The sequence below is a fragment of the Hemiscyllium ocellatum genome, chromosome 4 (genome assembly GCF_020745735.1).
Source record: "Hemiscyllium ocellatum isolate sHemOce1 chromosome 4, sHemOce1.pat.X.cur, whole genome shotgun sequence".
NCBI lineage: Eukaryota > Metazoa > Chordata > Chondrichthyes > Orectolobiformes > Hemiscylliidae > Hemiscyllium > Hemiscyllium ocellatum.
In genome coordinates this window covers 75770148-75842236 of record NC_083404.1, presented here as the reverse complement: position 1 = coordinate 75842236, position 72089 = coordinate 75770148, and the positions used below count along the sequence as shown (strand labels likewise).

Sequence of the window (72089 nt, the reverse complement as noted above, 5' to 3'; positions counted from 1 at the left end):
TGCTTTCCATGAGATGTAGGTAACATCTGCAGTAATGTTCGGGGAAGTGTCCAGTACAAAATTGTACCTTTCAATTTTTTTTGTTCTATAATTCTGTCAGAATTGACAGATATAGTCTCAGTCACTATTTGGCAGAAAACAGTTTCTCTTCTCCAGCTGTAAAAAAGCGGATAAACGTCATGATCTGAGCATTTGTAATGCTTGAGTTCTCAGGAAGATGTCAAGATAGGTGCAAGTGCTTTAGCTGCATCATTTACACTGATATGCATTGATATGTTGAGCTTCATTGTTGAGGATGGAGACATTTGTAGCCCCTCCACCTGCTGTTATTTGTTTAATTTTCCACCATCATTCTTGAAATATTGTGGCAAGGATGCAGCTCCTGCTTCTGACCCATTAACTATAAGTTTACTTAGCTGCATCTATTCCAAACTGCTCCTGCTATTAGGCATGCAAGTACTCCAGTTTGTTAGTTTCATCAGGTTGACACCTCATTTTTAGTTATGATAGTTGCTGCTGCTTGCCTGCCTTCTTATACTCATCATTGAACCAAGTTTGATCTTCTTTCTTAATGGTAATGATAGGGTCGGGAAAATGAGATTGAAATAAAGAGAAAAATGAGAAATGAAATCCATGAAATCCTAAATTGTAGTTGTCTATGATTCTACTGCTGTTGATGATCCACAGCACCTCTTGGATCTCGGAGTTTTAGGTTGCTAGATCTGTTTGAAATCCAGAACAGAAAATGTGTTGCTGGAAAAGCGCAGCAGGTCAGGCAGCATCCAAGGAGCAGGAGAATCGACGTTTTGGGCGTGAGCCCTTCTTCAGGAATCCTCCTGAAGAAGGGCTCATGCCTGAAATGTCGATTCTCCTGCTCCTTGGATGCTGCCTGACCAGCTGAGCTTTTCCAGCAACACATTTTCAGCTCAGATCTCCAGCATCTGCAGTCCTCACTTTCTCCTGTTTGAAATCCAGTCAATTGTGCATAATGACAATGCCACACAACCTAATGTAAGGTGTTGTTATTGCAAAGATGGGACTTAATTCCCTAAAAACTCTATAGTGGTCACTCTTACAAAGATAAATGCATTTGTGACAAATATTTGGGTGAGGCTGAAGTCATAAGAGTTTTTGCCTCTTGTTGTTTCCCTCACTATCTGTTTTGTGTTTTAGGACTTGGCCAACACGATCATCAAAGTCCAATTGATATATACTTTGAAGCCCCTCACCTAGAGTACATTCTGCACCTTTGCCACCCTCAATGGCAAGTGTTCAACATACAGAAATACTTATACAACAGTCAAAGGTGTCAGTATTAATCGACAGTTGGCCTCTTCCTATATTTGACCTGATACCATGAGACTTCATGGGTTTAAGAGTCAATGTTGAGGATTTTCAGGGTCAACTTCATCCTGAGTCTATACATCTTGCTGCTAATGGGACAGGACATACCCAGTGATGGGGATGTCAACGACATAGTCATACTCATGGAATCATATATTAATGATATGTCAGCTCTTCTAATTTTTATAGAGTCAGGTAAGCCTACAGTCCAGGGAAAGGCATTTCAGCCCATCAATCTGTGCCAATCAGAAACAACCACATAACTATTATAATCTAATTTTCCAATACTTAGCCTATTGCCTTATATTCCTTTCATTGCAAGTGTATATCTATAAATATTTCTGACATGTTATGAGGGTTTCTGTGTCTACCAATCTTCTATTACTACAGACAGTGAACTCCAGATTCCCACAACCCTCTGGGTGAAAATGTTTTTGTCACTTCTTCACTAAACCTTCTTCTCTTTACCTCAAACCTATGCCCCCAGTCATTGATCCCTTCACCAAGGGGAAAATTTTGTTCCAGGTCTACCTTGTCTACTTTTATACATCTTAATCATGGCCTCCCTCAGTCTTCTCTGACCCAAGGGAACAATGAACACAACCCCAGTCGGTCCATTCTCCAGTCCAAACAACATCCTGAAATTCTCTGCACTCACTCCAGTGAACCACAGCTGTTTTATCATGTGAATGTTGGTACACAATACTTAGCTGTGGCCTAATCAATTTATTAAATTGTTCCAGAATTATCTCCCTGTTCCTAAATTCTAAGTCTCTAAGTTACATTTCAGAGCCTTCATGAAGTTTGAGATTTTAGAATATCAATGTAATAACGATATAGACTTGAGCAGAGTTGAAGAGTGATGATGCTCATATCAAAATTATATACGGATGGAAGGAAGCACAAGTTTAACCCACTGCAAAGAGAATATGTATGGATCAAGCTGTAAATAAAGAGTTCTTGCAGAACATACCATGAAGTCCAGCAATATTACTTTAGGAGACTAAACAGAGTTTGACCCTAAACTCATAACAGCCAGGATAGAAAGAGTACCCTTCTCCCATTTTCATTCCAAATAACAAAAATTAAGGAAACATCTCTGCTGATTATTTTTTTGTAAAATACTGCCCCAAGTGTCAATTTTAGGGAGTTTCATGGATGGTTTATCTCAATGAGCATTATTGGGCTATCTCACATATTTTTCTACTACACACTTTGTTATATAAGTATCATGAATCTCTGATTGCTGTGATCATGCTATCATGAGACTTCTAGGGCTTGTACTGTTGCCACCATTTTTAAATCTCAGTTCAAACTTTGCAAGAATAACCCTTCACAGTTGCTGACAGAGGCAAATTGGCACCCTAAGTTTCTGTCCTAGTGGTCCTGGTGGTCAGGGTGCTAAAGAGGAATGCCATTCTCTTTCCTATGAATTTGCAAAGGAAACCAAGACCAGCCTTGATGAATTTTCCACTTGGGTCAGTGCAGTGTCCGTAGTCCAAAGGAATGCCCAGCAGTGCTGGAGGAAGGTTAATGCTCTTCTGTGCTCTGCAAAGGTAAATGCCATCATTCTCACTGAATCACAAAATTGTTGCAATCCAGTAAGAGGCTATTCAGTCAATCATGCCTACAATGGCTCTTCAAAGAGCTCTTCTTGCTACTACCTCACACCTATTCTAATAAAGCTACTGCACCCACATTCCAGCAAGGCTCATGGTCTACCACTTTCACCATTGCATGCAGCACCTTCTTTCAAGAATTCCAATCCAACCCACTCCCCCAAATCACTAACCCTTCCTACTCTTTGTACCTCTTATGCACTGCACTATTTTTCTCCACTTGCACAAACATAAACAGCTGTACCAGGACTTTCATCTCACTCATCCCCTTGCTTGCCCTGTTGCAGGAGAAAACAAACTACATTAGGGACCGGCAGAGCTGAGATAAGTGATGAAATGCCCAATAATTGTCTCCTCATCACCAGTAAAGAGAGGATCCTATAGAATACAATTCCTACACTGTGGAAACAGACTATTTGGCCCAACAAATTCACACTGATTCATTGAAGAGCATCCCACCAAGTCTCATCCCCCTACCTTATCTCTGTAACCCTGCATTTCTCATGGCTAGCCCACATAACCTACACATCCCTAGACAGTATGGGCAATTTAGCATTGCCAAACCACCTAATCCGTGTATCTTTGGACTGTGGGAGGAACGCAGAGTACCCAGAGGAAACCCATGCAGACATGGGGAGAATGTGAAAATGATTTTAGAGCTCATAGGAGAGGATAAAGATCACAGATTGATGTTAAACTGCAAATTCCAGAAAAAGTGTCAATGGTATGACTTTTTTTTGCCCAGAAGATCTTTTTTGTGATGTGCATAGAGAATGTTACCATCTCAATTATCCTCTTTATGAATTCTTCAGAGAAATCACACTCGTGCTGTTTGCTGCAATTCTGGTGACAAACTCTACTACAGACCAGTGCTCCCTCCAGCTTTTCTGTACAGCAAAAGCTTCCAGAAGCATGTTCTATGCATTAGGCTAACACTGTTCTTAACATACTTCTCCTTAGGATCAGTGTACTGGTGGGTGTCGACACATACACTCTTCAAGATGTCTGGCTCTTTAATCTCGAATATTGCTTTTTTGCTCCTTCAATACTTGGACATTCTTTATTTACTCCTATATAGCATAACAGAGAACTGTAGTAACCTACTGTATCTAAAACCTCTCTTTAGATGCTTCTTTCTATTCTGCCTACTTCTTTTCTGCTAACATCAGATTAACATCATCATCATTTGCATCTTATACTCCAGGAGATAGTCAATCTCTTTCCCACTGGATGATCTGCCTCCCGAGTGAATGCTGTCCATGCCAATGGGTCCTGTTATCGCCAGCCACTCTCCTAGATGTTACCTCTGACTAACCCCCCACTATTCTTCACTTTCCTTTCAATGACGTTATGGAGGCTCAACCCCAAATCCCAGAGACCTGAACTTCCCTCTTCACTGCAAAATATGCAAACCATGCTGCTCAGCTTTTCTGTAAAGATACCCAACTTCAATTGACAGTGGCTGAATGCAGAATTGACCTGAAGTGCTGGCTGACGTCTTTCCTAATATACCCAACAGAGCATTTAAACCTGCTAGTTCTGTGCACTTATCGAACAATTGGAAAAAAGCCCATGAAATACTAACTAATTTCCTCTTTCATTACCTTAAGTAATATTTTATTAAAACTGTGTGCCTTTTCTATTTGACATGCTCTCTGCCCTTGGTAAAATCTAAAAGTGGATCAATGACATCAACACTTTACTCAGACACAAACCCACAGGATTTGATGTTTACCTGCTGATCACCCAAGTCCATGGCTATCTGCAAAGGGGTCAGAAAATCTTGACCAGTCATTGAAGTTCAGATCAAAAAATTGATTCATGAACACATTGGGTAGCATATGGTTTCCTGCTGTGGTCTCCCTGTGCTCATTATGGCTTTTTCAGCAGATGCACCTGTTGTCTATTCTCTAAATTCTGTATTCCATGGGGAATGTTGACTGGTGTTTAAGAGAAAATGTGCAGGAGTCTTGAAGTCAGCAAAAGGTCCTTCAGTAGTCCTCCTGTAGAAAAGTTCCAAATACTTGTACAACTGTAGCATTAGCTGGAGGTATTGATGAGTAGCTAACTTACCAGTAGATGATAAACCTTTTCCATAAAACTGATCAAGATTTCCTTCAAACACCTGAACTCATGAAACTATGTCAGCTCTAAGGGTGTTCTTTGTCTGGAGCATTGTGCACTCTAAGTCAGGTTCAAATTAGTACTGTGTACTGATTGATAAAGTTTCAGTTATTTCCACACTGTTGATACTGTCACCTGCTCCACTGTGATATTTGCATGATTCACCTCACAAATGTGTATGTGATACAAATGCTCAAAGAGCACTCAATCTCCAAAGAACAAGAACAATTAGCTTAATTTACCTTCTTTTTCAGGCAAAAAATGTTTTGTTTTTAGATTCAGAAATCTGAAGATTCAAATTATATGATACATGCCCATCCAAGACTGAAAAAAGTGGACAAGTGGATGCAATGTTTATACAATTCTCTTGTTCAAATTGTAAAGCAGCTAGATTTCAAGAGGAAGAAATGGAAAACATTGTATTTGAGATCCAGGATAACAATGTGCTAGTGTAGGCAATAATTTGTGCAGGTGCAGGATCACATGTTTAGAATTCAATTTTTCAAAATTATACTTGAATGGTTGTACCAGTAAATTACTTTGATAATATCCATTTCATTTTAAAATGATTCACTATTGTTTAGTATGTCTGACAGTTTAGAGAAGGTAGCTAAAATAAATATGTACAGTAGCTCCCTGCTGCACTCCACAACATAGAATGTTCTGAAGATTTTCTGTCTGACATAGCCATATCACAGCAAGAGTCTCCAATTAACATAATAACAGTCTGGAGTTTCATTCTATGATCAGCTTACTAACATCAGGAAAACATTCCCTACTTAACCTCTTGGAAAGTAGAAGTACACCAAAATTTGCTTTATTTTTCCTTTAAAGGCCATTAATTAACACAAGAATATAGAATCCCGACTGTGAGGAAACAGGTCCTTCAGCCCAACAAGTCCACACAGAACCCCCAAAGAACTAACCCACCCAGGCCCGTTCCCCAAACTAATGCATCTAACCTACAGATCCTTGAACACTATGGGCAAATTAGCTTGACCAATTCACCTAACCTGCACAACTTCAGTCACTGGGAGGAAACCAGGGCACCTGGAGGAAACCTGCAAACTTCACACAGACACCCGCAGCTGGAATCGAATCTGGGTCCCTACTACTGTGAGGCAGAAGTGCTAACCATTGAGCCACCATGCTGCCCATAGTAGCAAGAGACTGTACCAATTTAGAGTCCTTTAAATCTGAACCGTGTTCAATATGATTGTCACTGATCTTTATGTCACATGTTGGTCTTGAATTATTACTTGCTTAAACTGAATAAGTGGCTTTGAACTAGTCTCAAATGCTGAGCATAGTATAAAGGGTGGTGGATCCTTACCTGTCTGCACAAAATTCTCACCAATGCCAAATTCCCAAGTTAGCACTCACGTTCCCGTCGTGTTCCATACTGAATAATAAATGGCAGCCGTCATGGCGCTGATAACTCCATCCACAAATTGAGAAAAGAAATGATAAGCACCAGGGGTCAGATATTCATACCAAAACAACCACACATTTTTCTGATGAATCTCTACAGCTGCTTTGGATGCCATAACAGCATTAGGAAACATCCATTTTTCTGAGAGCACGGAAAGCCATACACTTATCTCAAAAGGTGGTTAATACCAGTAATTCTAGCATTGTAAGAAGGACATTGAAACACATGGAACATCAAAACAATCACCTTCCTAAGTAGAGTTAGATGGTTGAGGCAAGTGAGAGGCATGTAAATCAGTATTCACCAACGTTTACATGAGCTGAGGAGGCTGAAGGAATATGGTGCTGCTAAACATGGGAAAAACGTATGCCAGAAGTAATACTAATTCCTGTGAAAAGCTCACAAATGTAACTTTATTGTGGAGCTGATAAAGGACCACTAGATCTCATATGACAGTTCTGCTTGAAGTGAAGGAGAGTAGCTTTCTCCTAACACACTCTCTATCTTTCAGCCTTGCAGAACAAAAGAACACACAATGCAGGAGAGAGGTGGTTAAGCAACCCAGTTTGCTATCTTATATTCACTGATAAGGACATGGCCCTTACTTTGATGAGTCACATTAAGAAGTGTACAATGAAGAAGTTGGAATCTGTCAAAGATGGGGTGAAATGATTTCAAAATCATTGGGTAGTTAAGTGGAATCCCTGTTCTACAAATTGCCAATACTTAAACCATAATGTTGTGATTCAACATTGCAGGCACATTCATTTTGACCTACAGGCAGTTATTGACAGGGAGTCAATGACTGACTGCAACATGGACACTGTTGGCATTGCATGCAGAGAATGAAGTGTCAGAGACTGCACTGTCCCATCATTCAAGCACAACTTCTACCAACATAGATATACTCACTTAAGGTTTCTCAATCCAGCTCAGTGCAGCAGCACAGAGTAAATCACATTACATGAGTGAATACCAGATGTTGAGAATTAAGGAGCAATCCCCACAGATGATGGATGACAGACAAAGCCATGCGTAGTCTCAGGAGTCATACATACGATGGGTTTTCCTGAGCAGCATGTTGAGAATGGAGGAATCCATTCATTACAAGTATTCTTCTAAGTCTTCAAGTTTGAGCATAGAAGCACTTCTGTTTTGAAAAGGTGGCCAGACTCATAATGAGTCAAATGGGGCATCACTCTGAGTAAAGTCATAGAGACATAGAGATGTACAGCATGGAAACAGACCCTTCAGTCCAACCCATCCATGCCAACCAGATATCTCAACCCAATCTAGTCCCACCTGCCAGCACCCGGCCCATATCCCTCCAAACTCTTCCTTTTCATATTCCCATCCAAATGCCTCTCAAATGTTGCAATTGTACCAGCCTCCACCACATCCTCTGGCAGCTCATTTCATACACGTACCAGTCTCTGCGTGAAAAAGTTGTCCGTTATGAATCTTTTATATCTTTCCCCTCTCACCCTAAACCTATGCCCTCTAGTTCTGGACTCCCCGACCCCAGGGAAAAGACTTTGTCTATTTATCCTGTCTATGCCCCTCATAATTTTGTAAACCTCTATAAGGTCAGTCCTCAGCCTCCGACACTCCAGGGAAAACAGCACCAGCCTGTTCAGCCTCTCCCTGTTCATCCTCCAACCCTGGCAATATCCTTGTAAATCTTTTCTGAACCCTTTCAAGTTTCGCAACTTCTTTCCGATAGGAAGGAGACCAGAATTGCACGCAATATCCCAACAATGGCCTAACCAATGTCATGTACAGCTGCAACATGACCTCCCAACTCCTGTACTCAATACTCTGACCAATAAAGGAAAGCATACCAAACGCCTTCTTCACTATCCTATCTACAGTGACTCCACTTTCAAGGAGCTATGAACCTGTACTCCAAGGTCTCTTTGTTCAGCAACACTCCCTAGGACCTAACCATTAAGTGTATAAATCCTGCTAAGATTTGCTTTCCCAAAATGCAGCACCTCGCATTTATCTGAATTAAACTCCATTTGCCACTTCTCAGCCCATTAGCCCATCTGGTTCAGATCCTGTTGTAATCTGAGGTAACCCTCTTCGCTGTCCACCCCACCCCCAATTTTGGTGTCATCTGCAAACTAACTAACTGTACCTCTTATGCTCTCATCCAAATCATTTATGTACATGACAAAAAGTAGAGGACCCAGCACCGATCCTTGTCACTCCACTAGTTACAGGCCTCCAGTCTGAAAAACAACCCTCCACCACCACCCCATGTCTTCTACCTCTGAGCCAGTTATGTATCCAAATGGCTAGTTCTCCCTGTATTCCATGAAATCTAACCTTGCTAATCGGTCTCCCATGGGGAACCTTGTCGAATGCCTTACTGAAGTCCATATAGATCATACCTACTGCTCTGCCCTCAACAATCTTCTTTATTACTTCTTCAAAACAACTGCATATTGAGATGGACAGATTTCATGTGACACGGAGATGTATGGAATGGTGTTGGACTTCAATTGGTGCCTACATCCCCTAATGATCACAAGCACCATGAAAGGATTCAGGCAATCACAGATGATGATGATGAGTGAGCTCCCCCATTCACCAAACCACTATATGGAACACTGTCATCATGATCAGTCCCACTGGGTCCCCTAATTGAGGAAATACCTGTACAACAAGTCACTATGACAGCAATTAATAGCACCTACACACTGAGGGTGACCATCATAGGCATCTCAGCCACAAGAGTAAACCAATGAAGACTATGTTATCTTCTTAGCTCATCCTCAGCCACACAAGGAGTACCACAAATTACTGGTGCAAGTAGAAGCTAATGCATCAGTAATAGTTTCTATTAGAATCATAGAATCATAGAAATACTATTGAGCTGGTTGATTCGCACCAACCCTCCAAAGAGCATCCACTCAGTGCCAGGCTCCAACCATACCCTTTAACCATTAATTTACAATGGTCAACCCACCTAATCTGCACATTTTGGCACCATGGAAGAAACCATAGTACCTGGAGGAAACCCACCCACACACAAGGAGAGCATGCAAACTCCACATAGTCGACCAACACTGGAATTGAACCTGGGTCCCTTGTGTTTGTATTCTTTGATAAGTCTAAAGCAAAAAAATGAAGAGATGGGAAGCAAGACCAAGCTTCTTATTAAGCCAGAGCATGGTTTCTCAAGATTAGTGTCTTATTCAAGATTAAAATTATATAAAAATATTTAAAATTATATAAAACCTGGGAAAGGTGACTCTCAGCTAACTATAAGTGCAGCACAACAGCTCACCACTTATGCCTGGAACATCTAGGAAGAAATTCATTCTCTTCTTCAGGCAGCAAAAGAATCGAGGCAACAGCATTTGCTGTGTCAATTTCAACTTCTGAAATATCTTCATCGCTTGATGGAGAGGAAGAACGCATGGGTTCCAGAACAATTGGAAAGATTGTCGAGGAGCTTGACAAGTTCAGCTCCCACATCATTTGCAAGTTTGTGACTTTCATATTGTCCATGTTCTTGTTCAGGGCCATCGCACCTACCTGAGCTTAATATGTCACTGGACCTGACCTTGCATTAACTATACAGTGGTACCCATTGGGGCCATCCCTGTGGTTCCTACACAAAACCTTGTCCTGTGAAGTAAACATTTAGTGGCGTCTTGTGTCCAGCATTGGTGTTCCTGATGCCATTTCACCCATCCCTCCAGATCTCAGAAGATCAGATTTAACCTGGTGTGGAGTCTTCTCCTGGTTAGCAACTCTGCTGGAGCTATACCTGGAGTTGCAGGAGGGGTGGTCCTACAATCAAATAGGAATGGGCCAGCTTGGTATTGAGTGAGGCTGCAGGTTGTTCATTTAAGCCTGCCTTCAAAGTTTGGAGAGCTCCTTCTGCCAGATCATTGTATAATAGATTGTATGGTGTTGTCCTTATATTCAACTTCAGGCAATGTTCACATTCTGTGCTGGTTAGCGATGGCCCGGTATCTGTGACTAACACTCCCAGGTGTCTGAGCTGTGTAAAAGATATATGCAGTTTTTCTATAGTTGTTGCTGTGTTTAACAAATTAATTCTCTACACATCTAGCTTTTTTAAGTGAGCATTCTCAATGTTTAAGAACATTGAGCCTATGAAAGGGCCTGTATAGTTGACTTGTAACCATGTCCAGGGTTTACCTGGCTATTCCCAAGAATATGGCAGAGCTGCTGAAAGTACTTTATGTCCTTTTGGCACTCTGGGCACTGCCCCGTCAATGCAGCTATATCTCCATCCAATTCTGGTCACCTTGCCAGCATCCTCATTTTGGAAACCCATGGATGACCCTGTTGAAGTTCAGCCAGTATCTGGCGGCTATCTTTGCTCAGCATAATCACTCTTGCCCTCCATATTAAAATGATATCCTCTACTGTGATCTGGCCTCTCCAGTCCAAAAAGGTTTCAATTCTGGTTGAGACAGCCCTTTCATTTCCCCCATCACCACTAGCTGTTTTAGTTTTGCCAGGACCAGATCTTTCTGTGCCCAAAGTCTGATATTGTTAGCTATGACTGGAAGTGTGCCCAGAAAATTTAGAACCATTAGAAACTTAGAAACAGCGCTTAAAGTGTTGGCAATGTAATCACGTTACAGTCAACGTATGTTTTAAAAGTTTGCGCTTTAGAAACAGTGTCCCCAATTTATCAAATGTATTGCAGCAAATTCTCATTTATGAAATGCGTGTTATAGCATAACGACCTAACCTTCCTTCTCTATCTGGGCTTAATTATGCTCTGCATTGGCCAAACTCCTGGGTGTAATTGCCATTGAACGATCCTCTCAACTGTGCCACTTATGAGCTAACATTACCCCTATGCCATATGAGGAGGTATTGCATGTCAATATCAGATCTCACTTGGGATCATGATGTGCCAACACCTTAGAGATGGTAGCTGTTTCTTCACCCCCCCCTGAAAACTATAGCTTGGCTATGCAACCGTTTCCAAGGCTGAGCACCCTTTTTTAAGAATTCACTTAAACGTACCAGGATGGAGACCTGGTTATGTATGAGCTTTCCATAAGAATTCTCCAGCCCATGGGAAGACCCTAAGCTCCTGCACAGATGTGGGAACTGGGGCACCTTTGATTGCCTTACATTTAATCTTCTAATGGGTGTAACTCAGTCTTGTCAATTCTGTAGCCCAGATAGGTCACTTAAAGTGCCTGTAACGCACATTTTTCCTTTCTAAGGCATACACCCATCTGGGAGAAACAACTCAGGACTATGTCCAAGTTATCTAAGTGCTCCTTATTGGTCTTCTCTGTTATTAGCATGCCATTCAAATAAATGGCAACCTAAGACAGATCGTGTAAAATGCTCCCCATCATCCACTGCAAAATTGCACAGGCTGATGATGCCCCAAATGGCACTCTTGCATGTTGGTACAAACCCTCATGGGTATACATTGTTGGATACATCTCGGGATTCTCATCTAACCGCAATTGCAAGTACGCATGGCTAATGTTGTGGAGACATCCCTCTGCCAGATTTGCAAACCCTCTTTGTGAGGGTTTGGCTATTTATACAGCCGTGAAAAGTGGTTTATTGTTTGTTTAAAATCACCCCAAAGGCAAATCAATCCATCGGGCTTCACAATTGGTATCAATTTTGCTGCCCATTCTGCAATCTGCACTTGTTTGATGTTTCCTTCACTTTCCAGCTTTTTGATTTCTGCCTCTACTTTTTGTCCATTTGGCAACTGGCAATGCACAGGCCTTGCAGAATCATGGAATTATTCTTTGGTCAAGATGGCCTTGTCACCTTTGATAATCCCTAGACCATCCTGAAAGTCTTCCAGGTATTTAATTTGGACTTCACATAGCCAGCCATCTTCTAAACCAAAAATGTTGTGCTAATCGAGGTGAATTTCTCTCAATCAATTAACACCCCTACTCAAGTTTGAGCATGAGCCTTTTACTACAATCGGTGATAACCAGCTGCTTCTCTAAGAAAACAAAACCAAAGTTACACCCTTAATCTGTGTAGGTTCTCAGTCCAGTCAAGATCTTGTGCAAACTTAAGGGTTGGAATCCAGAACAAACTCTGTTAAAGATGGGCTCTGTCATCATTGAAAAGGTTGCACTGGAATCAATCTCCATTAGAACCAAGTGACTATTTAACCAGATATTTATTTTGATTCATTCTGATTTGGATGTTGCTAAGTAATTTAACTGTTCCAAACCAGATATAGGTGGAGTTTCCAAGGTGTGGACTCTCCTGGCTAAAGGCCTATGTGTTCTCTTACTCTATTTAGATCTATCTCTTTTGTTGTCTTGAGTCTGCATACCACCAACAACTACAATGACTTGCCAGCCCAGATCCTGAAGAAAATATTAATCTTTTGGCTTTGTTTTGGGGTTTTGTTGTGGGCCAATCTGGAGTCTGTTCAGGATATGTCCTGAGTGAGGGTACATCATTGTCTTCATTCAAGTGGTCTTCCCCAGGCTCAGTCTGACTGGTGAGGGTGTCCACTTCCATTGGAATATCCTGCAATTCATTTTTTTTTAGATTACTTACAGTATGGAATCAGCCCAATTGGCCCAACAAGTCTACACCGACCTGTCGAAGTTCAATGCATCCGCTGAAGCACAACCCACCCAGACCCATTCCCCTACATTTACCCCTTCACCTAACATTACAGGCAATTTAGCATGGCCAATTCACATAACCTGCACATTTTTGGACTGTGGGAGGAAACCGGAGCACCTGGAGGAAACCCACACAGACACAGGGAGAATGTGCAAACTCCACACAGTCAGTTGCCTGAGGTGGGAAATGAACCCGGGTCTTTGGCGCTGTGAAGCAGCAGTGCTAACCACTGTGCCACTGTGCCGCCCACACACTGGGCCCAGTCTCTGATGGCATGATTGAATCAGTCAAGCTTCCCAAATAATGGTTGCCACTGAAATAACTTTACAGAGACTGGTATCCCATGACCAAGTAACCCATCATTAACATTCCTTGATTCTGACCCAGCTTCCTCAAAGCCAGATCACAGAGTGAACAGAACATTTGACAGTCCTGCTTATATCTGTCAGCCAGGGCTCCCTAATTGAACCAGATTACTAGATCTAATCAGGTTACTCATATTCTATGAGGTTAAGCTGGCTGACCTGTGAGCAATCACAACTACGGCACCAGGAGAATGAAAGCAACTTAGCAACTTGCAAAAAAGTTTCAAACACATATAGGAAACATTGACTGTGGTCAGTGTCTAGTTAAATGTTGAGGGAGTCATGGTCATAGGGTCATAGAGTTTAACAGCACAGAAAAAGACCCTTTGACCAACCTGCACCAATCAAAAACAACCACCTAACTATTCTGATCCCATGTTCCAACATTTGGCCCATAGTCTTGTATGTGTTGACATTACAAGTACAAATCTAAATACTTCTTAAATGTTAGTGAGGGTTTCTGCCTCTATTACCCTCACAGGTATTGAGCTTCAGACTCATACCACCCACTGAATAAAAATGATTTTCCTCATATCTCTTTGAAACATTTTGCCCCTTACCTTAAATTGATGTCTCCTTGGTCATTGATCCCTCCACCAAAGAGAAAAGTTTCTTCCTGTCTACTCTATTCATGCCCCTCATAATTTTAAATGGCTCAATCATGTCTCCTCTCAATCTCCTCTACTCCAAGAAAAACAACCCCAACCTAGCCAATCAGTTTCATAGTTGAACTGTCCAGCTCATGCCACATTCTTGCAAATCTCCTCTGCATCCTCTATTACATCCCTCCTAAAATCTGAATTCCACATACTCTAGCTATGAGAAAGTGAGGACTGCAGATGCTGGAGATCAGAGCTGAAAAATGTGTTGCTGGAAAAGCGCTGCAGGTCAGGCAGCATCCAAGGCACAGGAGAATTGATGTTTCGGGCATAAGCCCTTCTTCAGGAATGTCAGAATTCCTGAAGAAGTGCTTATGCCCGAAACTTCGATTCTCCCGCTCCTTGGATGCTGTCTGACCTGCTGCGCTTTTCCAGCAACCCATTTTTCATACTCTAGCTGTGGCCTAGCAAACCTTTTATACAATTCCAGCATAATCTCCCTGCTCTTAAACTCTATGCCTTGGCTAATAAAGTCAAGTATATGCATTCTTAACCACTTTATCCACCTACCCTGACACCTTAAGTGCACATGCACACCGGTGTCCTTCTGATCCTCAGTGCTTCCTAAGACTCTATTGTTGATGTATTCCCTTGCCGTGTTTGCCCTGTCCAAGTGCATCATCTCATTGTGATCTGGATTCAATTCCAATTGCTTCTGATCAGCCTTCTATGTTCTCTTATAGTCTAAGGTTATCCTCCTCACTATTTATTATCCTATTTATGAAGCATACTACCCAATATCCCACAGTCATCACTCTCTTCCTCCTGCTACTCAGCCAATTGTGGATCCAATTTGCTGAGTTTCCTTAGATCCATCAGTTTCTGACCTTTGTTATATGTCTCCCATCTGAGTTCCTGTTTAGAGCCTTGCTCATGTCTAAGTAGGTTACACCAAAAGCACTGGCCTCATCTACACTCGAGTTGAAGTCCTTTCTATTGCTCAATCTCCCTGGCTCCTTATTATATGGATGGTTATATGAATACAATTGATGTTCCCTGCAACTGAGGGAATCTTATGATGCAGAAAAAAGTCCCACTGCTCACTGTGTCTGAATCTACCATTCATTGGAAACTTTGCACTCCCTGGCCTCTAAACAAAGAGATCTGCCTTATGTACTCATGTGACCCTGAGAAAAGAGTACTGCTAATTCTTTGAATTTTTATTTTAAGTCCTTGTGTGTCTTTGACAGCCACTAACAAGGTATACTCACAGGACATGTGAGTTCTGAAGTGATCCTTTATGAGGTCACACTGGTCAGAAACCCTCTACTTGGATAGGCATCAGAGTCCCCTTGCATGCTAGGGGTTCAGTACCTCCCTCAGTGATTTGATTATCTAATTCCTAAAATCATTACATTTTCTTGTTTTTTTTTTCCTCTCCAGACCCCTTTTCAAAGCTGATAAATGTAAAGTGGAGGACCTACCAATGGATACTTCTGTAATGTCTTCCCCATGAAGGATTTAACACAAAAAATGAGAGAAAGAGACAGAATACAATGAGAGTCGGAATCTACCAAGAGATGGAGGAGGGTGTTAAATAGTCAGGTTGGGTCGGTGTCTTTTCCTCGCTGTTTTACTAGTGACATTGGTGCTTGGTGTGGAGAAATAGAGTGTTTTTCTTTTCTTCCCAGACCAGATTCCTTTCTTTCCCTCTCCCACAAATGAGGTTATAGGCAGATTTCACCAAAGTGAGCAAAATATAGAGCTTCACTTATTTATTTGTCAAAATTCTTGTGCTCCTGGCATTTATTTGCCTTTCCTCTGCTCTTCCCTTCTTTATTTGTCTAAATGTCACATCCACTTTCCAGAGCAAAGATGCCATGCAGTTCAACCCCAAATCTCAGATTTTCTTTCTCCCTGTTCTAATAGTCTCACATTTCGATTTTAGATATTTAATGCTGCTGCTCTCCTCCACTTCGACATTCCATGCACTGGAAGGCATTGGTATCACAGAGATAGGAAGTATTCTTAAAACACTCAAAAAATAATTACTACTATGAATAGATAGATATTCTTGAGACAAGGAAGGAATGATGTGAAGCATAGAAAACAGGTGCAGCAAGGTGGTGGTAGCGTTTGGGAAAGAAATGTTAACAAAACAATCCTTTTCTTCCTCAGTCCCAAAATTAATTTTGTCCAAAGCTGAACACCAATCAGCTTATACACCATTTAGCTGATACATCTGTTTTTTTTTCATATATTGCATTTCTTCATCTCCTATTTCTGATGGAAGAATGAACAATTATGTCCTTCTTAGAACAGACACTTGACTTAAAAACACAATATATTCTAATGCATTATGGCAATAGATAGAATCTGCACTGACTAGTTTTAAATTCTCTAATATCTGATGACTCTGCTGTTATAAAAACTAATTATTTTAAAACTTTTATTCTTGCATTGAAACAATGCTGCTTTAATTCAGTTTTCTTAAATTTCCATCAAGTTTTACATTCTGTAATAGCAATGCTGCAGCATTTTAAGCTTTTATAGCAAAGATGTGTGATATTTAAAGTTCTAAATTCTGCATTAAAACAATAATGTACATACTGTGAATTAGCTCTTTTTTCCCAAACAAAATGTTTGTGTTTTTTCAACTTCCAGAGATTTACCTCCTTCAGCAGCCTAGATGCAAGTTTTCTATCTCCTTAGAAACAAAATGACATTTTCCCATCTTTCATAATGTAAATATATTTTTAGCAAAACCTCATGATGGAAACCATAACTAAAATTCCTGCTGAAATTGATAAGAAAAAGTTGCATTCGAGTCAAAATGTTCACTCTGTTTCTCACTCAACAGATGGTGCTGGACGATCGACAAATACCCTTTTGAGTATTTACACGACTTACTGTTTCTTCAGATCTCCAGCATCCACCGTGTTTTATTTGATTGTATGTGACAAAATGATTCCTTTGGATAAGTCATCGTTCTTGTATTCACACTGGTGGTGTAAAAGAGAAGCAATAAACCTTCTTAGATACAGAACAGACATTCAAGTCTTGGGTGGTGTAATAAAAATCTGGTCTGATTCCATTTAGTAAAATCAATTGGTTTCAGTTAAAATCAGGTGGCCAATAATGACGCAGTGACTGCATCAGTTTACGTCAAAAGGAGAACAATGTATTTATGAAAGTATGTGGTAAGAGTTTATTTAACCATCACATGCTCTAAAATTGTTGAGGCATTTTGAATTACTACATTGAAAAAGGAGACAGACTGCTAATTGAGTAAACACATACAAACCAACTCTTTAAGCAGTATGTCTATAAAGAGTGGTGCATTTATCCTAATGTGTGTAAAATATTTTCCATAAGTTTTTAACGACTAAGTTTAGGAAGAAAAATATGAATAAGGTATTAGCCTAAAAGATATTGCTATCATCTTGCTGCAATGTTGTTCCTTCATTGCTCATATTGTGAATGCAATTAATGATGCTGGAGTGTAGCTCTACTGATAACAGCATACAGAATATTGATTGTGTGTCCATACACAGAATGTGGCCAACTATACAAATGTAACTGCCATTATAGTTGACCATGAACTTATTCTTGTCTGATAGTTGCACAGGTCTTTTCCTGCAGAGGCATTAAGTATCCATGAGAGATTCAACAGACTCGCTGACAGGCATTCCCACCACTCCCTGAAGATGCTTTCATCAGCCCAACGTCCATTAGTTCCGTACAGTCCAGGGATCAGAACAAGAATAAAATTGGGGACCTCAATTTGTTTTTGTAAAATTCCATACAACACCAACTGCTCGATTATTGCAGGAAATTTTAATAAGTTTAATGTTAATCACCAGGAATAATTTGTACTGTAATCTATATTCTGATCGAAATATGTCAGATCCACTTGAACACTGGAAATTATGTTAAAATTCTTCTTCATCTACCATATTTTTGGAATACATTGAATATGTCTTAACTTCCTTGTAAATTTAATCTTACATACAAATTGTCATAACAGGAGGTTAAAATACACTCTGGTCAGCGTATAAATAAAGGTCAAAAGGTATGGCGCTGACAGCAGGTCAGCGTCTGAGAAGCAGGAGAGTCAATGTGTTCGGCATTAGCCCTTCATCAGGAAAGTGGGCCAAGAGGGCTGAGAGATGAATGGGAGGGATGGGGCTTGGGAAAGAAGCTTGGAAGGCAATAGGTAGATGAAAATGGGAGATGATGGTGATAAGTCGGAGCCGAGGGTGGAGAGGATAGGTGGAAAGGAAGATGAACAGATAGCACAGTTCAAGAGGGCAGTGCTGAGTTGGAGGGTTAGATCTGGGATAAGGTGGGGGTAGGGGAAATGAGGAAACTGGTGAAATCAACATGGATGGCATGTGGTTGGAGGGTCCCAAGACAGAACATGAGGCGTTCTTCATCCAGGCGTCAAGTGGCTTGAATTTGGTGGTGGTGGAGGAGAACTCACACGTCCTTGGCGGAGTAGGAGGGGGAGTTGAAGTGGTCAGCCACAGGGCTGAGGGGTTGTTCACTTCCTTCATATAAATAAAAGTGCTTTAAATAGCATTTACAATCATGCTCACTATTAGTCCTCCTCTGTGCAGCCATGGGATTGGAAGCATGGAGAATTAGAAGAATTTGATGCTTCAGAGTATTATTTTACTTGTGTGAGGAGGTGTTGATTAATTCACTGAGATGACAAAAACAAGCATTTTATTTGGTTTTAAGTGTAAGCCCTCAATACTGCAATTGGCTGCAAATAATTTATATGATAGACTGATTAATTTAGCTTTACTTTTCCCAAGGAAAGTTAGTGAGAATAAGAAACCTTTAAGAACTTGAAATTTTGATTGTTAGAAAAACATATTTCTCCATCTCTGGTAAAATAAACATTGTGTGGTTCTTTGCATTCAAATTAAGTATCAAGAAAATGTATTTCAGGAAAAAAGCTACAAGTTATTCCAAACTCTCTTTTTATTTAATATCAGTTTCACAAACATATTCAAAATCAAAACACCACCAATTCCAATACATGACTGACTACATTTATGAAAATATTTACATACATCAAAATAGTGAATAATGTGCAACACCAGGGGAAAATAATCTGACAATTTTAAATGCAGCACAGGTACTGTTCTGAGCACCAGAAAATTGCCAACAAGAACTTGGTGAGTGAGGTTATGTAGCACAATTTGATTATTTTTCTTCAATTACAATAGAAATATGTCAATATGTAAACATCTTACAATATATCAATAGCAAAGATAAAACATTTACACGTTCTAATTTTTCTTTAAATTCACAGTCACATTTGAAAACAGCAATTAATAACATTTTAATAAAGACAAATATTTCCGTGACATAATTTATGTAATAGTCAAAAATTTGTGATTTCCTTTCTGATTGGCAAGTGAAGATCTTGGTCACGAGTGTACTGTTGTAAAATTGATTCCAGTCAGCTTTCTGTTGCATTTTATTTCACCTTTCTATTGCACATCGCGTGACAGATTAAGGACTTTTGGCTTCTTGATTTAGACTTAACTGCCTCTTCCAAACCCCACTTCATTGCCTCAGTCTCAGTTCTAGAATAAAGTCATTTACATTCAGACTTGTCTTTGAGCAATATGTTTGTTAAATGAAATTTTACATCCCAACCACAGCTCACGATAAAAGTCCTTTGCTCTTAAACTTTAGTATGCAAGTTTGTTTTACAAACAAAAGCATTTTGGTCTTGGTTTGCAAATAGAACTATTTTTTCTAAATTGACATTCCACTTACTGTTATTGGACACAGTACTTTCAATTTGTATTTATTTTATATAATTGAAATACTCAACATCTTTTACGTAAAAGCATTGATAAGTTGGTAACAGCACATTTTATGACACCTATAATTTTGTGTATGATTGACTGTAGAAAGCTTCTTTTAATCTGATTTTAAGATTTTCACAACATATTTGAAATTGTTTCAGTTTGCAGAGTGTCAGTTGGTTGTTGCTATTTTACAATGAGAGCATTTTTAGAAAGTAAACTTTGGAATTATATAACCAATGTATCCAAAGTAGCATCGTCTGCCACGTTAATATGTCATACTCAATCTCCCATTGAAATGGGAATGTAAATGCAGCACTAATTCAGAATCAATGCTAATTATCTAGCTTAGATGCTAAATATTTACTTTGTGCCAAAGAATACTAAAATGAAACTCATTTTCCCATGCATACTGATCAGTTGCTCTGTTGAGTAAATTTCAAAGGCCAAATCAGTGCATGTATTGTAATGCTAAATAGACCTCATTTTCTTCATCCAAAGATGAATTAAAGTTCAGAAGTAATTTGAGTCACACCTAAATCCTGAAAGTCATCTCTTGCTTGGGGTGCCAAAGATGACATTTCCACTGCTAGTCATACTTCCCGGTTTGCATTCCCGACACTATTGCGGAACAATGCATTGTGTGTGGTGTTCCTTACTCTGCTGCTGGTCTGCAATTCGAGCTTCATCCCTGCGGAACAGCAAAAATCTTTGAAGCACCTTTTAAAATTTTCATCCAGAAAAGCATAGAGAATGGGATTAAGGCTGCTATTGGTATAGCCAAGAGCTACTGAGAAATAATAGCAGGCAGATACGACTGTAGTTTCAGGCACATCTGTCAAAGCTTTGACTAATACAAAAATGTGAATGGGAGTCCAACAGATGATGAAAACTGCTACAACAATGAGGACCATACGTGTGATTCGACGCAAGTTTCTGTCTTTCTCTCTGGAACCAGATAGCAGCCTCACACTCTTTAAACGTAGAATCATCAGACTGTAGCATGCAGAGATGATGAGAACCGGGATAACAAAGGCAAAGATAAAAACACAGATTTTCAGTACTGTGTCCCAGTACCAGTAGGGTTGAGGGAATTTCAATTCACATTCGACGCTATCTATTGGATACAAAAAAAAAGAGTCTGCAGTTATGATGGCATCTGAAATCAAAACTATTACAACTAATCCTTCTTAACTGAGATTTTAAATGATAAATTTAACTCCCTTGAGGGAGCCTTTAATAAAAATGTCAATTTACTGAATAGCCCCCAAATAAAGAAAATATCAACAACATCCTCTTTATTTTGTAATTGTTGAGAGGGACAAGTTCCAATTCACAGGAAAAAAACAGCCATGAAGAACTAAAGTGATAAGGGACAGCATAAAATGAAAAGGCTGACAAAGATGGAAAGAACAGCATAGATTTTACATAATGAGACCAGCAAAGGGCCATAAAGCAGCTTTATACAAGCTACTGAAGGGGATCATATGAAAGGAAACTTGCAAGGGACATCAAAGCTAAGAATAAAAAGATTTCTCATAACATAAAGCGGGTGGTCAGGAGCCATGTTGACCCACTAGAGGTTGAAATTTGGGATATTATCAATCACTGTTGGAAAGTGGAGTCAGGTTACACTGCCTTAGTATTTAAGGTAGAAAAGGAGGACAGCTTGCTGGAAGCCCTGAGGAAATTAATAGCAGACCAGGGACAGGGACTATCAAAATTAACATAAGTAAAACATTGACAGTGAGGAAATTAATGGAACTAAAGGGAGATGAATCCTTAGGATCTAATTGCTTCCATCCAAGGGTATTAAAGGAGGTAGAGAAGTGTGTGGCAGGTGGCCTAATCAAAATCTTTCCCAGATTGCAGGAGTTCTCCCTCTGGATTGGAAAACTGCACCTGTCACCTGGTTTTTTAAGAAAGGTGAAAAAGAAAAACTAGGAATTACAGACATCTGTGGTGGGAAAATTATTGGAGTCCATTGTCAAGGATTGGATAACTGAACACCTTGAAAATTTTCAGCTAATCAGGGAGAACCAGCATAGTGCTGAAAATGTGTTGCTGGAAAAGCGCAGCAGGTCAGGCAACATCCAAGGAACAGGAGATTCGACATTTCGGGCATAAGCCCTTCTTCAGGAATCAGCCCATTCCTGAAGAAGGGCTTATGCCCGAAACATCGAATATCCTGTTCCTTGGATGCTGCCTGACCTGCTGCGCTTTTCCAGCAACACATTTTCAGCTCTGATCTCCAGCATCTGCAGACCTCACTTTCTCCTCGAAGAACCAGCATAGACTAATGGTGGATAAATCATGCCTGATCAACCTCTATATTTTTTTGAAGAGATAACTAAAGCAATGAACACAAGAATATGGAGTTCCAGAAAAAGTCCAATATAAGAGATTTAGTTAAGCTGGAAGCCCATAGAAATGGCTTCCTGGTTAGTAAATTGGTTGAGTGGCAGGCATCAGAAAGTTGGAATAATTGCCAATTATCAAACTGGCAAGTTGTGACTAGTGGTATCCCATAAAGATCTGGGCTTCAGTTATTTATATTATTTATTAATGATTCGGATAATGGCATAGAAAGTCATATCTTCAAATTTGCTGATGACACAAAGTTAGGTAGCATTGTAGATAGTGTAGGTGATAACATAAAACTACAAAAAGGATATTGATAAACAAGGTAAATGGGCAAAATCATGACAGACAGATTTCAATGTAAGCAAGAATGAGATTATTAATTTTGGACTGATTCAGGATAGCTCAAGGTACTTTCTAGATGGTATGAACATATATCCAGTGGATGTCCAAAGAAATTTGGGGGTTCAGGTACCTGGATCTTTAAAATGCCCCAAATACATGCAGAAAATAATCAAAAAAGCTACTGGAATATTGGCATTTATGTCTAGATGACTGAATTATAAGAATGGAGAAATTATGCTGCAATTGTACAAACTGCAGTACAACATAGGTTTACAAGAATGATACTTGGACTTCAGGGGTTAAGCTTTGTGGACAGAAGACGTAAACTAACCCTCTTTTGTTGAGAATTTGGAAGGTTAAGGGGTGAGCTGATTCAAATTTTCAAGATATTAACAGAAAACACAGGTAGATAAAGATGAACTATTTTTACAGGTAGGAGATTTTAGAACTAGGGGGCATAGTCTAACATTGCAGCTAAACTGTTCAGCAGAGATGTTAGGAACCATTTCTGCACATGAAGGCTGATAGAGATTTGGAACTGTCGTCCACGCATGGTAGTTGATGCTAGGTCAGTTTTTAACTTTAAATCTGGGATAGACATTTTTTTAAGCAAAGGTAATAAGGGATAGTGGCCAATGACAGGTACATTGAGTTAGGTTACTGCGGAGGAAAATCCGCTTCCCTGTCCACCTACAGCATGGCCACACAGAACATAAGGAACTATGTCTGCCTAAGCCACTACCCAGAGTGCCTCAGCCTTGACCAAACTGGCTTACAAAGGCACTAGGCAGCAAACAGGAGATGACTCAAACCACTCCAGACTGGGGAATACACTTCCTGAGACAGCCTGATAGTAGACTTACTAGCCGTCAATAAGCACAACTGCTCCAAAGCTCTAAGAGCAGCCTCACTCCTTACAAATAATGGAACTCCACAAAAAATGTTCACACTGAAAGGCACCAAGGTACCTCACTTGCGAACTAACCACAATGGAAGCCCATTGATGCCTGGATGAGAAACATTAGAAACATCTCAAAGAGGATTGGAATCTCCTAACTCAATCACAGACTGATTGCTGCTACCAGACAGCTGATTGTCCTCCCATTGATTATGTTTTATTCTTGATTGTACTGTAATTCACACCACATTATTGTACCCCTATCAAACTGCCTGTGCTCACTACTCGAGGAAGAGAACTCTTGGTCTACCCGTACAGGCAGTCAGTTCTATGTCAGCATCGTCAATTTCTCTTCCAGCAATGTTACTTGCAATAAACAACTTGCCAATTTCACCTGTTCCATGTTTGCATAGTCTCTGTTCAATTGGGTAACTTCTCCGACAGCTTGACGTAGTCGGCAGGTCCTTTCTCTCAACAGGGTAAGCAAACATGACTTTTTAAAATTATGCTAAATTCGGACCTGGCGGCTAGCTCTGCCACAGCGTGTGATACATACAATGGGTTGGACATCTGGGGAGAGTAGCCACAACTCTGATCGGCTACGGCAGCATTTTAGTACTGAGCTGTTTTGATACTCGAGTGAAGCAGGCCGGTGAACTCCCAAATTATACGCTAAATTATAGCCCATTTAGATAGACGTGTGATCCAACTTGAGCCAGATCACAAGCCAAGAGCCTGATCCAGCCAGGGGAAAGATGGACTGGCAGGAGGTGCCTGACGAGACAGAAGGAAAGACCGCCAATCAAATTTCTTGTTTTGGGAGATCCTGTGAACAGGGGTAATTGACAGGAACCCTGCTGTTTTGTTTGTCTGTCTTGTGTTTGTCTTGTATTTGTCGTATCTGTTTGTCCTTTTTGTTTCTGTGTTTGTCAGTGCTACAGTCTGTTCTCTCTTCCCAGCTCACACCAGAGGTCAAATGAGGTTGCGGGACCCCAAACCCTTGGCAAAAGGACTGCCCTGGGGACGAGTCTAAGTTGTCCTGCTGAGGCAGCGGTCCACAGACACTAACTCTTTCAAGACAGTACCACTCACATTTGGAGAATAAGGTAGGGAATACCTGGTCACCAGCCAATATTGTTTGGGAGCAGAATAGGGACGGTAGGTATGGTGACTCTTTGTGGATAAGATACTAATGAGTATTTCATATCAGCATTTACTGTCGAGAAGAATATGAAAGCTTGAGAACTTGGAGAAATAAACAGTGATATCCAGAGGAGGAGGTGCTTGATATTTTAAAATACATAAAGGTGGATAAATCCTTGGGACCAGATTAGCTGTATCTGGGAACTTTGTGGGAAGTTAGGGAAGTGATTGCTGGGCCCCTTGCTGAGATACTTATATCATTGATAGCAAGGGCATGATGTCAGAAAACTGGAGGGTGACTAAAGTAGTGCCATTATTGAAGAAAGGTGTAAGGAAAAGTAAGCAAACAAGAGCTTGATGTCAGCGGTAGTTGTGTTGCTGGAGTGGATTCTGAGGGAAATAATCTGCATGTACTTGGAAAGGCAAGGACTAATTAAGGATAGTCAACATGACTTTGTGCATGGGAAATCATGTCTCACAAACTTGATTGAATTTTTTTAAAGAAGTGATGAAGAAGATTGATGAAGGTGGATGTTGTCTATACGGACTTCAGCAAGGCATGCAACTAGGTTCTGCATGTTAGATTGGTCATAAAGGTTAGATCACAGGGAATACAGGGAGAACTAGACATTTTGATACAAAATTTGCTTGAAGGTAGGAGATAGAAGGTGACAGTGGAGGGTTGCTTTTCAGACTGGAGGCCTGTAGCCAGTGGTTTGCCACAAGGATCAGTGCTGGGTCCATTGCTTTTAATCAGTTATATAAATTACTTTGATGTGAATATAGGAGGAATAGTTAGTCAGTTTGCAGATGACACCAAAACTGGTGGTGCAATGGACAGTAAGGAAGATTATCTCAGAGAACAACAGGACCTTGATCAGATGGGCCGAGGGGCCGAGAAGCTGCAGAAGGAGTTTAATTTAGATAAATGTGAGGTGTTACATTTTGGTAATACAAATCCAGGCAGGACATCTACACTTAACATAGTGTCCTGGGGAATATTACCAAAAAAGAGTCCTAGGTTCATGGTTTGTTGAAGTTGGAGTCACAGGTAGACATGTTTGTGAAGAAGGCTTTGGGTACGCTTGTCTTTATTGGTCAGTGCATTGAGTATAGGAGTTGGGATGTCATCTTGCAGCTGTAGGCCAATTTTGAAATGCTGCTTTCAGTTCTGGTCTCTCTTCGAATGGAAAGATATTGTTAAACATGAAAGTATGCAAAAAAGATTGACAAGGATGTTGTTGGAATTGGAGGGTTTGAGTGATAGGGAAAGGCTAAATAGTCTGGGGCTATTTTCCCTGAAGTATCAGAGGTTGATTGGTGACCTTATAGAGATTTATAAAATCATGAGGGGCATGGCTAGGGTGAATAGTCAAAGTCTTTGTCCCAGTTTAGGGAAGTTCAAAACTAGACAGCACAGGTTTAAGGTGAAAGGGACAAGATAATAAAAGGGACCTAGGGGCAATGTTTACATGCAGAGGGTGGTATGTTTATGGAATGAGCTGCCAGAGTAGATGGTGGAGGCGGGTACACTTACAACATTTAAAAGGCATCTGGGTGGGAATATGAATAGGAAGGCTTTAGAGGGATATGGGCCAGATGCTGGCAAATGGGATCAAATTAATTTAGGATATTCATTTAGAATAATTTAGGTTGTCATGGGTGAGTTGGACTAAAGGGTCTGTTTCAGTGCTGAACATCTCTATGACTCTATGTGGATGACCATGATGTTGATCTGGAGAATGAGATCAAAGGCCCAGATGTGAATATTAAAGGATCCAAAGTTGGCATTGAGGGGCTTAATTCCAAAGAAACCAACCTGAAGTTTTCTATATGACTATTCATGATTAAGTAACCAGAGTGTGATTTGAGTCTCAAAGACCCAAAGGTGAAAAGTGACTATGATATTGATCTCCTCTCTGCCAATGTTGAGGATGTTAGCAAAAGATGCAAGGTGGATGCAGATGTTTCTGAAACTGATATCAAAGGTTCCAATGGACAGTTTCAAACGCTTAAATTTAGAATTCCTAAGTTTGGAATGGATGGAGGACAAGCAGAAGGTCCCAGCGTGAATATTAATGGAAACTGGAGATGTCAGGCTAACTGTTCCTAGGATAGAAGGTGATGTTAATGTATCTGATCAGAGGATCTGGTAAAATCAAAGGTCTTAAACTTAAAATTCAATTTTCTAGTATCTCAGGACACTAGATTGTAATTTAAACTAAACTTCATAGCTACAAAAGCCACAGTAGATGTGGATATCCCCAATGTTGTCTATTAAAAGAATCAAAAGTTCAGCACAGCAACAGGCCCTTCAGCCCTCAAGACCTGTGCCGATCATCATGCCATAATTAAACTAAAAAACAAACCTTTTGCCCTTATTCAGTCTGCATCCTTCTATTCCCTCCTTGTGCATGCAAACATCCAGATGCCTCTTAATAGCGCCATCCTTCTTGCCTCCACTACCTATTCTGGCAGCACGTTCTCGGCTCCTACCACTTTCTGCATGAAAAACTTCCCCCCGCAACTCCCTTAAACTTGCCCCCTCTTCCCTTGAATTTGTGCCCCCTTGTAATTGAAACTCCAACCCTGGGAAAAAGCATCTGACTATCCATCCTATCTATGCCTCTCATAATTTTCTAGACCTCTATCAGGTCTCCTCTCGGCCACCATCTTTCAAGTGAAAACAATCCTAGTCTTTTTAAGCTTGCCTCATTGCTATTGCTCTTGAGATCAGGCATCCTGGTGGACCTTCTCTGCATTCTCTCCAAAACCTCCACGTCTTTCTGGTAGTGTGGTGATCAAAATTGCACATAATACTCCAAATGGAGCCTAACATGTAGCTGCAACATGGTTTGTCAACTGTTGTAGTCCATGCCCCACCCAATGAAGGCAAGCATGCCATTTGCCTTCTTAATCAGTTTGGCCACCGATGTTGTCATTTTTAGAGAACTGTGGACCTGCATACCCAAATCCATCTGTACGTTAATATTCCAAAAGGTATAATTCACACTTAAATATGATCCTCCAAAATGCATCACTTCACAGAGGCTGGTGGTTGATGGGAAATGTTCACCCTGGAGTTCAGCTACTAATGGTATACCGCAAGGATCTGTTTTGGGGCCACTGCTGTCATTTTTATAAATGGCCTGAATAAGGGCATAGAAGGATCGGTTAGTAAATTTGTGGATGACACTAAGATCGGTGGAGTTGTGGATAGTGCTGAAGGACGTTCAGGTTACAGAGGTTCATAGATAAGCTGCAGAGCGGGGCTGAGAGGTGGCAAATGGAGTTTAATGTGGAAAAGTGTGAGGTGATTCACTTTGGAAGGAACAATAGCAATAAAGAGTATTGGGCTAATGGTAAGATTTGTGGTAGTGTAGATGAGCAGAGAGATCTCGGTGCCCATGTACATAGATCTTTGGAATTTGCCAACCAGGTTGATAGGGTTGTTAAGAAGGCATTTAGCATGTTAGCTTTGATTGGTAGAGGGATTGAGTTTTGGAGCCACAAGGTCATGCTGCAGCTGTACACACTCTGGTGCAGCCGCACTTGGAGTATTGTGTACAGTTCTGGTCACTACCTTATAGGAAGGATGTGGAAGCTTTGGAGAGGGTTCGGAGGAGATACACTTGAATGTTGCCTGGTATGGAGGGAAGGTCTTATGAGGAAAGGCTGAGGGACTTGAGGCTGTTTTTGTTAGAGAGAAGAATGTCAAGAGGTGACTTAATTGAGACATATTAGATCATTAGAAGGTTAGATAGGATGGATTGTGAGACCTTTTTTTCCTCCAATAGTGTTAGCTAGCACAAGAGGATGTAGCTTTAAATTTAGGGATGATACATATAGGACAGATGTCAGAGGTAGTTTCTTTACTCAGAGTTGCAGGGGTGTGGAACACACTGCCTGAAACATTAGTAGACTCACCAGTTTTAAGGATACTTAATTGGTCATTGAATAGACATATGGAAGAAAATGTTATAGTGTAGGATAGATGGACTTCAGATAGATTCCACAGGTCAGCACAACATCAAGTGGCAAAGGACCTGTACTGTGCTGTAATGTTCTATGTTCTATTTGCCTGGATTAAACTCCACCTGCCATATCTGTGCTAATCTATCTATGTCCTGTTGTATCCTTTCACAATCGTTTGCACTATCAGCAACTCTACTAATCATCGTGTCATCTGCAAACTTACTAATCAGTCCACCCACATTTTCCTCCAGATCATTTATATACTCCACAAACAACAGAGGACCTAAGACTGATCCTTGTGGAAGACCACTAGTTGCTGGTCTCCATGCTACCCTTTGTCTACTATGTCCAAGCCAGCCCACTCCAAATCTCATGTGATTCTCATGTGATTTTAGTTTTTGTACTAATCTGCCATATGGGATTTTATCAAATGCCGACATTCACAGCCCTTCACTCATCAATTGTCTTTATTACCTCTTCAATAAATTCAATCAAATTGGTGAGACATGACCTTCCCTATACAAAACCATACTGCCTATCACTAACCAGTCCATTTTCTTCCAAATGTGCATTTATCTTGTCCTACAGAATCTTCTCCAACAGCTTGCCCACCACAGATGTCAGGCTCACTAGCCTATAATTTCCTGGATTATCCCTGTTTCCTTTTTTAAACAAGGGAACAGCATTGGCTAATCTCCAGTCCTCTGGAACCTCGCCTGTGGCCAAAGAGGATGTGAAGATACCTGCTAATGCCCAGCTATTTTTTCCCTTGCCTCTCACAGTAACGTGGGATAGATACCATGTGCCACCAGGAACTTGTAAACCTTAATACAATTTAGGATATGCAACACTCTCTTCTTCAATATATTGACATTCTCTGGAGCACTAACACATTCATCCCTGACAACAACATCGGTCATGTCCTTCTCCTTGATGAATATGATATAGAGTACTCATTAAGGATCTCTCCACTTCCCGTGGGATTATTTCTTATATTAGTCCCATTATCTGCACATTTTGCATCATTGATGTACAGCGTCCTATCCTACCACCCATCAAGAGGAAAGTAGAAACCAGTAACTTCTAACTTGAAAGTCAAAGCAGGTGGCTAGTGACATCAGCTCACAGCTTGCTTTCTGGACTGTCATTTTGTGCATCCAGCAGAAAGCATACCAGGGCACACTGACAGGCCTCAGTCACATCACTCGTACCATCCACATACACCAGCATCTGACACCTACCAGTCTCTCAGGACCCTTAATGGAATCTCTTTTATCTTCTCACTGGATACTTCTGAGCTTTACAGTTATTCTTCAAGGTTCACTAGAACTGGATCTGAAATGCTGCTGCAGGGAAACTTTGCCTGCAGGGATACCTGTTTCATGGATTGGACCAGGCTGCATTTTATAGCTGTTCACATGCTCTCTTAACACTCATCTCATCTTGAGCCTACCTGAATGTTCATACCATCCTTGCTTCCAATACCGTGCTTTTTTGGCATTTCTCCCTTCAAAGCCAGAGATATCAGGCTCATAGTACTTCTGTCTTAACTTGCCATTTATCACAGACAGATAGCTTGTCCTGGTTGTCAGCAGTATGCACTAAAGTCAAGGGAGTCAGCTTTCAATCAGATGGTGTCACCATAGTAAGTCAAGGGCCATCTCCAAATTCAATCCAGAGGTTTGGGCATGATCAGAGCAGTCAGAGTCAGGTCGTTTGATTATACAAGGTAAAGAGCTGAATGGCCACCAGTAATCTTGGCTCCTTCTACCCCTACTGTGGGCTGTTCACTTCTAGAATGAAAGAAAGGGAGAGATTGATAGAGATGAAAGGCAGTGACACAACTATTAGTGCTGGTGTTGATGGGGGAAAGTTGGTGAAGGGTGCCAAATAAGTGATTTGATTATCCCTCTTCTGTACTTCCAGGTGCCAGTTTGCAAAATGGGCTGCCAATTTGTCCTTATCTGGCAGGGCAAATTTCACAACCCAAGCTGTGCAATACCAGTGCTTGCCCAGGTGCACAGAGGGCAGCAAAGGGATTTTAATCTCTTCTAAAGTATCTCAGCAGTGATGAGATCTTCCAGGTACAGAGAGGGGTAGAATCAGGTTAGCATCAGATGTCAGGAGTGCCATATGGGTAGGGGAGTTGTTTGTGAGGTGATTCTGGGACAACAGCTGGAGTAAATGTGCTAGGCCTCATGGAAAGAAGAGCTCTCTGAAACTCAGTGAAATTGACACTTACCTAAAAGAAACAGTCACCCCTAAATAACTGAAAGCATGTATAACTTTGACTTAATTAACAAAGTGGAATCTTATTGGAAAATACATCATTTCCTGTAAGAAGACCATTTTGTGGCATCTTTGTACATTGCCGTGAATTATATTAAAAATCTTCAACTAAAAAAAAGTAGTCAAGTTTGTTGGATGGATGCATTATTGTGGTTAGGTTTCATGAGGCAAGCTTAATTATTGACCATACGCAAATAATAATTACCGAATTTCTGTATTGTCTTCAGCTTTTCATGAAAGTATTCATCTGTTGCAACTTATAACCTGTTGAAAATGATTTGGACTGCAATTGGCATCCTTATTATTTGAGTGTGAAGAAACTGAACGAAAGTATACTTTTTGTGAGCAGATGTAAATTGAACATTTTTATAAAGTTTCCTTGAGAAACACTATTTGAAACACTTCATATACGAAGGTGACAATGTGTAAAACTGTCTTTCTCCTATTTATTTTCTTTTCAAAGAGATGGCTGACATTTGCTGCTCAGCTGTAAACAGCATATGTTGAAGTTGTGCTACCTACCCAAAATTTCTCACCTAGTCAACTTCAAAATATTGTGTTTCAGACCCTGTTGCTATGGAAACATGAATAGATTTAGACATGCAGGCTTATAGACCAGTGTCTGTAATGTCACAGGTGTCTGAATCTAGCTGTTTATACTCTCACTGTTTTTGTCACGAAAAGAGTGACTCATAAATTTTATATTTTCACAAGGAGTAAAAATAGTTTGTGTATTCCTGTTTACTTCTATGAGTAATTAAATAGTTTACTTGATCAAACAATTGACATTGGAGCATGCCTTCCTCTGTTAGGCAATCTAAAGAAACTGTAGAAATGAGTATTTGTTACATAGCACAGTGTTCCACATTGAATCCACAATCTATATTTTCATCAAAATTAGCGAATAGAGGAAAATGCATTACCTAGTACATTATTATGGAACATTGATTAGATTGAATGAGCATGTGCTCAAATTCTCAAGATGCAGTCCCAGTGGTCATAGCTTTTTAAATAGAGTCCAATATTGTAAAATGAATCCTTCAGTATTTGTACAGCAGCAGTTTATGAGCCCATGCTTCATATCCAATATAACTGTTACAACGCTAACATAGGTATTAAGGGTTCAATACTTTTAATTCAAATTACTCCAAAATAGATAAAATATTTTTGCTTAAATCAATTGTAGCTACATATTTGTCACTGTGACTTGCATTTATGAATATTATTAACTTAGACTGGAAATGATTGATGTTTCATGCTGCAATTTCTTTGGAAAATCAGTTATAATGATAACTAAAGCTTAATGGCCACAAAAGCAATGCTAACTCCATAAAAAAGGATTTTATATAACCATCAGTGCAGCACAGCTTTATGGGGAAGAAGGCATAAAAAACCGCAACAAGACAATGTGTGCTGATCTTATCTAAAGTGAATAACTGCTATACTCCTAACACGTTAATACATGATTAGGCTAATTCTGATTTTATTTTTGACTTAATTATGTGTTTGAAAATGCCAAGTGGAAGTTTTTATCATCATGTATTCATGATGTTAATTCAGCCAATGAGTGAACAATCCTTCTAAGTTAAGTTTCTATTTCTCATCTAGGAACACAGAAGCATAGGAAATAGGAACAGGAATAAGTCATTTAGGCAATTAAGTCTACACCACCATTCAAAGCAATCATGGTTGATCAAGCATTTCAATGCCTTTTATCCACTATCACCATCCCCCTATCCACTGCAGGTAATCAAAAAACTCTCCATAAGCATTGCCACCTTCCATAGTCCTCACCAATAGCGAATTCCAAAGATTCATAACTCCGAGTTAACAAAAAGACTTTCTCTTCATCTTGGACCTAAGTGGCATCTCCCATATTTTCAAATTATACTCTAGCTATAGATTCTTCAGTACGGACAAACATTCTACCTGCACTAACCTTAGAGTCATAGAGTTCAACAGCTCATGCTGACCAAAATGCCCATCCATGCTAACCCCATTTCCCAGCACTTGGCCCATATCCTTCTAATCCTTTTCTGCCCATGTATTTGTCCAAATGCCTTTTAAATGTTGTTAATGTACCCGCCTCAATAGCTTCCACTGGCAGCTCATTCTGTATGCGTACCATGCTCTGTGTAAAAAAGTTGCCCCTCAGGTTCCCTTTTATTCTTTCCTCTCTAACCTAAACCGACGCCCTCTCGTCCTCGATTCCCCAACCCTGGGAAAAAGGCTGAGTGCATTCACTTTATCCATGGCTCTCATGATCTTATACACTTCTATAATATCCCCTCTCAGGGGATAACTGACATACCAGTCTTTCTTGAATAAGCTGCCTTTGCTGCCTTCCAGTCTTCTGGGACATCAGCCGTGCCTAACGATGATGCAAAAATACCAGCCAGGGCCCCTGCAATTTTTTCTCTAGCCTTTAGCAGAGTTCTTGGATATACCTGGACCAGGAGATTTATCCACCTTCAAACAATACCTCCTGTATTGTGATATGGACTGGCCCCAAGATATGACCACTAACTTCCTTAATTCCCACCTTATCTAACCCTTTACTTATTTTGTTAGTTTAAATTAAATCGCGTTTTATATATTCCTTTGTCAGCCATGGAAAAATGGCATTTTTTGAGTTTTAGTATCATGAAGAAATGCATAATTCCTCTTAGTAATGTAATAGTTCGTTGAAAACTAATGTCTATGCACAACTATGCCTTTTAAAGTCAATCCCCTCTAAACATTCTACACTTCACTTTAAAATTATGATCCGTTGTTAATGACTCTTCGACTAATTGGAACAGCTGATTCCTCTCCATTCTGTCCATGGCCCTCATAGCTTTATGCACTTAAATCAGGTACCCCTTCATACTTCTCTACTTTAAAAAAAAATCCATGCAGCTTCTTGCCATAGCTAAAATCCTCCAGCCCAAGTAACAGTCTAGTGAATTAATGTTGGTACATTCACATCATTCCTAGAATATGGCAGCCAGTACATTTGCATCACACAAAACCAGGCAATGACCATCTCCAATAAGAGACAATCTAACCACTTCCCCTTGACATTCAATCTGTTACCATTACACAGACTCCACTATCAACATTCCGGGGCATACTATTAACCAAAAACCAATTGATAAAGGCAAATATCCAGAATGCCTTCTTAACTATTATTAAGCAGTCCTGCTGCCTTCAGGCATCTGTGGACAAGCACACTAAATCCCTCTGTTCATCTGAACCACTCTCTTGTCTTGTTACTTCTTCCAAAGTGCATCATCTCATTCTTTCCTTGGTTAAATTTTACCTGTCATAATCTGCCCATCTGATCATTCGTCTACATCATCCTGTAACCAATGACCTTCTTCCTCAATGTTAACAAGCCTGCTAATCTTCATGTTAGCTACAAACTTACTTCTCCACTCTCCACCCCCAACCCCACCAATGTCCTTATCGATATTGTTTATACATATCACAAACAATAAAGGACCCAGCATTGATCCCTGTGGTACACCACTGCACACTGGGCTCTAGTCACACAGTCAGCCTTTTATACCAATAAACAATTTTGGATCTTTCTTGCCCAGTTACCTGTCTTCCATGTGGGACCTTGAAATAGTTTGATAAAATCAATTAAAAATGACATTAGCTGCCAAACCCTCATCTACGCACTTAATCACCTCCTTGAAAAACTTGTTAGACATGACCTCCCATGAAAAAGCCATTCTGACTATCCCTGATCAAACCTTGTCTTTCAAGGTGATTAAGTCTGTCCTTAAGAATGCTCTCCCAGTAGTTTCTCTACCAATGATGTAAGATTCACTAATTTCTAATTCCTTGGTTTATACTTGACAAATGGAACCACATTAGCTGTCCTTCAATCTTCTGGCAACTCCCCTGTGACCAGGCTGGAATTAAAAATTTGGTTCAGAGTCCCCATCATCTCCACCTCTGCCTCCTAAAGCAGCCTAAGGTACAATTCATCCTCACCTGGGAATCTGTTCACTTCTAAATCTGGCAAATCCTCCAATTCTTCACTCCCTATGTCACACTGCTCAAGAACCTCAGTATCCCTCTTACCAAACTTTGCATATACTCCTCTAGCTTAGCTCCTCCTTCTCCTAAGTAAAGACAGAGGTGAAGTTCAATACTCTACCAAGTTCTCCAGCTCCACACACAGATTTCTCTCCTGGTCTCTATGGCCACTAATCTTTCCCTGGTTATCCTCTTTCCCGTTTCCTTAAGGAGTTTCTTGGGATTCTTAGTAAAGCTGCCTGCCAGAGTTTTTTTCTTGCCCCCTTGCAACTCTCCTAATTGTTTCCTTGAGTTTCCACCTGAGCTTTCTATATTCCACCAGGTATACACACACACACACACACACACACACTCACACACACACACATACCTGCTGGGCAGATTCTGCCTTATTTTAATAAAATCTGCCCTCCACAATCCAAAACTCCATTTTTGCAGACTATCTTTTTCCTTTACAGGAACAAATGGGCGGCACGGTGGCACAGTGGTTAGCACTGCTGCCTCACAGCGCCAGAGACCCGGGTTCAATTCCCGACTCAGGCGACTGACTGTGTGGAGTTTGCACGTTCTCCCCGTGTCTGCGTGGGTTTCCTCCCACAGTCCAAAGATGTGCGGGTCAGGTGAATTGGCCATGCTAAATTGCCCGTAGCGTTAGGTAAGGGGTAAATGTAGGGGTATGGGTGGGTTGCACTTCGGCGGGTCGGTGTGGATTTGTTGGGCCAAAGGGCCTGTTTCCACACTGTAAGAAATCTAATCTAATCTAAATTTAAATAATGTTCTGTAGTGATTGCTATCACTGAAATGTTACCCCAGTGCTATCTTGATTACCTGTGTGTACCAATATGAGGAAAACCTTCTTTTACACAAAGCATTGCTGTGATCTAGATCAAGAGAACGTGAGGACTGTAGATGCTGGAGAGTCAGAGTCGAAACGTGTGGCGCTGGAAAAACACAGCTGGTCAGGCAGCACTCGAGGAGCAGCAGAGTCAATGTTTCTGATGAAGGGTTTATGTCTGAAATGCTGACTTTCCTGCTCCTCAGATGCTGCCTGATCTGTGCTTTTCCAGCTGCACATTTTTTGACTGTGACTACAACACATTGCTTACAAAGGTGGTGCTTGGAATGAACAAAATCTTGAATTGAAAGATAGCTCATGGTCATCATTACTGAGACTATCTTCATTGTTCAAAACAGACATCTGGTTCACAAAAATCAGATTTTACTAATGCTTCATAATTGTTAATATTCTTTAGGGGAGGAAACCTGTCATCAATACCTGGTTGGGCTACATGTAACTCCAGACACAGCAATGCGGTTAACTGCCCTCTGCAATGCTCTGGTCATGCACTGAGTTCAAACACACTTACAGATGGGCAAAAAATGCTGGCAATGGTTGCCAGCAATTCTCACATCTTACAAAGAAATTTTTAAAAAGTAATTTTTAGGGCTATGGAGAAACAAAACATGGAGTATAATTAATTTAGTAGTTTTACCACCACATAGTATAGACATGATAAGCTTCCTTCAGTTCTCTATCATTTTGTGATTATATGAATTCTCAGTTCCTCCAATTCTGACTTCTTGTGAAAACCCATTTTAATTCTCTCACCTTTGGAGCATTGACTTCAGCTTTCCAAGGTCTAAGTTTTCAACTTTCCTCAATAAATATTCCCTAATTCTACTCATTCTTTCCTGTTTTCAGGACTGCTTAGCACTCAACTCTTTAATAAAATTTTTGGCTATTCCTCCTAAATGGCCTTAAATCATTTCAAGCTAAATTATATTCACAATGAAGTATTTTGTGATAATTCAAGTCTTTAAAATTTGTATTTTAACATTGTTATTGATGTTATGTTATATAAGACACATAATTAACATTTAGGAAACCAGTTGCCTGATAACTTCAAACATGTTCTTTTCCTAAAGGCACAGGTAGATGGAAAAATTTTAAACTTCTCAAGTTCTTTTCTCACATTATGTTAGACACCATCCAAGCTATTTCATCACTTATAATTTAGTCATAATTTTTTTTTTGCTTATTCAATAAATGCTTTCTACTTCTTTAAAACTTAGAAAGAAAGACTTAACAAAATTTAACAAAAATTAACATAACAATTAAATACTTTCGAGTAAAAATCAGACTTTATTAATATTTCCTAACTCTGTGAATTAAAATGATTTTGAAGCAGCTTCAATACTCACCATTCCTGGTACCAGTGCCTCCCAGCACTGTGACAGGTATGCCAATAACTGAGGCAAGGATCCAGATACAAACATTTATCACTTTTGCCTTCAAAGGGGTACGGAAATCCAACGCTTTCACTGGATGGCACACAGCAATATATCGATCAACACTCATCATTGTCAATGTGAAAATGCTGGTAAACATATTGTAATAATCAATGGAGACCACTATTTTACACAATGTATCTCCAAATGGCCAAGATCCCAGCAAATAATCAGCACTCTGAAAAGGCATTGTGCTTGTTGCTAGAGCATCTGCTGCAGCAAGATTAAAAATATAGATGTTGGTAGCTGTCTTCATCTTGGTGTGTCTAAAAGAGAAACACAGAAACCTGTTTTTGTCATTATTACCATCCACTACCATACAAAAGCACAAGTGCAATCAAAATTAATTCAGGTACTTAAATACTTATCATTCAGAAGGTACATAATTTGTTAATTTGATCTATTCACATATAGAGTTACTGTACCTGATCACAGAACCTGGATAGTGCAGATTAATGCCATTTGGCCCATTATGTCTGCACCAAACTCCAAAGAGTATTCCACATCCCCCTTCCCGTAACCCCACATTTTTCATGGCTAACCAACCAAGCATGCACATCCTTGGACACTAGAAGGCAATTTAGCATAGCCAATCCGCCTAACTTGCACATCTTTGCACTATGGAAGGAAACCAGAGTCCCCAGCAGAAGCTCATGCAGATACGGGGAGAATGTGAAAACTCCACACAGACAGTTGTCCAAGGCTAGAATTGAACCTGAGTCTCTGGTACTGTGAAGCGACAGTACTAACCATTGTGCTACCCATTGTGCTCAATCTTATTAAAGATGCAAATATCTAAAACCAAAAGATTGGCTTGTATATTCCTGAAGGTGTCAGGATATGTATAATGTCATAACTATTTCTGGGCCTTGATCACATTTGTTTCAGAAGAAATTTTATGGGAGGTGACTAATTAACAGACTGTCTCTCTGCTTGCTGTCCAGTTAAGATGGTGCGTAAGCTCCAAAATTTCCAAAGCTCAGGCTAGTATAGCCCTAAGCAAGGGAAACTGATAGTCCAAGCTGTCTGGTGCAGGCATGGAATCCTGCTGGATCTGGAGCAGCAGGAAAGCAATGCAGACACCATCAACATGAGAGCAGGCACTGAGACATCATGAGCCTTCATGAGGATTCAGCTGCAGGATTTCTGCATTCAATGATGAGGCTATGAGATGGAAAGAGGGCAGCTTTGCAATTTTTCGGTAGGATTAGTTAAACTTCTAACGTATGCAATAAGCATCTACCTCCCATTATTTATCTACTTATTTGATAGATTGTGGGTGGGAAAGGTGGTGGTGGCTCTTGTGATGCCAGCAAGATTGCAGTTCTGCTAATGAAATGCCCACTAATTGATTTATATCTGTCCACCATCAATTGCATTTCACTTATCAGTGTGCTCCTCCCTCTGGGAAAAGTGTGAGCCACTGGGAATACCTCATGGAGGCAGTTCAATGCTTTATTTTGTAAAATTCACTTGTTCCAACCTCCAAGGAAGAGATGGGGTTAATGGGACTAGAAAAATTCTAGTCATTGGGTCACACCGTCAGATATTAATTTACTTCTTATGATGGAAGCATGATGCCCAATTCAGAGATTATATGAAAATCACTCAAGGAAAATTCAAGCCATATCAACCAAAAATATAAGGTCAGTTTTTAATGTGGTATGAGTCTAGTCAGATGCTGATAATGTGCCGATAGGCTCCAGTAATTCACCAATATTTTCTAACAGTAACTAAAAAAAATCATGATTCATAAAGTTCTTCTGAACAGACATTTTGCTAAATTGATTTAGTCTTCTTCAGTTGTAACAAGAATTGTGACTTAGAAGAATTTTCTTATATCTAAGTTACAATAATAATAGAAAGAGATTTAAATGAGAGCATTACTAAGTTTGTCATACCAAAATTAATTTATTTCATATGGATCTAGTCTTGTTAATGTTGAATTGAAAGAAACTCCTGTTTTATATGGAATATTATATTATTAGAACAGTTGGACAGCTAGTGTTTGAGGAATCAAGAACAAAGGTAGAATAAGAGTTGTATGTTGCCTCCATACATGTGACAGTTAGCCCATTAGCTATTATTGTAACAACCAGAGAGTAGCATATGGACAAGGAAAGAGAGGAAGAGCAAGATTTGATGTGACTGTTCATGCAGGGTAGTATTGGAATTGGACACATGGTCATTGCTTGGGATATGCTGGAGTTGCCGACTGAAGTAAAAAAAAGACAGCAAAGAAGAAATTATGGACTTAAATGTTAGGATAACATTTGGTGCTTGCAATTTTAAAGAATGTTGTTGGCAGATTTGGCAAGAGTCATCTGGGAGTTTTCAGCAGGAAAGAAAGTGGTTTGAAGGAAATCAAGAAAAGAAACAGGCATGGAGAACATATTTAAGGGGGTTAGAGAGAAAGGAGTATTGAAATTGGATTTTTACATATACTCCTTCTACTATTTCACAGGCATTCCTATAATAAATAATTCTAAAGATGTGATTTGCAATCACAAAAATTACAGTCCTTTTGGAGATAATCTTATAACCTATCAAAATAGCATTGTAGCGTCTTACTGGTTAAAGTGCAATTCCATTTCATTTACACAACATGACACATACATGGGTCAACCTTTAAAGCCCTTTATTACACATCAAAAGATAAACCTTAACCTGAGGGTTGTCATTTTGAATGGTGACATTTTCTAGCTTATTTGGTAAAAGGGTAGACCTTTGATAGTTTGGAACCTTCTGTGATTGGCAAGTGAGTGGGCAGAACTTTCATCATTTCGATTGCTAATTGTATTATATCATGCATTACTATGTTATTCTCAAGCAACCATTATTTGTCTGAACTTTGCAGTTAATGTTAAAGTCATCTACTTTGATGATCAGAATTTCTGCATAGTACCAGCTAATAGCTAATTAAGAAATTATTCTTCTTACAAATGTAAGACTTTTATGATGGTTGGATTTTAAACTCCCTTCTGTTAGTTTAAAATAAAACAACATTTTCTGAATATTGTGATCTTGCCTATTAAGCCTGGAGACAGGCTCATGTGATCTGTAATTGAAATCTATAGATAATCAAGATGCACATTATTACACCTTGAAATAAAAAAATGGACAGCTGTTTTCAATTTCTGGACAAACACGCAAAGACTGAAATCAAGAGAGAGGGGGTACAAAAACAGATATACCAGTTCAAAGCAGAGAAAAATATGGTTTTGACAGTGCATGGCTGTCATTGCAGATGGAATGCACTCAAGTGATTCAGTAGGATAGGTGAGATTTGAGCTTGGTAAATGCAACAAGAGTACCATGAACTCAGCATTGTGGACGAAGATGTCAGATGTGGTTAACTGGTGCAGGAAGAATGGATTGTTGCTGCTGTTTCATAGCTGGCATTCACTGTCAGAATCAACCAATTGTGTTCATGCAATAATTGATCATTCTGGAGTATTGCCCGTATAGTTACAGAACATTTCCTTGTCAATATACTGAGCTCACAGAGACCTGCACATGCTGTCATTGGCACCCAGCACCATTGAAGTGCAACTTTTTATTATTTGTGCATGTGCTGTGGCTAGGCCAGTATTATTGCTCAGCCCCAAGTAACCTTGCAAAGGTGGTAGTGCGATCTTGAATTTCAGCAGGCTCTGGAGTTTATGTATACACAAAGTCCTATTAGAGAAAGAGTTCCATAATTTTCATCCTGCAATAATGAAAGAATGATACTATTCTAAGTTAGGATGGTATCTGGCTTGGAAGGGAACCTGTAGTGGTGATATTAGACTCTAGCTTAGAGTGGTGCTGGAAAAGCACAGCAGGTCAGGCAGCATCCAAGGAGCAGGAAAATCGCCATTTCAGGCAAAAGCCCTTCCATCAGGAATGAAGGACTTCCATCAGGCTTTTGCCTGAAACATCGATTTTCCTGCTCCTCAGATGCTGCCTGACCTGCTGTGCTTTTCCACCACCACTCTAAGCTAGACTCTGATTCCCAGCATCTGCAGTCCTCACTTTTGCAGTGGTGGTATTCTCTATTGCCCTTGTCTTTCGAGAAGGTAGAGGTTGGAGATTTGAAAGCTGCTATGGAAGGAGTCTTGCTGAATTGCCTGGCAAAATCATGTGCTTCCTCCTCCTGATTTTTTCTGTCACGTTTTCCTGAATATGGCTTGCAAATAAATGTTAGATAAATGTTATTTTGCAATTTGATGGGGTTTGGAGTTTTTTCTCTGGTCTTGATATTTTCTAATCAACCTGTTCAAAGATTACCTTAAACACCTATAAAGACAGGCAAAATGTAAACCCAGACCTTATGGCTCAGAAGTAGAGACACCGATACTGCATCACAAGGGCTCTCCAACTTCCAGCTCTAGTTATTTCATAATCAACCTCTTCAGCAATGTTATTACACACCCCTGGAGCAGGTGCTATTTGAGCCCAGCCCTCCTGGTTCCAAGGTAGGAACATTACCATTGTACTTCAAGGACACAACTATCTGGCTCTACAGCATCAAAAATAGGGCATAATCAATTCCCATTAATTACATCAAGGTCTCTAATTATTCCCAAACAATTTTATTGCATTTGTTGGAACAACTTACATTAAAAGTGATGACTGCTTCTAAAATTATAATGATGAAGCACCAAATACTAAATGTGACCAATTGATTACAAGATGCCATCTGTGTAAGAATCATGCAGTTGAGAATCCATTGACATTCCCAATGAGCAGAACAATTATTCAAAACCTAGGTCAGATAGAAAGAGAAATATCCTTGAAATAAATAAAATAGAATACTGAGCACCAAGAAGCTTTGTATAGAGCTCTATAGAGCTTGAAGCATAAATGGAAGAATAAGTCACTGAGTGAAAGGAACAAAGGTAATACAATAGCATATTTGCAGTATGATTGAAAAAGCCTCCTTTGGACTGAACTACATGTTTTGACAGTCTAAAACCCCAGGAAGCAGCAGACTCTGCATATGACAGACAAAACTATAACTGAGCAGAACAGACTCTGTGTACCATCTTCTTAATTGCATAGATAGAACTTGTCCATCAATGAATAATGTTAAAGATTGGAATCAGTAACTTCTAGCATAAAGCAAGTAATGGGACCCAATTTTTCTTTCCCTTTTAAACAAAAATCCAATCAGGTATTCTTCCTTGCCCTGCTAAACATGATCTCACCATTATTTCTAAGCAAGATGCATCTTCTTTATGCTCCACTTTTGAGCACGTTTGTGATCCATTGTCCCATGTCCTAACCTGTTGAGCATATATTGAGGAAAGACTTGTGTAAAAGACTGACTAATGTTCTGAGGACATGGGTTTGAATCCTGTCATGTCAAATGGTGAAATTTGAATTCAATAAAAATCTGGAATAGAAGCTAGCTAAAAAGCAACCATGTAACCACTATTGATTATCGTAAAAACCCCTCTGACTCACTAACATCCTTCAGGGAAGGAACTATACCAACTTAACTGGTCTGGCCTACATATGACTCCAGACTCACTGCAATGTGGTTGACACTTAATTGTCCCCAGGACAATGAGGGATTGGCAATAAATACTGACCTAGGAAGCAACGCACACATCTGAAGAAAGCCAGTTTATTTCTCCTCATCAGTTGCTATGAGCTGTGGCTTTTAACCAACAAATCATAGACTTTGTAAGTTGTGAAACAGTCACCCAGTGCCACCTGCAAGGAAGTGAAAGTATCTGAGCAAGGAAGATCAAAAAGCAGCAGGTCCAGACAAGCCAGAAGTAGCATCTCAGAGAACTCTGCAGATAGGAATCAATGCTTTTCCAGGCTTTGCCCCACCCATATTGTATTGTGTCTGTCCACATATGTGTATAGGAACTGTTTTATAAAGAGGTTAGAGTTTTGACTGTAGAGCTATTTGTTGAGAGTTCATAATTGTTTATTTTTAGCCTGAATCTACTTATTTGTACGATGTAGTAATGCTTCTTAAGTGCAGAAGCTTAGTCCATGCATTCTGTCAATAGAAGTCTAAAAGACAGGTAAATTAGGGAATTTTGTGTACTTTTATAACTTTATGATTCGAGGAATAGCAGGGCTTGATTCCAGCATACTGCCCCAGTGAGGCATAGCACTAACATTCTAAAAAAATGAAGAAAGATAATGGAGCATCCTCATAAATTCTTTTGGAATAATAACTGAAAGAGGGGTGGTGCGGTGGTCAATCTATATAGTTTTCTCATCCCTGGACCCTATTGGCAAATTAGCATGGCCAATCCTCTTAATTTGCAAATCTTTGGACAGTGGAGGAAACCAGAGTACCTGGAGGAAACCTACTAAGACATAGGGAGAATGTGAAAATTCCACACAGACTGTCGTTCAAGGCTAGAATCAAGTGACTCTGTATAGCCAGCAAATATCAAAAGTCTCTCAAGTATCAATGCAAATTTCAGGACCTAAACAAAGTCAAATGGGAGTCACAACCTTTGCACTACCTTTTTGATACCTAAATATCTGCAATGCCCTCCTCCTGCTGCCCATCGGATTTGGTCCACCCTCACATCTCTTACCTATCGTGAATCATAGGTTGTATTTCTTTCCCCAACACAGATTCTTTTATTGATTCAAATATCTATTTTTGTTCACTACTGGCTGCAACTAATCCCATCTTTCAAGCTATATTTCATATTCTAATACAAATCATTAATGTCTAATACCTTTCAATTTAAGTTCTGGGTTCTGTTTTCTCCTTTACAAACCTGTTGCAGTGTTGTAATAATTTCCCATTTTTGTAGTAATTCCCCTTAATTACTTCTTTATTCACAGTAACCTCCCCAGTTGACATTTTATCCCATTTTCTGGTTGTCCCATGCTTAAGTTCCATTCCCCATTTTGACCTGATCCTTCATCACTCCTCATGCTCTCCTTTCTCCTCAATTTCAATAGGTTTCTTTCTCAGCTTCTTTCTCTCTTTCCTCTTGTTCACTTCTGCTCTTCCACCCATCTTCTCCTCTTCCTCTGGCTACACCACATCTATGTTCTCCTATTATCTTTATTATTTTTCCAACACTCCCCATCTTCATTCTATTATCCCAGTTTTGCTACTCTGCTTGACCAAACAAAAAACTTGAAATTAATTAGCGTGTAAAGCTGTAGGAAGTTGGCCAGTTCTATTCAATAAAATGCTGTTTTTGATGGGCTTTTCTCTTGTTTGCTCATTTAATTCCTCCCTAAGGGTTGGTAATTTGGATACTGTCTTTAACGTCTCATTAGCAAATTAAAATATATTCTCACAATATTATTTGCATCAATTTGCCACCAAATTGGAATGATTTTCCAAAACAGGTTTCTGATTTGGTTAACATTCATTTCCCTTCCTAATATAAATGCACAAAAGGGAATTAATTAGCTTATCAATAGTTATATAGATGATTTATAATACATTTTTCAAATGTGTTCTATCTAAATTGCAAAATATAATGTTCTGCTTTTTCAGTGAAATGTGAAGACCTAAACCTTTTATTTTTACTCCACGTTGGAAAAGATAATATAGGACTTACCATTAATGCATAAGATAATCTGATGGTTTTACAGCATGTGTATATCTCATCAAAGACGAATCTCATGTTTGACAGTAATGATGAATAATTTGAGTTTTAATTTGAATCTTATTTTTCCAATTTACTAAAATGTCACTGAATTAGATTGATATTGAGTCAATAACTCACTCTGGTGTTGGAATATTGATGATTGATGAATATTTTCCTACAGAATACCCAAACAATTGGGAATGTAGGATTCTGTTTAACATTTCAGGGGAATGAATCACAATAGCAATACCCCTTAAAGCTTAATATGTCCATTACAGGTCAGGCTGTGCTCACAATTAACAATAAAAGTGATGAGCAGTCTGATGCATCTGTGAAGAGAGAGCCAAAGTTAAAATACTGAGTCTGGTATGACTCTTTATGGATAGTGAGCAGGGAGGAGATGCATGTGTAAGTGTTACGCTTTTGGGAATTGCACAGGAAAGTGCAAAGGATGAAGTGCAGGTTTGAGGGAGCATTAGGAGTGGGAGAAAATGTGTTTGGTGGTATCCTGCTAGAGTTGGAGGAAATGGTAGAGGTCATTGCTGACTCAAAAATTTAACTCTGTTTTTCTCGCTCCACAAATACTGCTGGACCTGCTGAGTTTCTTCAGCATTCTGTGTTTGTTTCAGATTTCCAGCATCCATCTATTTTGCTTTCATTATAATAAAGGTGATTTTTTTTTAAGTCCCCGTTAGATTCTGAACTCAAGCAGCAGGTGGAAGCAGTTTGTTATTTTTATTGTATCACGTAGATACTTTACATTATTCTAAAGGTTCTGACTTATTCATTGTGTTTATTAGCAGAAAATTGTCAAATCTATAAAGATAGTTTCACATTTTTAATGTATCCAATTCCAACCTAATGAGTACAGAAATAACAGTGAGTATCACTCATATTATTGCTCCATCTCTGAAGCAAAATGTTTGACTCAGATGATGGTGCTATTCTCTATTCTACAAATTAGAAATAATAATTGAAACACATTTTGAAGGGGCAATCATATTTTCGATACAAAGGCAAATATTAGAAATGTGAGCTCTTCTCAACATCAGAGACCTTACTGATCTAACTCAGTAACTTGCTTGCCTGCTTACCAGCCAAGACTAAAGGCACTTCAAATTTAAACAGAAAACTTCTTAATTTGCTGTCCTGCTGTAGTAGTGAGGAACACTCTGCAATCTTATAAATGTTATTGCCCTCTTCTGTAAAGAATTGACAATTTAGTTTTACTTGTCCTTGGAAGATAGTCGGTGAAACTTTCTGAGCCTATGAGTGATGTCAGCAATACTGACATGTTTGGAGGAATCTACTAAGAAAGAATAAAAAAGATCGGAAAGACATAACTAAAGGAGTGCCACAAGGATCTCAATTATTTACTATCAATATAAATGATTCTTCTATAACACAATTTATGTGACCTTATTCAACCACATGTTATAGAAAAAAATGTGCTTTAAAACAGTGGTTAAAGTGTAGGTAATGTAATTGAACTTTTAAAAGTTTGCACTGAAGAAACAATGTCCCCAATTCTTCAGTCACGTTATAGCAAATTCAAGTTGACAAAACATGTGATATCACAGAATGACCTGCTTTAGAGTCATAGAGGTGTACAGCACGGAAACAGACCCTTTGGTCCAACTCGTCCATGCCGACCTGACATCCCAACCCAATCTAGTCCCACATGCAGCACCCGACACATATCCTTCCAAACCATTCCTATTCACTTACCCATCCAGGTGTCTTTTAAATGTTGCAATTGTACCAGCCTCCGCCACTTCCTCTGGCAGCTCATTCCATACACGTACTACCCTCTACATGAAAAAGTTGCCCCTTAGGTCTCTTTTGTATCTTTCCTGTCTCATCCAAAACCTATGCCCTCTAATTCTAGACTCCCCGACCCCAGGGAAAAGACTTTGTCTATTTATCCTATCCATGCCCCTCATGAGTTTATAAACCTCTGATAAGGTCACCCCTCAGCCTCCTTGCTCCAGGGAAAACAGTCCTAGCCTATTCAACCTCTCCCTATAGTTTAAATCCTCCAACCCTGGCAACATCCTTGTAAATCTTTTCTGATTAATAACTCAAATGAGGGGCCAGATTGCAATGTATCCAAAGTTGTCAACAATGCAAAAATAGGTGAGAAGATATGTTACAAGGAATAGGCAAGGGCACATAAACAGGTTTAGTGAGTGGATAAACACTTGCACGTGGAGTTTAATGTAAGTCTGAGGACATGCACTTTGGTGGGAAGAATCAAAGTGGAGAAAACTCCAAAAAGTGGTACTTTTTTTTTGGCTGTTTTTGTGCATGAAATAGAAAAAGTTTTCATTCAGACACAATATGAGTGATACTCACTGTTATTTCTGTACTCATTAGGTTGGAATTGGATACATTAAAAATGTGAAACTATCTTTATAGATTTGACAATTTTCTGCTAATAAACACAATGAATAAGTCAGAACCTTTAGAATAATGTAAAGTATCTACGTGATACAATAAAAATAACAAACTGCTTCCACCTGCTGCTTGAGTTCAGAATCTAACGGGGACTTAAAAAAAAATCACCTTTATTATAATGAAAGCAAAATAGATGGATGCTGGAAATCTGAAACAAACACAGAATGCTGAAGAAACTCAGCAGGTCCAGCAGTATTTGTGGAGCGAGAAAAACAGAGTTAAATTTTTGAGTCAGCAATGACCTCTACCATTTCCTCCAACTCTAGCAGGATACCACCAAACACATTTTCTCCCACTCCTAATGCTCCCTCAAACCTGCACTTCATCCTTTGCACTTTCCTGTGCAATTCCCAAAAGCGTAACACTTACACATGCATCTCCTCCCTGCTCACTATCCATAAAGAGTCATACCAGACTCAGTATTTTAACTTTGGCTCTCTCTTCACAGATGCATCAGACTGCTCATCACTTTTATTGTTAATTGTGAGCACAGCCTGACCTGTAATGGACATATTAAGCTTTAAGGGGTATTGCTATTGTGATTCATTCCCCTGAAATGTTAAACAGAATCCTACATTCCCAATTGTTTGGGTATTCTGTAGGAAAATATTCATCAATCATCAATATTCCAACACCAGAGTGAGTTATTGACTCAATATCAATCTAATTCAGTGACATTTTAGTAAATTGGAAAAATAAGATTCAAATTAAAACTCAAATTATTCATCATTACTGTCAAACATGAGATTCGTCTTTGATGAGATATACACATGCTGTAAAACCATCAGATTATCTTATGCATTAATGGTAAGTCCTATATTATCTTTTCCAACGTGGAGTAAAAATAAAAGGTTTAGGTCTTCACATTTCACTGAATTAAATTGTGATATATTGGGAAATGTGAACGTACAAAGAACCTGGGTGTTAAGAAAGTAGCCAGGTGACAAGCAATTAGGAAGGCAAATTGTAAGTTGGCCTTCATTACGAGATGATTAAAGTTCAGAAGTAGGGAGATCTTACTGTGGTTATACAGGGCCTTGCTGAGACTACAGCTGGAGGACTGCATGCAGTTTTGGTCTCCCTTTCTAAGAAAGGATATTCTTGCCATACATAGAATGCAGCAAGGTTTCACTTGGCTAATTCCAGAGATGGTAGGTCTGTCCAATATGGAGAGACTAGTTTGCCAGAGCCAGTATTTCACTAGAGTTTAGAAGGATGAAAAAGGATCTAATTTAAACATATGAAATCCTAACAGGTCTGGACAGACTAGATGCAGGGAGGATGCTGGGGAGTTTAGAACCTGGAGACACAGTCTTAGGATATGGACCATTCAAGACAAAAAAAAAATTGTTCACTCAAAGGGTAGTGAACACTTCAAATTCTCTACCATAGATGGCTGTGGAGGCCAAGTCAGTGAATATATTCATGATAGAGACTTTTCTTTAGATTCTAAAAGCTTCAAGGCATAAGGAGAAAAAGCAGAGATAGAGGGTCAGCCATGATCATTTGAAAGTTGGAGGCTCACTGGGATGAATACTGCTGAAAATGTGTTGCTGGAAAAGGAAGGGCTTATGCCCAAAACATCGAATCTCCTGTTCCTTGGATGCTGCCTGACCGGCTGCGCTTTTCCAGCAACACATTTTCAGCTCTGATCTCCAGCATCTGCAGACCTCACTTTCTCCTCACTGGGATGAATAGCCTTCTCCTGCTCCTTGTTTCTATAGCTGTATGTTTAGTGGGTGAGGAGATAAATATCGGCCTCTGGACAATTTTTCTTTACTGTTTCTGACCTATTAGGAGACAGTTTCTCCTGCAATGAAACAAAGGCAAGGATTTAGTGAGTTGAAGGTGGAAGAACATGACAGTTGGTGACTGAGTAGGAATTGCAGAGGGTAGGAAGACATCGTAGTTTAGGAGCATAAGGTGGGTAAGAGCTTCTGCAGGAAGCTGCTACATGCAATAGTGAAAGTGTTACACCATTAGCCTTAGTAGGTGGTTGAGTGACATTGAGTTTGAGGTAGCAGAGAGGAGAATGTGGCTCTTCGCCTTGCAGACTGCAAATGATCATTGTTCTGCTGATTGAACTGTTGCATTCCTTCTGATGTGATAACATTCACCAATGCTCAGCAGCAGTAGTATGTATTATCCATAAAATGTACTGGAGAAATTCATCACAGATCCTTAGACAAACATTCCAAACTCATGACCACTTCCATCTAGAAGGACAAGGGCAGCAGATACATTGGAATACCCCAACTACCAAGTCCCACTCCAAGCCACTTACCATCCTGACTTGGAAATATATTGCCATTCCTTCACTGCCACTGAGTCAAAATCCTGGAATTCCCTCCCTAAGGGCACTGTTGGTTGACCCACAGCATATAGACTGTTGCAGTTCAAGAAGTCAACTGACCACTGCCTTCTCAAGACCAACAAGAGAATGGGCAATAAAAATGCTGATCAACCAGCCACATTCCTATCCAATGAGTGAATTTTAAAAAAACACTCACCAGGTGGCTATGCCTCACAGGCTTGCACGATTTGATGCTATAGTCTCTGCAGGTGACCCTAAGGGAAGAGGACAGCCCTCCTCTCCATAATGCTATCCACCAGGAGCCCTGGATTCCCATTCATGAAGTGAGATGCCATCTTAACTTTCACAACCACATGCTTTTAACATACAGTGGTACAATAGTCTTGGAATGGTCGTTCTTGGTTTGTAGTATTTGAAGTGATAAGCAGCTGCGGTTTAAACATTGCACCAATAACATGAACACCAGAAGTTCTCAGCAAAGCAAGTATGTCTGTCTCTACAATCAGACAATTCAATGAGATTGTTTCTTGAAAGTGAAGTCACAAATAGATAGGGTACTGAAGAAGGCGAAAAGTGTGGTGCTGGAAACTTTCTCCAAACCAAAGGGGTAGCCATGGGCACTTGCTTGGGCCCCAGCGATGGCTGCCTCTTCGTCAGATACTTGGAACAGTCCATCTTCCACAGCTAAATCGGCACCATTCCCCACCTTTTCCTCTGCTACATCACTGACTGTGGTCCCACTACTACCTGATGAAGGAGCAGCACTCTGAAAGCTAGTGCTTCCAATTAAACCTGTTGGACTATAACCTGGTGTTGTGTGATTTTTAACTTTGAATTAGCATATCATGTTGTAGCTGTACAGGACATTGGTTCGGCCACATTTGGAATACTGCTTTCATCTCTGGTCTCCCAGCTAGAGGAAAGATGCTGTTAAAATTGAAAGAGATCATAAAAGATTTACAAGGATGTTGCCAGGGTTGGAGAGTCTGAACTGTAGGGAGGGGCTGAATAGGTTGAGACTATTTTCCCTCAGAGGCTGAGGTGTGACCTTATAGAAGTTTATAAGATAATGAGGGGCAGGGATAACCAAGGTCTTTCTCCCAGGGTAGGGTAGTCCAAAATTAGAGGGCATAGGTTTAAGGTGAGAGTGCAAGGATTTAAAAGAGACCTAAGGGGCAATGTTTTCATGCAGAGGGTGGTGCATGTATGGAATGAGCTGCCAGAGGAAGTGGTGGAGGCTGATAAAATTGCAACCATTCAGAAGACATCTGGATGGGTGCGTGAATAAAAAGGGTTTGGAGGAATATGGGCCAAATGCTGGCAAATGGAACTAGATTAATTTGGGATATCTGGCCAGCATGGACAGATCGAAAGGTTTGTTTCCATGCTTTCCACTGGGATCTGGGTTCAATTGTCTTCAGAGTTTGAATGTTATTCCCATGTCTATGTGGGTTTCAGCCACGTGCTCCGCTTTCCTCCCATGTCCAAAGATGTATAGATTAGGTGGATTGATTATGCTAAATTGCTCTGTAGTGTCCAAGGTTGCGCAGGTTAGATATACAGGGAGGGGATGAGGGTGGTAGGTTTAGGTGGGAGGCTCTTTTGAGGGTTGGTGCATACTCAATGGACTGAATGGCCTCTTTAAATACTGTAGGGATTTTATGAATGTTGGATCAGTCATGATCCTATTGAATGGTGGGCTGATCAGCCTTCTCCCGTTTCTTACATTCTTAGTCTGAGTAGCATCTCTTTCTTCTCTTCTTTTTGATCTCATCTTTTACCTTTCCAGTTTCTGTTTCACAAACTATAATTTCGTACTTCCAAGCTTGAGAGATAACCCATAGTCATCTGTCATTACTTGCTTCACTTGGTTTTGAAAGAGATAAGTACACCTCCAAAGCCTTCCTTACAAACAGGCTGAAAGCTCTGCAGCAAATAACTCATCTGCTGACCAACTGCAAGGCACAAGTCAGGAGAATGATGGAATACTGTCCACATGACTAGCCCCCCACCAACTATCTTAAACATACATTCCCTATACCAGTAATGCACAGTCAGAACAGTGTACTACCTACAGATACACTGAAGCAAATCACTTGTGCATTAGTATTTATTACATCAGGAAGACAGAAATTTAATTGCATAGTAGAACTATCATCTCTAAATTCTCCTCCAAGGCACATTGTCATGATTTGATACATTATTACTGATCCTCCACTATCACTGGGTTAAAATCTCTAACTTAGTTCCTAACAATAATGTGGAAAGCTCTACACCACAAGCATTACTCAGTTATTCAAGGCCAATAAAGAATGGACAATAAATGTTGACTAGTCTAATGACACCCACATCCTGTGAAAGAATCAAAATAATGAAACACTGAAACATTCTGAAGTTTTCCTGTCACCCTGTTTGTATAATTGAAAATTTTCTCTGCTGTATTCAAATTTTCTTGCTTCTTTTCCTCTCTTGAAATCTATCCTTTTCCTTAAGTCTTTCCTTCTTTTGTTTCCTTCTGTGTCTCTTTTATCCTCCTCTTTGGAAATCTAATTGAAGTTTTTGCATTTAACATTTTTTTCTTTTTAGCCTTTTTCCAATTCAAGTTATTTAATTTGTCACTGAATTCTACTTCACTCAACTTGTCTACCATCAGGATTACATATTTATTCTTCTAGGATGTAGTGCTGAACCAAGCTTTCAACAATTTCTGCCTTTCTTATCTCTACTTTCAACGCAACTTCTAATTTCTCTCCCACAGCGTTTGAATAAACCTTTGGTAATTATAACAGGGCATTAACAGATATGTTGTCTCCTGCCAGAATTGTCCAAGCTTTGAATGTAGACAGGAAAATTATATGCAAAATCTTGTTTATTTACACTCTTAAAAAAAACAAATCCATTGTCAATTCCATTTACCCATTTTACAGATTCTAGATTTGAATCCTACAAGTGTCCCCAATAACTTTAAAAGAGAATATAGAATTTTGCAGCAATTGATGGAAGAAATCACCTGACAAACATTCACCTTTTAAAATTATTGCTGTAACAAATAAATGGAAATCAAAATAGATTAAACATTACTTGATAGGTAACCAGGAGACTAAACAATGGCCTCTAAGACTATAAGGTATAGCAGCAGTAGTAAAAAATGAGGTCTGCAGATGCTCGAGATCACAGCTGCAAATGTGTTGCTGGTCAAAGCACAGCATGCTGCCTGGCCTGCTGTGCTTTGACTAGCAACACATTTATAGCAGCAGTAGTAGGCTGTTTAGCCCATTGCGTCTGACCATTTAATGAGATTGTGACTGACCTGATAACCCTCAAACTCCATTTTTCTGGCTTTACTCCAAAACCCCTAATTCTCTCACTGATTAAAAATCTACCTGTCCCAGCCTTGAATATTCTTAACAACATAAACTCTGCTACAGATCCACTACTCTCTGAGAGAAGAAATTCCTACTCACCTGTGGCTTAAAGAAACAATCCCAAAGATTACAGGGTGAAAGTGAGGACTGCAGATTCCGGATGAAGGGCTTTTGCCCAAAACGTCAATTCTCCTGCTCCTCAGACGCTGCCTGACGTGCTGTACTTTTCCAGCACCCTCAATCCATAAGATTATGTCCTCTGCTCCTAGACTCTCTCACAAGAAGAAAAATTGTCTCATCTTCCACTCTGTCAAGTCCCCTAAGAACTTCAGAAACTTCAGAAAGATCACCTGTCATTCTGCTACACACCAATAAACACTGGCCCAATTTACTCAACCTCTCCTTATAGGAAAATACAATTATGCCTGGCATCAATCTCATGAACTTTCTCTGGACTATCATCAATGCCAACATGTTTTTCCATAGACAATGGGCCCAAGCCATTCACTATTTCCTAGGTGTGATTGGACTAGTGTCTTTTTTAGGGTTAGCAAGACTTCTCTATTTTTATACTCCCATTTCCTTTGAAATAAAGGCAAGTAGTCCTTTTGATGTCTCTATTATCTGCTGAATTTATATTTCATGCATGAGGATCCCCAAAATCCCTCTGTGTTTTAGCCTTCTGCAGTGTTCTCCCATCTTGACTTGATTTGATCTATTATTCTCACAGGCACCAAGACATAGTGAAAGGTATTGTTTTGCATGCTAACCAGGCAAATCATACCTTACATAAGCACATTAGGGTAACAGAACAGAATATAGTGTTACCGTTATTAAGAAAGTGCAGAAAAAGATCAACTTCAATCTATGTAGAATCCATTCGCATATCTGATGACATTCAGCTCCTCTATTGCACAACCTCAAATTTTTCTACGTTATATTCCATCTGCCAAGTTTTTGCCTATTCACTTAAACTGCCTATATCCCCCAGTAGGCTCTTTGTGTCAACTTCATCACTTGTGTTCACAGTCATTTTTGTGTTATCCATGAATCTGGTGATAATACATTCACATCCCCCATCCCAGTTGTTTATATATACTGTATATGTTAGCAGACATGATTTATCTAATCATGAAGCCATATTACCTCACTTGATTATATTTTGTATTGCTAAATGTTCTGTTATTACATTCTTGAATTTATATATTGTTGAAAATTATTTAAATACAAAGTACAATACACATCATAGAGTCATAGAGATGTACAGCATAGAAACAGACCCTTCAGTCCAACCCGTTCATGCCAACCAGATATCACAACCCAATCTAGCCCCACCTGCTAGCATCCAGTCGTTATCCCTCCAAACTCTTCCTATTCATATACCCATCCAAATGCCTCTTAAATGTTGCAATTGTACCAGCCTCCACCACTTCCTCTGGCAGCTCATTCCATACACGTACCACCCTCTGCGTGAAAAAGTTGCCCCTTTAGGTCTCTTATATCTTTCCCCTCTCACCCGAAACCTGGACTCCCCGAACCCAGGGAAAAGACTTTGTCTATTTATCCTATCCATGCCCCTCATAATTTTGTAAACCTCTATAAGATCACCCTTCAGCCTCCGAAACTCCAGAGAAAACAGCCCCAGCCTGTTCAGCCTCCCCCTATAGCTCAAATCCTGCAATCCTAGCAACATCCTTGTAAATCTTTTCTGAACCCTTTCAAGTTTCACAACATCATTCCGATAGGAAGAAGACCACAATTGCATACACTATTCCAACAGTGGCCTAACCACTGTACAGCCACAACATGACCTCCCAATTCCTGTACTCAATACTCTGACCAATAAAGGAAAGCATACCAAACACCTTCTTCACTCTCCTATCTATCTGCGACTCCACTTTCAAGGAGCTATGAACCTGCACTCCAAGGTCTCTTTGTTCAGCTACACTCCCTAGGAATTTACCATTAAGTGTGTATGTCCTGCTAAGATTTGTAAATAAAAATGAGAGAAACTCCCACAACTTTTAAACATTGTTGAAGCCAGATTAGTGTGTCATCAACTCCTGAAGACTCAGGAATTTACCATTTCGTACAAACTTGACTGAAATTAATTTCTGACCTTTCTCTCCAATATGTGGTAAACACTATCTTTAAAGCTGAAGGTAAACATTTTCACCACTGAGTTGATATAGTGCTACTGAAGTACCTTGATGAATTGTTTATGTTGCACATAGTGAACCAACTGCATCTATTAGATTAGATTAGATTACTTACAGTGTGGAAACAGGCCCTTCGGCCCAACAAGTCCACACCGATCCGCCGAAGCGCAACCCACCCCTATCCCTACATTTACCCCTTATCTAGCACTACAGGCAATTTAGCATGGCCAATTCACCTGACCCGCACATCTTTGGACTGTGGGAGGAAACCGGAGCACCCGGAGGAAACCCACGCAGACACGGGGAGAACGTGCAAACTCCACACAGTCAGTCGCCTGAGGCAGGAATTGAACCTGGGTCTCTTTTAAACTTAATCATTGTTCTAAACCTTGAACAAAAACAAGTATGATTCCTTTCGAAGACATCTTTCATTTCTCATGAGATTTAATATTTTTGTGTGTGGGTCCATTTTTCCATCTATGTGACTTCATAAGTGCTGGTTTAGACATCAAACACTCAAGAAAATAATCTTAAGATTGTCAAATATTCAATAATTTGATTATTCATCTTTTTTATTTAAGTTTAGTTGATTGATTATTCATAATTGGTTGTTTTTGTAAGTCCTCAATCTCTATTTCTTCCAAAGTATTAAACCTCTTTTCATGAGTATTAATTCATGCATTTCAATATCATCAGCTACCATCTTTATTCTCTTTACATGAAGCAAATTAGTCAAGCGGAATTGATAAATGTTTCCAAAAATATGCAATGGTGTATTATGAGAAGTATTTGAAGTTCATGAGCTTTGAAACTCACGTAGGTAGCACGCACTTTTTCTGCGCTGTGTGTGCCAATTTGCTTCAAATGTTGTGTCCACATCATGTTTGCACACACATCTGATGCTGGCTGGGTTGAATGCCTATTGCTGAGGGTGTTAACATGTACAGAGGGACCATCCATCAGAAGTATGTAGAGTTGTAAGGTCATGATGTCAATCAGCCTGGAACATTGATACTCCCTATCATCGTGGAGCTCCAGACTTCAAAGAAAGGCTTATCATCTTGAATGTTTAAACATTTATTCAGCAACTTGATGGACCTCCTACCAGCACTATATAAAGTGCTTATCAAATACTTTTTGGATAGTTGATGGTTGATTTCTTCAGGTTCTTTCAGCTGCTGCACAAGTGGTTTGTAGAGTTCTTTAAGAATGCTGAAATCTACAGGGTGTGACAATTTAAAGAAATGTATCATCATATGAGGACTTCTGCACAAATTACTTACTTCCAGACACAAAGGCAGTTGTATGCACTCCCTATGCAATGTATCACAACTGGGAGAATGAGCTAAGCTTCAAAAACCATGACAATATTTTTGGAAAAGAAGCAGAAGGGCTCTTAGCAGGGAGGTTATATCTGCCTAGCATGTGTTACTATCATGATAGAAGGAATGTACTGATAACCAAGTCCCACTAATCTATAAATCACATCACTAGTATAAATAACTGGCCAATTGGTTTCAGTTTATTATAACATAAAAATTATTCTTAAAACAGGAGGCAAAAATGACAATATCTTATCTACAATCCAGAATTTGAATTGCATGCCATTTCAATCCCAAACAAAATCTCTCACACATACACAAAATCTCTCTCTCTCACACACACACATCTACAGAGACAATATTTTTAAAAAGACAGAAGAAAATAACATCCTTATTGAACAACAATCTATATAAAAAAGAGGTTTATGAATTGTCATCATCCACCAGACTTCTTGTTGACAAAATTTAATTGTTAGCAGTTGTGTACTGTTGGAAGATCTCTTAATCAAAGCTCAGTTTGATTGGAAATCAAGTTAGATCTAAGTTTTTGGACCATAATCACAGTTCAGCTTCTCAGGGTTTGAAAGAAGGTCAAAATTCTGAAGTGTTGACAAATTTCGACTAGAAAGAGATCATAATGTCTTGCAGCCTGACTGCTCCTTACTGTTGCTTCATTATCTGTTCTTTTACTTTTGACTCCCCAGATAATTGAAGCAGAAGTCAAATCCTGTTTGGGTTTCTTGGCAGCCATCAGTGCAGAAACCCCATAACCTTTTCAAATTTCCAAGTTGGGTGTTCCAGCAATTAAATGCATATGGTACAGGATGCCATTGCTGGCAAACAATGTGTTGTGGCCACCATATGTCAATTCTGAGATGGACTGCAACAGGAAGGGATTTGGCTCCCTTTACGACCAGCTGGTATGACACCCAACACATCTATTACTCAGTGTGATACTCTAGAAAATGTGCCTTCAGTTCAATATCTTCTAGTTTTTCCCCACAATGTCCAGAAATATAAATATGTATTCCTGACATATGTTCATGGAGCAACTTTCCCTGACAGACCTCAGTGAAGAACAGAGTGTTAATGTCACCAATTGACTAAAAAGGTCTTCATTGAAATCTGCCATGAGACTGTGAATGGAATCACATACGGCTGTGAAGGTAACCCAGATTATGAATCCTTATGTACCTGATGTTTTCCAGGTTGCAACAGGTAATATTTGCAACATCTCTAAGCTTGCTGCCAATGAATGAATAAGGGAGGACTCTGAGGCTCTGCATACAAAGAATGTTCAATGCATTTTATTCTCTTCTATCAGGAAAATAGAGCAAGCACCTGGCTTCATAATGATTGCAGGCATCCATAAGGTACAGGATGCCATTGCTGGCAAACAATGTGTTGTGGCCACCATATGTCAATTCTGAGATGGACTGCAACAGGAAGGGATTTGGCTCCATTTACGACCAGCTGATATGACACCCAACACATCTATTACTCAGTGCGATACTCTGGTAGCGGTTAGAATGCCTGAATTACACAGCACTGCTTAATACCATCTCTTTGAGCTACCACAACAAAGCAGAGGGTGGCAAGTGGTGGGCAAGGTCTGTCTGCTGATCACATGACTCATAGCTCCAGTATACAATATGATAATGATACTAGTGAACACATTTGAGCATATAAATTTAGAGCAGAAATAGGCAACTCAGCTCCTTAATGTGCTCTGTTATTCAATAATATCTGATCTTTTTATGTTCACTTGTTTATTAAGAAGCAATCTTCTGATATCTAAAAATATTCAATGACTCTGCTGTCACTTCCTTTCAAGGAAAATAATTCAAAAGAGTCTCAATCTTCTGTGAGAAAATGCAGCACACAATGCAACAGATGGGATCTCACGAGTGCTCTGTACAATTAAGTATAACCTCCCCACTTTTGTATTAAATACCTCACACAATATAGAATAACATTCTATTAGCTTTCCTAGTTACTTGCTGATCCTGCATATTAACCTTCTATATGGAGACATCTGGATCCACTTGCATCTCAGACTCTGTGATCTTTCACTGCTGAGTTTTGATGCTTCTTTTTATTTTATATTCTTCTTGCCAAAGTGAAGAAGTTTACATTTCCAATATTATACTCTCTTTGCCAGTTCTTTGCCTAATTACTTAACCTATTCTATATTTCTTTGAAGCTTCATTAAGTCCCTTCACTACTTAGATTGGGTTCCCTACAATGTGGAAACAGGCCCTTCAGCCCAACGGGTACACACCAACCCTCTGAAGAGTAACCCACCTAGACTCATTTCCCCCTGACAAATTCATCTAACATTATGGGTAATTTAGCATGCTCAATTCACCTGACCTGCACATATTTGGACTGTGGGAGGAAACCGGAGCAGCTGGAGGAAACCCACGCAGACACGGGGAGAATGTACAAACTCCACATAGTCGCCCGAGGCTGGAATCAAACCTGGGACCCTGGTGCTGTGAGGCAACAGTGCTAACCACTGAGCCACCATGCCGCCAATTTTCCTAGTTACCCTCACCCACATCAAGGATTATAGCAGAAAATAAGAGCTTCTCATAGCAGGCCAACATATTATCACAGAAAGAAAATTGATTAACTAACAGGAAAAAGCAGGCATAAATACCTTTTTTTGGTGAGCAAAAAGAAATGAGTGCTGCACTGCAGGAATTAGAGCTGGGTTGAACATTTGCAATTTTTATAAATAGCTTGGATGAAGGGACTGAAGGTATGGTTGCTAAATTTGTTGATGACACAAGGATAATTAGTGAGTGGACAATGTAATGCCAAAGTCTTTTCTTCAAAGAATAAAACATCAATTCAAATTTTAAATTTCTAAGCTATGACGACATATTCCACACAGATGACATTATAGAATCTCTTATATAACTGTCAATGTTACACTCACTCTTGCGATGTATCATCTGGGTCAATCGAGTATCAACGGCAAAATACAGTTCATACATTGGACATTTGGGTATGCAGATAGTTTGCTTTTGTTTTGTACTGTAACAGTGTCTATGTCACTCTACCAAGTATTTCCAGAGGCATGAAGTAATGATCTAGTGATTTGGTAAGTTTAAATTCCATCAAGCCAGTCGGGGAGTTTCAATTCAATTCAGTAACTCAGTCTGGAATAAAAATCTTCTCTCACCTTCAGACTGTAGTAAAATCTCATCCAGTTCATAATTATCCTAAAAGGAAGAAATTCTGCTCTTGTGATCTGGACAGGGCTATATGTGACTTCAGACCTGATTCGATGTGATTGACTCTTAATTGTCCTCTGAAATGATCTAGTAAGGCATTCAGCATAACCAAGAAGGAAGCTCACCAATAACTTTTGAATGCAGTCAGGGTTGGAAAATAATGCTGACCTTGCTAGAAATGCCCACTTCTCTTACATGAATAAAAGCTTAGTATCAGCCTTAAAGATATACAGTATACTGTGGATGAACCATTTAATTTGATAAAAAGTAAAATTCAGTTAGGATTGATACCACAGCAGATAATTTTAGGAGGGTATTTTTTGAGTTGTGAGGTCAACATCGTGGACAGTCTGCCCACAAATGGAAACATATATAAAAATATTTTTGGATTCAGACCTTATTTAAATGTATGATATAGCTGCAGGTGCTAAATGGCACAATAGTTTGATAGTTTGGAAGATTAAGAAATATGCAAATGCTTGTGCTGAGCCTAGTGGCTCAAGCAGGGATGATCCCACCTCTGGATGGGAGTTGGGATAGCAGGAGAGGCAGTGAGCATTGACTACTAAAGCACTACAATATTTTAAGTACAGCCCCAACAGTTCTGTGTGTACAAATGGGAAGAATTGAGCCAATGTATTGGTTATTAATTCATAGGATGTGGGTATTGCCAAAATTTAGTGTCCATCCTTAGTTATCTTTGAAAAGTTGGTCGTCAGCATGAAACTCGTGAAATAGAAAGTTGAATTATGTACTTAAGTATCTTCTCACCTCAAACAGGCAGGTTTAATATTGCAATAAAAACAGAAACTGTGGAGAAACTCAGCAGGTCTGTAGCATTGCATAGAGAAAGCAGAGTCAACATTTCAAGTCTAGTGACCCTTCCTCAGAACTGATAGTAGCTAGGAAAAGATGATATATATGCTGAAGCCAGGAATGCGAGAGGGGTAGAAGGGGATGCAATGGTGGAAAGAAGGAAAGGAATGAGTGGATAGGCAGAGATGGAGCCAAGATGAAGAGAATGACTGGAGCCAAAATGAATGATGAGAGTGTGCCAGGGAGATGAAAATAGGTTGACTCTACTGAACCCAGTCCATGTCATGAGAGGATCTGGGAACTGGAGGATCGAAAATTATTGAACTCAATGTTGAGTCCTGAGGTTCCCCAAGTGGAAATGAGTTGCTGTTCTTTCAGCTTGTGCTGAGCGTCACTGGAGCATTGGAGCAGACACAAGACAAGGAATATAGTGGTGTGTTGAAGCGACAGGCAACTGGAAGTTTGGTTTCATTTTGCAGACAGAACATAGGTGTTCCCCAAAGCAGTTGCCCAGTTTATGCTTCATTTATACACATGTATGATATATACCATCTTTTTCTAGCTACTATCAGATCTGAAGGTTGGTTACTGGACTCAAAATATTAATTCTGTTTCCTCTCCACAGATGCTGTCAGACTGCTGAGTTTCTCCAGCAACTTTTGTTTTTGTCCCAGATTTCCAGCTCTTTGTTATTTTTGTGTGCAACATTGTCCTTTACAGTTCTCCTTAAAAATTGGATTAGGCAGCCCTTAGATGTCACTAGGGTGACCACAGTGTTGACTTCTCTCAATTTTCAAATGCTGGGATCTTGTTTTTCAGATAAGTATAACGTAGCCAGCAGTTGACAATTCCTACCCCACACCCATCCCCAAATTAACATGGATAGATGGTTAATTTTAACAGTAATAATTTCAATGGTAGCTAGGTTGTTAACATGGGTTATTTCACACTCCATGAACTGATGACTATGCCTTCCACATAACGGAGAAGCCAGGATTTATTACAAGGGAACAGATTTGCATGTACCATTGATAATCGTTTTATAACAGCATCAGCACTTTTGTGCTCTTGTTTGCTGAGAACATAAAAACAGATTTGGCTCACATATCAACTTGAGACACAAATTAATACTTCTCAGTTCAACAAAATATGTCAGAAATATTCAACCATTTAGGCAGCATTGGCGTCAAAACAGAGGTCAGATTAACATTTCGGACCGATAACATTTCTTCAGAAGCTATCTGACATGCCGAGTTTCGGTGTTTTCTGCATTTCTGCAACGTGCTGTATTTTAGTTTTGTTAAGATATTTTAATCTTCCTCGGCCTAAAAGAATTACCATATTTCAACATTGCTTTCCAACTAACGTGTTTCCCAATTACGGGTTACGTTGAAAGCACATGTTTGTTGTTCTTGAACAAACAATTTACATTAAGCTGTCAATCCAGAATCAGTACCTATTATTCCCATTTGGGGGCGTTGCAATTCTAAAACAATCATTTTTCCCAATAGAGTTCAGGGTTTTCATTACCTCTGTAATGTACTTGCGTTTGTCTAATTGTGTTAAAAGCATGTTATTTTAATGTAGCCAGTAACCAGGGAATAATAGAGAGGACCTGGCCGAATAAGTTCAAGAATATTTGCCTGGTAAATAATAAATAACAAAAGAACTACACAAATTGCGTTGACTATGAATAATTCGTCTCATCGGTGCTGTGACAACTATTAAAAATCTCACAACACCAGGTTATAGTCCAACAGGTTTAATTGGAAGCACACTAGCTTTCGGAGCGACGCTCCTTCACCGTGTTACGATCGAGCCCTCTACAACCACCTGATGAAGGAGTGTCGCTCCGAAAGCTAGTGTGCTTCCAATTAAACCTGTTGGACTATAACCTGGTGTTGTGTGATTTTTAACTTTGTACACCCCAGTCCAACACCGGCATCTCCAAATCGTGACAACTATTATTCTACATACAGTTATTAACCATTTACAGCACTTCACAAAAGCTGCAACTGTCCGTATTTTGCATTGAGAATTTTCCATCAAATTATTTTATTTCAACACTCGTCGCAGTCGCGAGATTTTTCTTGCAGCTATGCTTTCTTTACCCTTTTTGTCTTATCACGAAAGTTTAACTTCGAGATCTTTTCAGGAATGGTGCAAATGCCAAATCAAAGACACAAACGAAATAAAGCCTCTTACCTGACGATCACGTACATAACTAGGCAGTTGCCCACCGTCCCCACCACAAAAATGAGCGAATAGACAGCGGTGATACTGATGGGAATAAGGGTGTTCACTGTGTTCGTGTGAAAGTCAAAAAAATCGGTGCTATTTTCCCAATAATATGAAGTAGTTGGGAAAGTGCTGTTTGGGATAATGACAGGAGTACCTTCATCAGAGTGCAACACAAACTTGGAACCCATACCTTCTCTAGTAATTACCACTGGAGCGTCCATAGTCTTATCTATAAAAAGAAAATTTTTTAAAAAATAAAGAATGAACATAAAAATATACCAGAATCAGAAACATACTATTTAGACAAAAGGAAGTGTTGGGAGAAAACCTTAAAATACTGAACAAGATCAGGTACAAAGACATTATTAGGAACATCAAACAACTGTTATCTAGGTTAATCGAACAGATGAGATCGAAAGCTCCTGTGTAACAGTGCAAAGCAACGCTCACCGACTTCGAGTTGAACTTTTGCTTGCATGCAAGGTGCGTTGTGAAGAGCCGGTGTTCCTTGCTGCAGGTTCTGTCTGACAGAGTCCAAGTGCTGGGCTCGCTGCTGCGGCGCTGCTCGCCTCACGCTGCATCGACTCGATGACGCTGGAGACCAAACGCAGCTCGTTGGAGGCGGGAGGATTCGGTACACCGAAAACCCAGCACCGCTTTTCAGAGTTCGCCATAGTAATTTTACATTAAACAATGACAGCAGCCCTGAATCACGGGAGTAGAAAGATCTACAACTCTATTAGAAGTCATTCGGGCCATCGCGTCTGTGCGCACATCCAGTTGCCCAACCTAATCGTATTTTCTAGTTCTTCAAAACCTTTGTAGACTTCAACGTCTGTCAAATACTTTTTAAATGTAATGTGTGCTTCCACCTTTCCAGAGATTGAAGTTGAGACCCACGCTGTCCTCTGAGCAGAAAATACTTACTCAACTTTAGATTAAACCTTATACCAAATGCTATAAATAATGTCTCTGATTATCGGTCCCTCTCATGAGGGAAAGAAGCCTTTTCTACCCATTCTATCGACATACCTAGTGTTTTATTAATCAATTAAATCTCCCCTGAACTTCCCTGTGTCCCATAAAGACAAGCCCAGTCTATTGAATCTTTCCTCCAAGTTAAAGAATGTAAGTCTTGGCGACATTTTTCTGCACATTATCTTTTGTGATTTTTTTTCAGTAATTTGGTATCCAGGGCTTTGACTGTGACTTAAATTGCTTGCTATACAGTTTTCATATAACCACCCCAATCCCTCCATTCAGCATCTAGGGTAAAAGTAGAAAATAGTCTATAAGTCTCCTTAACTACTGTAATTATTTGTCGTCTAGCTTCAAGCAGCAGTAGGCATGCACTCAAGGACTTTCTGTTGCTCTAAATTAGTCAATATCCTACCATTTATTGAAAGTAATCTTATCTTGTTTGCCGTTCCCAAGTATAGAATCCCTACAATGTAGAATCTGGCCATTCGGCTCATCGGATCCCCACCGACCCTCCAAAGAGCATCCATCCCACCACCACCTTCCGACCCAATTCCTGTAACCCTGCATTTCCTATGGCTAACCCACCTAACCTGCACATCTTTTGGACAGTGGAAGGAAACGAGAGCATCCAGAGGAAACCGACGCAGACACAGGGAGAATGTGCAAATTCCACATAGTCACCCAAATGTGAAATCAAACCTGGACCTTGGGTCCTGTGGAGCAGCAGTGCTAAACACTGAGCCACTGTGCTGCCTATATTAGGTGGAATCTAATATTGTTTTGGACTGAATTCTATTTGTCGCTTTTCTGATCAGATCCTTTAATATCATCCTATAGATGAGAACTTTTACTCTCACCATCAAATATGCACACAATGCTTCTATAATCAAGAAACTTCTTAAGCACATTGCAGCCTAAGTCGTTGATGTAGACAATGTAAGCAGGAAACCCAGTACTGAGCTTTCCAAAACGGTCCTGCAAACAACCTGCATTTTACAAAATCCCTCATCAGCTACCACCACTTGCTTCTGCCGCCATGTCAATGTCAGATCAACCTGCCACTTTCCCTTGGACTCCTTGCACAGTTAACTTTACCTATACTAGCCTGACATCTTTTCAAAAGTAATATCAAATGACCTACCATAATCTAGTCAGCACTCAGAGAACTCATTTAACTTTCACACTTAAACAATTTATTTCTTAATAAAAATATCTGCATTTCCATCAATCAGTACATTTGTTTAGCATTCAGTACTTTGCAGAAAGTGCAGAATCCTGTCTGTGTGTTTATCAATATTAACATAACAGTTTATTACTTCATATGATTTATTTCAAAATATGAAAAATCATCTTTCAAAAAACAAACAATTGTGAACGTTTGCAATTTGTGTGATCGGAAGTTGTGTGCAAAATGTGTTAACCAATTTTATTTTTTATTTTAGTTCTCACACTAAAAGATGTTGTTATTATTTTCCTTTTGAATTTTCTTTTCTGAAGTGAACTGTTCATTGAATCCATCCAATGCACTACATGGATTATGTGAGAATGATGTTGCACTAATTAAAGTGAAGAACATCTCTCAGGAGACTAGTTAGAGTATTGCATGAAAAGTTCCTCTTTGATGACTGCAAATATGCCTTACATTTTGTTAATTACCAGATTGCCTAGTGATTAATTTCTGAATCCATGCTATATGACTCTATGCCTACAACTGTATGTGAATTAAAATAAAACAACTTTGATTTATGTAGTGCCTTTAATGGAACAATATGTCCTGAGACACTCTACAGGATCATTATCAAATAAAGTTTAACATTGAATTACATTAAATAACATTGGAACGCAAGGCAAAACTGAAGCAGAGAGGAAGGTTTAAAGCATTGGAATAGTCAAGTTCAGAGAATTTCAGCAGTATTTGAATACAGGCAGGGCTGAGTCAGATGATCTCAGGGAAGTGGAATATGTATACCTATGATGGCTATGGAGTCAAAGCCTCATCTCAGAGCCAAACGTAACTTCAGTTTTGCAAGCAGTCTCTTTTGGCCTTAGGTAGTTGACTGAAAACTGACTGAAGAGATTCAGACATAGTTTTGGATGTAGGTTTGCTCGCTGAGCTGCAAAGTTTATTTCCAGACATTACTAGGTAACATCTTCAGTGGGCCTCAGGTGAAGCAATGCTGAAAATTCCTGCTTTCTATTTAGATGTTTGGGTTTCTTTGAGTTGGTGATATCATTTCCTGAAGTGATGTTATTTCCTGTAGTGAAGTCACTTCCTGTTCCTTTTCTCAGGGGGTGGTAGATGGGGTCTAACTCAATGTTGATGAAGTTCTGGTTGGAATGCCATGCTTCTAGGAATTCTCATGCATTTCTTTGTTTGGCTTGTCCTAGGATGGATGTATTGTCCCAGTTGAAGTGGTGTGCTTCCTCATCCGTATGTGAGGATACTAGCGAGAGAGAGAGTCATGTCTTTTTGTGGCTAATTGGTGTTCATGTATCCTGATGGCTAGTTTTCTGCCCGTTTGTCCAATGTAGTGTTTGTTACAGTCCTTGCATGGTATCCTGTAAATGACATTAGTTTTGCTCGTTGTCTGTATAGGGTCTTTCAAGTTCATTAGCTGCTGTTTTAGTGTGTTAGTGGGTTTGTGGGCTACCATGATTCCAAAGGATCTGAGTAGCCTGGCAGTCATTTTCAAGATGTCTGATGTAGGGGAGAGTGGCTAGGGTTTCTGGACAAACCCAAACAAGCAGAAAAACACGACCTGAAATCTGAGCCACCCTCCCCTACATCAAAGATATCTCAGAAATGACTGCCAGACTACTCAGACCCTTTGGAATCATGGTAGCCCACAAACACACTAACACACTAAAACAGCAGCTAATGAACTTGAAAGACCCTATACAGACAACGAGCAAAACTAATGTCATTTACAAAATACCATGCAAGGACTGTAACAAACACTACACTGGACAGACAGGCAGAAAACTAGCCACCAGGATACATGAACACCAATTAGCTACAAAAAGACATGACCCTCTCTCATTAGTCTCCTCACATACGGATGAGGAAGGACACCACTTTGACTAGGACAACACATCCATCCTAGAACAAGCCAAACAAAGACATGCATGAGAATTCCTAGAAGCATGGCATTCTAATGGGAACTCTATCAACAAACACATTGAGTTAGACCCCATCTACCACCCCCTGAGAAAATGAACAGGAAGTGACTTCACCACAGGAAATAGCATCACCACAGGAAATAGCATCACCAACCCAAAGAAACCCAAATATCTAAATAAAAAGCAGGAATTTTCCGCATTGCTTCACCGGAGGCCCACTGAAGATGTTACCTAGTAGGGTAACAAAACATCTGGAAATGAACCGTGCAGCTCAGTGAGCTAACCTACATCCAAAACCTCAACTTGAGCTACAAATCTTCTCAAAATTCAAACACAGTCACAGGAAAAATGGACACAGATTTAAGAAACTTTAGAGAAAAATATAAGATTGGAATGGTGTGACAGCCTGCAAGGGCAGAGGGATCAAGTATTGCATTTTTTGGAAGAATGAGGAGAATAGCAAATTCTAAGGAGGAGCACATAGGACCTATCGAGAAAGAACCATTAACAAATTTCAGCTAATGTCCCTAGGAAGGGAAGAACAAAGAAGATTTACAGTCCACGAACAGGCCCATCGGCCCTCCAAGCCTGTGCCAATCCAAATCCACTGTCTAAACCTATTGCCCAATTCCTAAGGATCTGTTTCCCTCTGCTCCCCACCTACTTGTGCATCTGTCCAGATGCCACCTTAACTTAATCTCCCGTGCCTGTCACTATTACCTCTGCTGGCAACATGTTCCAGCACCTAACACCCTCTGTGTAAAGTATTTTCCGCATGTATCTCCCTTAAACTTTACACATCTCACCTTGAATGTGTGATCTCTCATTATTAAATCCCTTACCCTGGGATAAAGCATATTTCTATCCACCCTGTCTATATCCTTCATGATTTTGTACACCTCAATCAGGTCCACTCTCAATCTCCTTTTTCCTAATGAAAACAAGCCTAACCTACTCAACCTCTCTTCATAGCTAGTACCTTCCATACCAGGCAAACTTCTCGTAAAACTTCTCCGCACCCTCTTCAAAACATCCACACCCTTTTGGTAACGTGGCGACCAGAACTGTACACAGCATTCGAAATGCAGCCAAAACAAAATTTTGTACAATTTTAACGTGACCTGCCATCTCTTATACTCAATACTCCATCCAATGAAGGCAAGCATACCATGTGCCTTCTTGATCACACTATGACACGTGTGCAGCCACCTTCATATACAATGAGCCTGAACTCCTAGATCTCTCTACTCATCAACTTTTCCCAAGGCTCTTCCGTTTATAGTATAGTTCGCTCTAGAATTAGATTTCCCAATATGCATCACCTCACATTTGTCTGGATTGAACTCCATCTGCCATTTCTCTGTCAACTCTCCAATCTATCTATATTCTCCTGAATTCTTTGATAGTTGCCTATGCTTTCTGATACTGCCTTTGTGACATCTGCAAACTTACTGATCAGATCAACCTCTTCAAGATCATTTATGTATATCACAAACAACAGTGGCCCCAGTTAAAAATCACACAACACCAGGTTATAGTCCAACAGATTTAATTGGAAGCACACTAGCTTTCGGAGCGACACTCCTTCATCAGATGAAGGAGCGTCGCTCCGAAAGCTTGTGCTTCCAATTAAACTTGTTGGACTATAACCTGGTGTTGTGTGATTTTTAACTTTGTACATCCCAGTTCAACCAGCATTTCCAAACAGTGGCCCCAGCACTGATCTCTGTGGAACACCGCTGATCACCTTTCTCCATTTCGAGAAATTCCCGTCATCTACTACTTCCTGTCTCCTGTTGCTCAACGAGTTCTTTACCCACCTAGCTAGAACACCCTGCACACCATGTGACTTCAGTTTCTCTATTAGTTTACCATGGGGAACCTTATGAAATGCCTTACCAAAGTCCATGTATAAGACATCTACAGCCCTTCCTTCATCTATCAACTGGGTCACTTTCTCAAAGAACTGTATTAAGTTGGTAAGGCATGATCACCCCACACAAAACCATGTCGCCTGTCACTGATAAGCCCATTCTTTTACAAATATAAATAGATTTTATCCCTCAGTACCTTCGCCAGGAACTTTCCCACTGCTGACATCAGGATCACTTGTCTGTAATTACCTGGAAAACCCCTACTCCCTTTCTTGTACAGGGGGACAACATTGGCAACTCTCCAGTCCTCTGGCACTATGTTTAAGGATGCTCCAAAGATATCTGTCAGGGCCCCAGGTATTTCCTCTCTTGCCTCCCTCAGCAACCTGGGATAGATCCCATCTGGTCCTGGGGATTTGTCCAACTTAATATCCTTTAGCCTTCCCAACACATCTTCCCTCCTTATGTCAACGTGATCCAGAATAAACAAACTTCCATCTCAAAGCTCAAAATTCATCATATCCCTCTCCTCAGTGAACACTGATGCAAACTAATCATTGAGAACCTCGCCCATTTTCTCAGGTTCCTTATCCTTTAGTGGACCAACCCTTTCTCTAGTTACCCTCTTGCTTCTTATATGTGAATAAAAGGCCTTGGGATTCTCCTTAATTCTGCTCGCTAAAGTTATTTCATGATCTCTGTTAGCCTGCTTGATTCCTCATTTAAGATTGGTCCTACTCTCCCGATATTAATCCAAGACCTGTTGTGCTCTTAGCTGCCTGGACCTTATGTACACTTCCCTTTTCCTCTTGGTTAGTTGTACGATTTCTCCTGTCATCCACAGTTCATGAATCTTGCCTTTCCTACCCCTTGTTTCAAGGGAAATGCTTATCCTGCACTATCTTCAACCTATCTTTGAAAGCCTCCCACATATCATATGTGGACTTCCCTTCAAATAGCTGCTCCCAATCCAAATTTCCCAGCTCCATCTGAATTTTAGTATAATTGGCCTTGGCCCAGTTTACTAGTCTTTCCTTTGAACCACTCTCATCTTAGTCTATGAGTACTCTAAAGCTTACAGAATTGTTGTCACTATTCCCAAAGAAATCCCCCATTGCAACTTATAGCACCTGGCCTGACTTATTCCCCAACACCAGGTCCAATATGGCCCCTTCCCTCATCGGACTATTGACATACTGCTCTACAAAACTTTCTTGGATGCTCCTTACAAATTCTGCCCCATCCAGACTTCTGACACTAAGTGTATCCCAGTCAATGTTGGGAAAATTAATATTTCCCATCACCACCACCCTGTTGCCGCTCCATCTGTTTACCTATTTGTCCTTCTACCTCACACTCACTGTTGGGAGACCTGTAGTACAGCCCCAGCAATGTAACTGCACCCTTCTTATTTTTCAGTTCTACCCATAATGCCTCACTCCTCAAGCCCTCCATAGTGCCCAACTTTAGCATAGCCGTGATATCATCCCTGACCAGCAATGCAACTCCTCCCCCCTTTTACTTTCCTCCCTTTCCTGTTGAAGCATCTTTATACTGGAACATTTAGTTGTCAATCATACCCTTCCTTAAACCAAGTCTCTGTGATCACAATAACGTCATACTCCCAGGCACCAATCCAGGTCCCAAGTTCATCTGCCTTACCCATTATACACCTTGCATTAAAGTATATCCACTTCAGGCCGCCAGTGCTTTTGTACTCATCCACTCTCTGCCTACTCTTCCCCTTGGGAATGCTAACTTCATGATCCTTACAGTCTCTAGTTTCCACCTCACTATCTATTAGTCTTTTCTTCTGGTTCCCAGCCCCCTGCCATATTAGTTTAAAACCTCCCCAACAGCAGTAGCAAAAACTCTCCAAGGGTTCAGAAAAGATTTACAAGGATGTTGCCAGGGTTGGAGGATTTGAGCTATGGGGAGAGGCTGAACAGGCTGGGGCTGTTTTCCCTGGAGCGTCGGAGGCTGAGAGGTGACCTTATAGAGGTTTACAAAATTATGAGGGGCATGGATAGGATATATAGACAAAGTCTTTTCCCTGGGGTCAGGGAGTCCAGAGCCAGAGGGCATAGGTTTAGGGTGAGAGGGGAAAGATATAAAAGAGACCTAAGGGGCAACTTTTTCACGCAGCGGGTGGTACATGTATGGAATGAGCTGCCAGAGTGATGGAGGCTGGTACAATTGCAACATTTAAGAGGCATTTGGATGAGATTATGAATAGAAAGGGTTTGGAGGGATATGGGCCAGGTGCTGGCAGATGGGACTAGATTGGGTTGGGGTATCTGATTGGCATGGACGGTTTGGACCGAAGGGTTTGTTTCCATGCTGTACATCTCTATGACTCTATGACTCTATGACATTAGTTTCAGTCTGGTTCAGATGTAAACCACCCAATTTGTAATAGTTCCACCTTCCCCAGAACCGGTCCCAATGTCCCACAAATCTGAATCCCTCCTTCCTACACCATCCCCCAAACCATGTGTTCATCCTGTCTATTCTTTCATTTCTACCCTGGTTAGCACAAGGAACTTGTAGCAATCTTCATCACTACCTTTGAGGTCTTTCTCGTTAACTTCTCTCCTAGCTCCCTGAATTCTGCTTTCAGGACCTCATCTCATTTTTTTTTAAATTTATATATCAGCACCTTATTGAGAGTAGTACCAAAAAAGTGCAAGGAAGATTAGATTAGATTAGACTTACAGTGTGGAAACAGGCCCTTCGGCCCAACAAGTCCACACCGACCCGCCGAAGCGCAACCCACCCATACCCCTACATTTACCCCTTACCTAACACTACGGGCAATTTTTAGCATGGCCAATTCACCTGACCCGCACATCTTTGGACTGTGGGAGGAAACCGGAGCACCCGGAGGAAACCCACGCAGACATGGGGAGAACGTGCAAACTCCACACAGTCAGAAGGAGGATGATCTCAGGCAGGGGCATGAGGGAAATAGTCGTATAAATTCATTCCTAGGGTGTAAAGGCTACCTTAGAGAAAATTCTATATATTTGTCCTTACGGAGCCATAAGTTTGACCATTTTTTTTTCAAGAGCTGGGGCTGTACATTGTTAAAATTTAGATTTATGCCGGTACTGAACAAAATATTATTTTCCATAACAAGAGAAAAAAACTCAAGGAACCTTTATCCAAATGGGAATATACATTTTTTTAGGCCTGGTGTTATTTCTGTGGATCTATTCATAACAGTTTTGGAAGAACAGACATACTGCTCCCATTACATTTTACTAGAAAATGTGAAGGTAGTGAAAGGATACCATATCACTCACTATATCTGTATGTAAACTACTACTGTGAGGATTGAAATAAAAAGATGCATATACT

The 72089-nt window shown here is 39.9% G+C and overlaps 1 protein-coding gene across 1 annotated transcript; it reads right to left on the bottom strand.

The window, feature by feature from the left end:
* Positions 1-20413: 20413 nt before the first annotated feature.
* Positions 20414-63277, bottom strand: oprk1 (opioid receptor, kappa 1). The gene is made up of 4 exons (XM_060824342.1): positions 63205-63277; positions 62719-62983; positions 37181-37533; positions 20414-21055 (listed from the first exon to the last, which is right to left on the bottom strand). Exons 1-4 carry the CDS (start codon positions 63230-63232, stop codon positions 20532-20534), a joined length of 1170 nt encoding a protein of 389 aa, XP_060680325.1. The 5' UTR covers positions 63233-63277; the 3' UTR covers positions 20414-20531.
* Positions 63278-72089: the final 8812 nt, after the last annotated feature.

Excerpts from the sequence above, each read along its gene's own strand:
- oprk1 (XM_060824342.1), bottom strand. The coding sequence starts at position 63,232 with ATGCAAGCAAAAGTTCAACTCGAAGTCG. Across the intron at positions 62,984-63,204 it reads AAAAGTTCAACTCGAAGTCG|ATAAGACTATGGACGCTCCA; the intron begins GTGAGCGTTGCT and ends TTCTTTTTATAG. Across the intron at positions 21,056-37,180 it reads AGGCACTGGTACCAGGAATG|ATAGCGTCGAATGTGAATTG; the intron begins GTGAGTATTGAA and ends TGTATCCAATAG.